The 71,053-nt window shown below is 49.5% G+C and overlaps 1 protein-coding gene and 4 gene segments (V, D, J or C); all 5 read left to right on the plus strand.

Moving 5' to 3' along the window:
- The first annotated feature begins 2,490 nt into the window (after positions 1 to 2,490).
- Positions 2,491 to 4,173, plus strand: LOC128846259 (immunoglobulin heavy variable 4-61-like). The segment is given in 3 exon segments: positions 2,491 to 2,573; positions 2,669 to 2,983; positions 4,082 to 4,173. Coding segments are annotated over 3 exon segments (465 nt in total).
- A 4,787-nt stretch (positions 4,174 to 8,960) lies between these two features.
- Positions 8,961 to 9,583, plus strand: LOC128846260 (immunoglobulin heavy variable 4-61-like). The segment is given in 2 exon segments: positions 8,961 to 9,048; positions 9,162 to 9,583. Coding segments are annotated over 2 exon segments (480 nt in total).
- Positions 9,584 to 21,461: 11,878 nt separating this feature from the next.
- On the plus strand, positions 21,462 to 21,974 carry LOC128846261 (Ig heavy chain V region MC101-like). The segment is given in 2 exon segments: positions 21,462 to 21,552; positions 21,661 to 21,974. Coding segments are annotated over 2 exon segments (360 nt in total).
- A 3,181-nt stretch (positions 21,975 to 25,155) lies between these two features.
- LOC128846263 (uncharacterized) lies at positions 25,156 to 37,205 on the plus strand. The gene is made up of 7 exons (XM_054045246.1): positions 25,156 to 25,262; positions 25,356 to 25,677; positions 25,959 to 26,022; positions 31,676 to 31,766; positions 34,722 to 35,090; positions 35,752 to 35,826; positions 37,159 to 37,205. Exons 1-7 carry the CDS (start codon positions 25,217 to 25,219, stop codon positions 37,203 to 37,205), a joined length of 1,014 nt encoding a protein of 337 aa, XP_053901221.1. The 5' UTR covers positions 25,156 to 25,216.
- Positions 37,206 to 61,737: 24,532 nt separating this feature from the next.
- Positions 61,738 to 66,804, plus strand: LOC128846264 (Ig heavy chain V region 914-like). The segment is given in 3 exon segments: positions 61,738 to 61,783; positions 61,874 to 62,195; positions 66,681 to 66,804. Coding segments are annotated over 3 exon segments (492 nt in total).
- Positions 66,805 to 71,053: the final 4,249 nt, after the last annotated feature.

A 71,053-nucleotide genomic window follows, 5' to 3' on the forward strand; every position in this document is an offset into this window, starting at 1 on the left:
CCGTTGTGCCCTCCGGGGTCGACCAAATCACGTCTCCGCCGAGGCCCCCGATGAAGTCACCGGTGAGCTCTAGGTGTCGGTCGTCGTCGTAATCCGCCGGCCACCAGGAGGGATCCGGGCAAGGCTAAATTTCAGCCTCGAGCCCACCCAGGGACTCCAAGACTGTTGCCGGCACAGGGGCCCGAGGACAGCAACAGTGGGGTTCGTTGCCCGGAGTGCTTTGCATCAATAAACATACCGGGGTGGAGAAACAATCAAAGTTTATTTGAGATCTCAAAGTGGTGCAAGGAGACAGGCAAGTCTCAAATCAAGCACACCAGCAAAAACAGTTTCTCTCTTCTTTATACATTTTACAACTAAGCCCCCCCTCTCTCCCCCTCTCTACCACCCCCCCTCTACTCCTCCTCCCCTCTCTACCAAAGGCATGTTTATACATTTAAGCAACTAAATCATTCTAGGGCTATAAATCTAGCTTGTTAGTAACTTTTTCCTAAACTGTTATTTGGTTCTGTTTACCCTTAGTTTATTACCCCTTCCCCAGCTAGAAACATGCAAACCTCATCATTATTGTTTGGTACCTGGCATGAGCAAGGTCGTAATTGCTAACTGACTGTTTACACATTCCAATTCCTGTCCTTGGTTGTTGAGGTCGATTAGAGTTAAACATGGAAGGACAGAGTTTAAACATGGAAGAACTCTGGCTCAGGCAGCGGATTGAGCCAATGGTGTTCTAAGGCTGTCGAAGGGCGATTCACCATCTCCAGAGACAACTCCGTCAACACGGCATATTTACAAATGATCGGCCTGAAGCCCGAGGACACTGCCCGGTATCACCGTGCCACAGACACAGTGAGGGGAAGCCGGGCTGAGCTCAGACAAAAGCCTCCCCCTGCAGAGACTGGGGAAGGAATTTCTGGGGGGTGGTGCTCACGCTCCACAGCAGTGAAAACAGATGCGAAGTATCTCCCCTTATGGACACCGCACAGAGCTGTAATAGGAGAGAGAAGCTCCTCTGGTTCCATCTCTCCCCGGGTAGCACAGTGACAGTGAGCAAATACCCAGGGTGGATTTCAGCGGAGCAGGAAGAAAGAACAGGTGCATCCTCCCTCGCGCTATGGATGAGCTCAGTGACCCACCAGAGGTTTCTGATCAGATACTCCGAAGTTTACGGATCCCTCCTTCTCCCACTGCCTCAGCACAGTGAGCATGAGCCAGTCCATCAAAAGAACCAAAGACATGTTACTAAGGGGGTTAAGTAAAGTCACTGTGGCCAGATACAGGAGACAGGTGGAATGGGATTTCTGACCCACCAAGGAACCAGAACCGCAGACTGTAAAGTGGATCAGGGTTCCCTTGTGGGTTGGAAAGGACCCGAGACATCACAGAAATGCTGAGTTATTCAGCCGCCACTCCTGGCCTCCACGGTGAGGTTGTACCATGGAGTCTGTCTGAAGCAGAATAATAAATCCAGGCTAAAATCGCTGTATAGAGTCAGACGAGCTTCACAATGTATGTGTCAGTTCAGATGACAGAGTAGAGATTGTGGGGCCAATTTGAAGTTATTTCACCAAGCGACTCCCGAGATAAACCCCTGCCCCGCTCCTCTGAATGACCCATCTCTAACTTCCTCTGAGAGAGAGAGAGAGAGAGAGAGAGAGAGAGCAAAACCTAACCTAGTCCATTTCCCTAGTGTATCTGTCACTGCAATCACAGCCCTTGTTCTGACGCAGCCCAGATAATACTAGATAATCTAGACAATACTTAGTCCTGCCAGGAGTGCAGGGGACTGGAGTCGATGACGTCTCCAGGTCCCTTCCAGTCCTACGATTCTCTCATTCTACAACTCACACCCAATTCCCTCCTCCGTCAATAAAGCTGTCAGTCAGTCTCTGGGGCAGAAACCTGCCTTCCTCTCCCACAGCTGCGGTTCCTTCTTCATCTGACACCCCCTGGAGAGACTCCCACCCCTTGATATTCCCTGGGCATTGTCTGTATCGATGGCGTATGCGCCCGGCACATTTTGGAGTACCCCTGTTTCAAGGGAGAGACACGCATTGATTTCAATGGGCTTTCACCCTCAGACACGATGGGGCGCGTTACTCTCCTCGCCCATCCACTAGACAGCACTCCCTGCAGAGTGTCCCTTCCTCTGGTAGTTTATCCCCAATGGGTAAACCTGTATGCAAATCCCTGACCCAACGGGTGCTCCTGGGTCCCAGACCAGTGCTCTGTCCTCTGGACTCACCTTCCTACCCAAACAGTGGCCATGTCCTGCCACGTGCGCTGAGCTGAGCGCCCCATCTGTCTGGGGTGTAAAGGGGGCACCTGTCCCTGAGGGGATATCGCCATGTACTGAGCGCTCACCCCGTCATCTCTTATACCCACCCTGGGAACCCGCATGCAAATCCCTGCCCCGGGGGTTCCTGTTAAATACAAACCCCCGGTTCCCGGAGCCTCAGTCCCTCCCCAGACACAGAACTGACTGGTCCTGCCCCTGGGGAGTTTCCCTCATTGCATGAAAACCAGAATGAAATCTCTGTTGCTTTTCCTTTCCCTGCTCTCAACCCTCACCTGTAAGTCTCTGTGGGGACGTAGGGGAATTAGGGACACACACACAAATAGAGATTCAGTGGCTAAATCATCTCTGGATTTCTTTCCCTTTTCCCAGGTGTTCTCTCCCAGGTGCAGCTGGTCCAGTCTGGCCAGGGCGTGGTGAAGCCCGGAGAGACCCTCGCACTGACCTGCGCTGTCTCCGGCTTCTCTATCACTACTCAGCATTACGACTGGCACTGGATCCGGCAGCCCCCCGGGAAAGGGCTGGAGTGGATGGGACGGGTATATCCATATAGTAGCAGTGCCACAAACTACGCCCCGTCTCTCCAAGCCCGAATCACCATCTCTGCAGACACCGCCAAGAACCAGTTCTCCCTGCAGCTGCGCTCGCTGACAGCTGCAGACACCGGCACCTATTACTGCGCCCGGAGACACAGTGACACAGAGCAAAGCAGCGAGTGGCACAAAAAGGGGAAGTATCAGAGGGGTAGCCGTGTTAGTCTGAGTCTGTAAAAAGCAACAGAGGGTCCTGTGGCACCTTTAAGACTAACAGAAGTATTGGGAGCATAAGCTTTCGTGGGTAAGAACCTCACTTCTTCAGATGCAAGGGGAAGCGGTTTCCAAACAGCCCAGGGAGGGAGCCCACAGTCACAGGGATAGGCGAGCCCATTGAGAGAAACAGATGCACACACGGTGCACTGACTATGAACAAAACACATAGAAATAGTTTTGTTTTGTTTTTAATCCATGCTGTATATACCCAGTTCTCTGGACACGCCTTACCTTCCGCAGCCACAGAAATCGTCTCAAACTCACTATTAAAACAAAGGTATTTCTTTCATTTAATGGTTATCAGAGTGGGCAGGGAAAGCTACATGGAATTAAGAGCTATAAAATAATCGCCCGGTGCGGCTGTTTGGGAGCACGTTGTTTGAAAGCAAACAGCCAACACCTCGCTCTGGCTCTGTGCCTGCACCGTGCTGAGCCAGGTAAATCTCTTCCCCCTCAGCCCCTTGATAAATCTCTGTGGGTGAAATTCATCCCAGTGCAGAGAGCCCAGCCCCATGTAAGCATGACATGTCCTTTTAATACCTTCGGCATGCGGCTCACCAGGGTAAGAACCAGGCCTGGCCGGGCCGGTTTGTTTACCTGCTGCGTCTGCAGGTTCGGCCGATCGTGGCTTCCACTGGCCGCGGTTCGCTGCTCCTAGCCAAATGGGGCTGCAGGAAGCGGCACGGGCTGAGGAATGTGCTAGCTGTGGCCTGTTTTAATATATCAGAGGCCCTGTCCTGTCATCTTTTCAGGACCCAACTTCTCTGTTTTTTCCACACTTCCCCTAACGTGTTCCCTTCTGTGCCTCTGTGCCCCAGATTCAGCCTCATAGAATGAACTCATAACAAAATACAAGTTTACAGAGATCCAAACACAAGGCATAGTTCAAATTTCACAGGAATTTCTCAGTCCCACGCAGACGCTTAGCGATGAACAATCCGGCTTTTCCGCTGCTCTGCCCCACGTGATCCATTGTTAACCTATGAGAAGTGGACGGGATGCGGGCCTGTTCTGATGTACAGCGTCTCCTGCACTTTAAGAACAGGGGCAGTTTCAGCTAAAATTTGAAGTGCGAGTGTGGTCGCTGTGAGCGCTGGGAGAGCTCTCCCTCTGCTCCTGGTAATCCAGCTCCACGAGGGGAATAGCTCCAAGGGCTGGCAGCCTGTCTACACTAGCTCTTTAAAGCGCTCAGACTTGCTGCGCTCAGGGGGGTGATTCTTCTAGATGTCCCTCCTTCACCCTGCTTTGCCAGCAAACTAAGTTGAAGAAGACAGGCAGGAAGCAGGAGACATAGAGCCGAGGTGGATCCTGAACTAGAATTTTTCACACCGCGGTTTTGCCACAGTTTGCACACACCAAGGCTGAATTGTGCTTCCTGAACACGCTGCTTCATTTCCAAAGCCACTGGGGTTCCGGAATAGCCAATGCCACGTTCTGAAGGAAGCAGGAAATGCGGCCACTGGGCTTAAATTCACAGGCAGAGTGTGGGAGTTCCCTGTACAGAAGCTATTGGATTGTGCTGTAGCCAAACTCCAAGTTTCTTGCACAGGCCCATTCATAATAAAATATCCCATGTACAGAGATCGTCTCCATTTAAGAATTGCCTGTTTTCAAATAATCCTGGTTTTCTGAGACCACAGAAATTGAACACCACAGTTGTCTGGTTTATTCATGCGTGAGACAGTCATTCTGCACCTCTGTGTTTCAATAAATCTGTTTATACTGAAATCACATTCAAGATTACAACTGGGCAGGAAGCCACCTGTCTCACAAGCCGCGTCAACATGTAGCATCACATCATTTTCCTCCCTTCAGCCCACGTCTGCAAAAGTTTGGCCACTAACTTAGAGGGGCAAAGTGTAGCAGGGGAATCATTTAATGTGAAAGGAGCCAGGCCTGGGGTATCACAAAATGTGGGGAGAGCTCATACAGGCTGAATGGTCCATCCCAGCACAGCTGCCTTTACTACATATTTACAGAGACTCAGCTGTGAAGTGATGAATCCTGGTCCCATTGAAGTCAAAGGTAGAACTCCCATTGGCTCAGTGGGACTGGGAGTTACTCCCCAATGATGGCAATATGTGTCAGACTCATAACAGAGGCACAAGAGGACAGAACTGTATTTGCATGTGCAAAAGGAGAGATTTCGGGATACGTCGTATCACCGTGTTGTGTAATTAAATCCGAATTGCTGAATCTCTGTAGGATTCATCCTCATATCTCTGGCTTTATGATAACTCCATTTCTCCAACTGCAAACACCTGCACTGACATTTCAAGCTGAGGGCTCAGGTCCAAGCTGTGTCTTATAAAGAGGAGGAGATGCAAATTCAGTGCCTCGGCGCTATCGAAACCCTGTGATCTCCGGGACCCGCCGTGTGAGAAGGGAGGAGGGGCAAGTCCGGGTGTCCGAGCAGTTCCCACCAGAAACCCTCCAGCGTCAGCAACATGAGACTGTGGCCCCCCCTCGCTTTCTTTCTACCAGCCCTTCGAGGTAATTTTATCCCCTTCCCCCCTACATGGACTGGAGACACCAGGGGATGCTGCATATTCCTACCCTGACCCAAAGCGCAGTGACGTCACTGGGAACCTTTCTGCTGCTTCCAACGGGCTCTGAGCCAGGCCAGGGGTGAATGTGATTCTCATTCTGTCTTTCCAGGTGTCCAGTCACAGGTGCAGCTAGTGGAGTCCGGAGGGGGGGTTCAAATGCCAGGGGGATCTCTCCGCCTCTCCTGCAAAGCCTCCGGATTCACCTTCAGCAGCTACTGGATGAACTGGGTCCGTCAGGCTCTTGGGAAGGGACTGGAGTGGGTCGCAGAAATACTTGAGCCTGCTAATAATTTAGCAGCATATTACAGTGATGCGGTTAAAGGGCGATTCACCATCTCCAGAGACGAGTCCAGCAGCTCAGTGTATCTGCAAATGAACAGCCTGAGAGCCGAAGGCCTTGGCTACACTGGCAATTCACAGCGCTGCACTTGCTGCGCTCAGGGGTGTGAAAACACCACCCCCCCGAGCGCAGCAAGTACAGCGCTGTAAAGCACCAGTGTAATCAGAGCCTGCAGCGCTGCACGCTCGCTCGCAGTGCTGCAAGCTATTCCCCTCAGGGGAGGAGTCACAAGGTCCGGGATCTCAATTAAGTCGGGGGGCAACTAAGGATATAACAGGGATGGTAGTGAGGTCACAGGGCTAAACGCAGGGAACCAGACAGGGACACCGAGCAGAGAACCCCGGACAGCGCCCACTGCTCCTCCAAGGCGTCAAGGGAGCCAGCGGACGCAGCCCAGAGGAACTCTGCCCGGATGCCTGAGACCAGGGAGGAGTGGTCACAGAGCACCCCCTCATCCACCATCCTCTCCCTGGTGACTAAGGCCAGAGAGAGCATTTACCCTGAACAAAACAGACTAGTTCAAGCCCTAGCAGTTGTCTGGGAATTGGAGGTCATCGACATCCTGTCATTATTTTGACACTGCAACAGAAGTAGAAACATGATACACTGTGCGGTGGACGCTGCATATACACAGCGCAAGGGACAGTCTGACTCCTCCCTTCTATCTGAGCTCCAGTGCAGGTAATTCAGATTATAAATGGAAGGGGCTTGTGTGTTTTATAAGGAACGGGATATGCAAACGGGGGTGACACTTTCCTGTTTAAATTTGTCCCTCCCTCTGCCCAGGCTGCACCCGGAGAGACAATTCAGAGCCGTGTAATTGTGCAGTTACCAACCAATCCCCACCGTGAGAAATTCCACTTTAATCACCGGGGGAAATGGCACCTTGGATTCACTTACTTTTGCAGTAGCATCTTTGAAAGATTGTTTGGTGCGCTCAGTAATTTTGTGAAACAGGTGAATATATTACATTGTCACTCTTTTTATACTGACATCTATAACGTGCCTTTATTCCCAGGTGCCCTGTCTCAGGTCCAGCTGGTGGAGTCCGGAGGGTGTGTGAAAAAGCCCGGAGACTCTCTCCGCCTCTCCTGCGAAGCCTCCGGGTCCACGTTCGCAGACTATTATATGCGCTGGATCCGTCAGGCGCCTGGGAAGGGTCTAGACTTGGTGGCTGCTCTTAGCTCTGGAAGCGGATTGAGCCAATGGTGTTCTAAGGCTGTCGAAGGGCAATTCACCATCTCCAAAGACAACTCCGTCAACACGGCATATTTACAAATGATTGGCCTGAAGCCCGAGGACACCGCCCGGTATCACCGTGCCAGAGACACAGTGAGGGGAAGCCGGGCTGAGCTCAGACAAAAGCCTCCCCCTGCAGAGACCGGGGAAGGGATTTCTGGGGGGTGGCGCTCACGCTCCACAGCAGTGAAAACAGATGCGAAGTATCTTCCCTTATGGACACCGCACAGAGCTGTAATAGGAGAGAGAAGCTCCTCTGGTTCCATCTCTCCCCGGGTAGCACAGTGACAGTGAGCAAATGCCCAGGGTGGATTTCAGCGGAGCAGGAAGAAAGAACAGGTGCATCCGCCCTCGCGCTATGGATGAGCCCAGTGACCCACCAGAGGTTTCTGATCAGATACTCCGCAGTTTACGGATCCCTCCTTCTCCCACTGCCTCAGCACAGAGAACATGAGCCAGTCCATCAAAAGAACCAAAGACATGTTACTAAGGGGGTTAAGTAAAGTCACTGTGGCCGGACACAGGAGACAGGTGGAATGGGATTTCTGACCCACCAAGGAACCAGAACCGCAGACTGTAAAGTGGATCAGGGTTCCCTTGTGGGTTGGAAAGGACCCGAGACATCACAGAAATGCTGAGTTATTCAGCCGCCACTCCTGGCTTCCACGGTGAGGTTGTACCATGGAGTCTGTCTGAAGCAGAATAATAAATCCAGGCTAAAATCGCTGTATAGATTCAGACGAGCTTCACAATGTATGTGTCAGTTCAGATGACAGAGTAGAGATTGTGGGGCCAATTTGAAGTTATTTCACCAAGCGACTCCCGAGATAAACCCCTGCCCCGCTCCTCTGAATGACCCATCTCTAACTTCCTCTGAGAGAGAGAGAGAGAGAGAGAGAGAGAGAGCAAAACCTAACCTAGTCCATTTCCCTAGTGTATCTGTCACTGCAATCACAGCCCTTGTTCTGACGCAGCCCAGATAATACTAGATAATCTAGACAATACTTAGTCCTGCCAGGAGTGCAGGGGACTGGAGTCGATGACGTCTCCAGGTCCCTTCCAGTCCTACGATTCTCTCATTCTACAACTCACACCCAATCCCTCCTCCGTCAATAAAGCTCTTTGTCAGTCTCTGGGGCAGAAACCTGCCTTCCTCTCCCACAGCTGCGGTTTCTTCTTCATCTGACACCCCCTGGAGAGACTCCCACCCCTTGATATCTCCTGGGCATTGTCTGTATCGATGGCGTATGCGCCCGGCACATTTTGGAGTACCCCTGTTTCAAGGGAGAGACACGCATTGATTTCAATGGGCTTTCACCCTCAGACACGATGGGGCGCGTGACTCTCCTCGCCCATCCACTAGACAGGACTCCCTGCAGAGTGTCCCTCCCTCTGGTAGTTTATCCCCAATGGGTAAACCTGTATGCAAATCCCTGACCCAGCATCTGCTCCTGGGTCCCAGACCAGTGCTCTGTCCTCTGGACCCACCTTCCTACCCTCACAGCAGCCATGTCCTGCCATGTGCGCTGAGCTGAGCACACGGTCTGTGGGGTGTAGAGGGGGCATCTGCCCTGAGGGGACAGCACCATGTACTGAGCATTCACCCCCGTCATCTCTTATACCCACCCTGGGAACCCGCATGCAAATCCCATCCCCAGGGGTTCCTGTTAAATACAAACCCCCGGTTCTCGGAGCCTCAGTCTCTCCCCAGACACAGAACTGCCTGGTCCTGCCCGAAGGGGAGTTTCCCTCATTGCATGAAAACCAGAATGAAATCTCTGTTGCTTTTCCTTTCCCTGTTCTCCACCCTCACCTGTAAGTCAGGGTAGAGTCTCCCTGGGCTGTGGGGAATTGGGGGAATTAGGGACACGCACACACACACACATTCAGTGGCTAAGTCATCCCTGGATTTCTTTCCCTTTTCCCAGATGTTCTCTCCCAGGTGCAGCTGGTCCAGTCAGGCCCAGGAATGGTGAAACCCGGAGAGACCCTCGCACTGACCTGCGCTGTCTCGGGTGTCTCCATCACTGACAGGAGCTACGATTGGAACTGGATTCGGCAGCCCCCTGGGAAAGGACTGGAGTGGATGGGGTATGTGTACCCATACAATAGCGGGGAGACAGGCTCTGCCCCGTCTCTCCAAGCCCGAATCACCATCTCTGCAGACACCGCCAAGAACCAGTTCTCCCTGCAGCTCCGCTCGCTGACAGCTGCAGACACGGCCACCTATTACTGCGCCAGGAGCTACACAGTGACCCAGAGCAAAGCGGGACTGGCACAAAAAGGGGAAGCGGTTTCCAAACAGCCCAGGGAGGGAGCCCACAGTCACAGGGATAGGCGAGCCCATTGAGAGAAACAGATGCACACACGGTGCACTGACTATGAACAAAACACCTAGAAATAGATTTGTTTTGTTTTTAATCCATGCTGTATTTACCCAGTTTCTCTGGACACGCCTTACCTTCCGCAGCCACAGAAATCATCTCAAACTCACTATTAAAACAAAGGTATTTCTTTCATTTAATGGCTATCGGAACGGGCAGGGAAAGATTCATGGAATTAAGAGCTACAAAATAATCGCCCGGTACGGCTGTTTGGGAGCACGTTGTTTGAAAGCAAACAGCCAACACCTCGCTCTGGCTCTGTGCCTGCACCGTGCTGAGCCAGGTAAATCTCTTCCCCCTCAGCCCCTTGATAAATCTCTGTGGGTGAAATTCATCCCCGGGCCGAGAGCCCAGCACCAAGGCCTGACCCCTAGTGAGCCCCACCTAACCACGAAGCGCCCTTTCAATAGTTCACAGGCCTAGTCCTGTCATCTGTGCAGGGCCCAACTTCTCTGTTTTTACCGCATTTCCCCTAAGATGCTGCCTTCTCTGCCTCTGTGCCCCAGATTCAGCCTCATGGAACCAACTCGTAACAAAATACAAGTTTACAGAGATCCAAACACAAGGCATAGTTCAAATTTCACAAGAATTTCTCTGTCCCACGCAGACGTTTAGCGATGAACAATCCAGCTTCTCCGCTGCTCTGTACCTTGTGGTCCATTGTTAACCTCTGCGGAGTGGATGGGGTGTGGCCTGTTCTGATGTACAGCGTCTCCTGCACTTTCAGAACAGGGGCAGTTTCATCTCAAATGTCTAGAGTCTACTACAGCTGATGTATAGAACAGGGGCAGAAGCCGAGTTTGTCCGGTGACCAGTCACAACATAAATAACCTGCTGATGAAGACTCCAGGTTATTTATGTTGTGACTCTGGTCACCTGACAAACTGGGATGCTGATGAAGACTCCAACTCCACCAGAGACGTCCTTTGGGGCCATCTGCCTGTCCCAAGTCAGGATAAAGGAGGAGGGTTGGGCATGGGGCTAGCAACTCCACCCCATAAAAAATCAACTTGCTACAGAAACGCCAACAATAGAGATAACAGAGACTTTTAGCCTGGAAAAAGAAGGGTCTTCAACTCGAAGACGCATGACGCTGGGTGGTGAAAGTCGTAAGGAAGCCACTAAGCCGATTACCCTTCTTGCAACCAGGAGGATTACCATCGGTACATGGAACGTGAGGACCATGTACGAGTCAAGAAAGACGGCGCAGGTCGCAGCAGAGATGAGGAGCAACAACCTGACCCTACTAGGCATTCGCGAGACAAGATGGACGCAAGCAGGACAGAGACGACTGTTGACAGGAGAGCTGTTGCTGTATTCTGGACATGAAGAGAGCGACGCACCCCACACACAGGGAGTAGGCTTCATGTTGTCCAAGCAGGCACAGAGAGCACTGATTGGTTGGGAGGCACATGGTTCCAGCATCATCACAGCATCCTTCAGAACTAAAATGAAGAGGATTAAGATGAATGTTATACAGTGATATGCTCCAACCAATAACAGTGAAGAGGGGGACAAAGACTATTTTTACAACAGACTTCAGAAAATATTAGAGATTCCCCCAGACAAAGACATCACCATCCTTATGGGAGACTTTAATGCCAAAATTGGACCTGACAACACAGGTTATGAGCCAGTCATGGGGACCCACGCACTGGGAGAGATGAGCGAGAATGGAGAGAGATTTGTGGATCTGTGTGCACTTAACAACCTTCCTTACAAGCGGATCCACAAGAGTACCTGGGTATCGCCAGCAGGCACGATAGAAAACCAGATCGATCATGTCTGTATTAGCAAGAAGTCCAGAAGATCTTTGCAGGACGTTAGAGTTAGAAGAGGAGCAGACGTAGCATCCGACCATCACTTACTGGTGGCTAGATTGAAGCTGAAGCTGAAGAAGAACTGGATAGACGCGTCAGATAGAAGAGCGAAGTACAATGTCAGCCTTTTGAAGGATCATAAGACCAAGGAAGATTTTGGACTGCAGCTGAAGAATAAGTTTTCAGTACTACAGGATCGGTCTGAGGAAGAAGAAGACAGTGTACCCAACAGATGGCAGAAAGTGAGAGAGACACTTAGGTCAGCATGCCAGGAAGTGCTTGGAATCAAGAAATACCAGCAGAAAGAGTGGATCACAGCAGAGACCTTGACTAAGATAGAAGATAGAAAGAAGAAGGCGGCAGTAGTTAATAAGAGCAGGACTAGAGCAGCAAAGGCTAAAGCGCAAGAGGAGTATGCTGAAGCCCATAAAGTAGTGAAGAGGAATATTAGGAAGGATAAGAGAGATTATGTGGATGGACTGGCAGCAGAAGCGGAGCAGGCAGCATACAACGGTAACATGAAACAGCTGTATGACATCACCAAGCGACTGTCTGGAAAGTTCAGCAAGCCAGAACGTCCCGTCAAAGACAAGCAGGGAAAGTCTATAACAGAAATAGAACAACAGATGAATAGATGGGCGGAGTGTTTTGGAACTCCTGAATAGACCAGCACCACTAAATCCACCAGACATCAACCCAGCCAAAGAAGACCTTCCAATCAATGGACAGACCAACCAGAGATGAGATCAGAAAAGCCATCACTATGATGAAGAACAGGAAGGCGGCTGGACCTGACGATAGTCCAGCAGAGGCGCTGAATGTAGATCTGGACGCTTCAGTAGAAATGCTGTACCCCCTCTTTGAGAAGATATGGGAAGAAGAAGTGATTCCAGCAGACTGGAAAGAGGGATACCTTATTAAAATCCCCAAGAAAGGAGACCTCAGCAATTGTGCCAACTACAGAGGAATCACACTTCTGTTGGTGCCAGGGAAGGTCTTCAACCGAGTCCTCTTAGAGAGAATGAAGGATGCCGTCGATCCACAGCTACGAGATGAGCAGGCACGTTTCCAGCAAAACAGATCATGCACGGACCAGATAGCAACGCTCCGCATCATAGTCGAGCAGTCTATGGAATGGAACTCCTCGTTGTACATCAACTTTGTTGACTATGAGAAAGCATTCGATAGCGTGGATCGAGAGACTCTCTGGAAGCTCCTTCGGCACTATGGCATTCCAACAAAGGTGTTCAACCTGATTAAGAACTTATATGATGGCATACAATGTCGAGTGATCCATGGAGGGCAAACAGCTTCCAGGTGCGAACCGGAGTCAGACAAGGATGCTTGTTGTCACCATTTCTCTTTCTCCTTGTCATTGATTGAATTATGAAGACATCCACTTATGAGAGCTGGAACGGAATCCAGTGGACGTTGTGGACCCAGCTTGATGACCTGGACTTTGCCAATGACCTTGCACTCCTTTCACATAGCAAACAGCAGATACAAGAGAAGACCAACGTAGTGGCAGCCACGTCATCACAAATGCAGCTACTCACCTCCCCTGCTCTAAACCCCTCATTCCCCGGATCCTGAAGCTCTGGCACTGAGAAGCTGCAGCCTTGTGGGTTCAAGCAGTCAAGTCATTATTTACCCTTTCCCCAAATACAAAAACCAGGGGTCACCAGATGAAATTAAGAGGGGTCCAAAAGTCTAATGAAGATCCCAGCGCCCTGTGCCTGTCACTGCATAGACACACAGGACGGGACAGTCTGACTCCCGCATCCGGAGCCCTGGGGCGAGTCAGTCAGATCCCTTGCAGCAGGTAAACAAACCGGCCCGGCCCGCCAGGGCACTTACCCTGGCGAGCCGCGTGCCAAAGGTTGCCGATCCCTGTTATAGTCTTTTTTTCTCCATTGAAGTCTATGGATTTTGCCGTGTCCGTCTGTGACCAGTTACTCCTTAATCAGTGTTATCTTCTGATGCTAACATTCCATGGTCACATGACATAAATGTGGTCTAAACCCAAATAAATCTGTTTTGCCCTGTATAAAGCTTATACAGGGTAAACTCATAAATTGTTCGCGCTGTATAACACTGATAGAGAGATGTGCATGGCTGTTTGCTCCCCCAGGTATTAATACATACTCTGAGTTAATTACTAAATAAAAAGTGATTTTATTAAATACAGACAGTAGTATTTAACTGGTTCCAAGTAGTAACAGACAGAACAAAGTAAGTCACCAAGCAAAATAAAATAAAACGTGCAAATCTATGTCTAATCAAACTGAATACAGATAATCTCACCCTTGGAAATGCTTCAGTAAGTTTTTCTCAGACTGGACACCTTCCAGGCCTGGGCACAATTCTTTCCCCTGGTACAGCTCTTGTTCCAGCTTTTTACAGTTTATACAAATATAAAACTTCTCTGAAGTGCCCTGCCCTCTCCTTTCCCACCGGTCACAATATGTCTGCCCCTCAAGGAATGGTAGAATAATTGTTGATATAGTTAAGTAGCCTTTTTATCATTTCATTTACAGCCCCAAAGCACACCCTTTACGAAAAACACAACCAAAACAATGAAGAGGAAGCTTACAGGGAATGTGGGTAGGAGAGGCGAGAATCTGTAGCAGGCTAAAAAATACAAAAACACCCCTCCCCCCAAGAACAGCATGATAAAAGAAGGCAACGACCTGTTGGATTTCCAACTGAGAAGCCTCAGATGCGACCGCACCGCTCTGTGTTACTCTGCCAGCTAGGGACACCTGGGTGGTCCAGCCTATTATAATTATACAGAAATGGATTTCTGGTACATGTGAAAATTAACCTTTCCCCCATCTTCCCGTTGGGCCGGTACATTATCACTTGGTAATCAGTTAAAAGACAATAGTTATATTTACAGGAGTGTTTTTAAAGGGAATTGGAGGAATTAGGCCTTTAATTTCCATTGATGCTGGAACACAGAGCTTACCGGGCGGCTGACTCCCTTAGGTTCCTTTGAAAATCGCAGCATCAGTGAAGGGTCCGAAGGGCACTTGTACAGCACATGTAAAACGCACAGCGCAGCCGAGACTGTCTGGGGTGAAAACTGCAGACGAGCTATACACTCTGGCTCTGATTTGTAAAGGATCCTAAGAGAGTTAGGTGCCAAAATCCTTGTGACGGTCGGGGGAGTTGGGAACCCAACTCCATTATCCTCCACTGGAATTGCAAGTCTACAGCGCTACCTCCAATCCCATCTAAAAAGAGAGGATCAATTGTCACACTTATCTGATTCCAATAATCACAGGTACTTTAATTTTCGTCTCTCCTGACAGGTCGGGAGCCAAATATTCTTGTCTCTCGGGGTGATGCAAAGCCACTCAGGCCGGAGAGGACATTTCCCTTGACCACAAAAGATTTTGATTCAACTCCTAGCCATTAAAGTCTCGGAATGGGAGGTCATTGACCTCCCGTCATTATTTCTCCACTGCAACGGCGGTAGAACATCACATCACTGCTTGGAAACATACAGCAACGGAGACGTCTGACTCCTTCTATCTGAGCTCCAGTGCAGGTAATTCAGATCATCAATGGAAGGGGTTTGTCTCTCTTATAAGGAGCGGGATATGCAAATGAAGGCGACACTTTCCTGTTTAAATTTGTCTCACTCTGCCGAGGCTGCACCCGCAGAGATAATCCAGAGCTCTGCAATTGTGCAGTTACCAACCAATTATCCCCCCCAAGAACTTCCCCTTCAATCACCGGGGAAAATGGGACCTTGGATTCACCTACTTTTCACTATAACATCTTGGAAAGGTAGATTTGTACTCTCAGTAATTTTCAGAGTCAGCAAAAGAACAATGGCAAGGATTAAGCACCAAGAATAGCTTTCTTGGGGTCCAACTTAAAGGTGACAATTGAATGTTGTATTATCACTCTTTTTATACTAACATCTATAAAGTGTCTTTATTCTCAGGTGTCCGGTCTCAAGTGCAGCTGGTGGAGTCCGGAGGGGATGTGAAAAAACCCGGAGACTCTCTCCGCCTCTCCTGCAAAGCCTCCGGGTTCAGATTAGAAGACTATGGTATGGACTGGGTCTGTCAGGCTCCTGGAAGAGTCTGGAGTGGGTGGCGAGGTTTAACTCCCCAAGCGGATCGAGCCAATGGCACTCTCAGGCTGTCCAAGGGCAAGTCACCATCTCCAGAGACAATTACATCAACACGGTATCTTTGCAAATGTTCGGCCTGAAACCCGAGGACACCACTCTGTATTACTGTGCCAGAGACACAGCGTGGGGAAGCTAATCTGAGCTGAAACAAAAACCTCTTCTTGAAGAGACTGGGGAAGTGATTTCCTGAGGGTGGCGTTCACATTCCACAGCAATGAAAACAGATGCAAAGTACCTCCCCTTATGGACACCTCACAGAGCTGTAATAGGAGAGAGAAGTTCTGCTGACTCCATCTCTGCCCCGGGAGCGCAGGGAGCAGATGTCCAGAGTGTATGTCACCGAGCAGGAGGAAAGAACAGGTGCACCCGACCTCGTTCTGTAGGTGCCTCCAGTGGCCCTCCAGATCTTTCTGATCAGACACTCCGCTCGGATCCCTCCTTCTCCCCTTGAAGTCAATGGAGAAGGTGAGCCCTTGGTGAACATCAGTGGAGAAGCTGAGCCCTAAGAGAGGATCATTGACTGGAAGTGTCAAGGCTGATTCCCCACTCTGGCACTTCGAGTGCAGAAGGTGGGAGCCCCCAAGCATTCTAAAAATTAATACTGGCCACTCCAGGCTTGTATTAAAGTCCCAGGGTTACAGATTTACATGGCCTTGGGTTAGTAGTGCTCTCACCACCCAACTGCAGAACCCCTTTGAGAGCCCAGGAAGGCGCACTTGAGAATTCCTCCACACCCGAAACAGCTGAGAAAGGAAAAGACAAAAAAACAAGAAATCAGCTGTTGCCACCAGCCAACTAAAAAAAAAAGTGCAAGCTGGTCTCCATATTGGAAGAGAAGGTTCGAGGGATGGAGAAACGAGTATAGACTCTGCGTTGCATAAGGGAAAATGAAGATTTCCTGGACAGACGTCAGGAGATGCTTCTACGGCCACAATGTTCTGAAGATTCAGAGCAGGGACAGAAGGATTGTGAGGAGGTTTGGCAGCATGTGACCTCCAGAAGGAGAAAGAGGAGCGTCCATGCACCAGCAATGGAGATACAGGTGAGCAATCGTTTCCATGTTCTCTCTACAGGTACTAATGCGGAGAGTGGACTAGATGACCCATCTGAGGGAAGGGAGCAGAAGGAGACTCCACCGATTGGAAGGCAAAAGATGCACTGTCCTAGGGATGGGGGTTCCACGACCACCACTCCCAAGAGGAGCAGGAGGGTGGTGGTGGTCGGGGACTCCCTCCTCAGGGGGACTGAGTCATCTATCTGCCGCCCCGACCGGGAAAACCGAGAGGTCTGCTGCTTGCCAGGAGCTAGGATACATGATGTGACGGAGAGACTGCCGAGACTCATCAAGCCCTCGGATCGCTACCCCTTCCTGCTTCTCCACGTGGGCACCAATGATACTGCCAAGAATGACCTTGAGCGGATCACTGCAGACTACGTGGCTCTGGGAAGAAGGATAAAGGAGTTTGAGGCGCAAGTGGTGTTCTCGTCCATCCTCCCTGTGCAAGGAAAAGGCCTGGGTAGAGACTGTCGAATCATGGAAGTCAACGAATGGCTACGCAGGTGGTGTCGGAGAGAAGGCTTTGGATTCTTCGACCATGGGATGGTGTTCCAAGAAGGAGGAGTGCTAGGCAGAGACGGGCTCCACCTAATGAAGAGAGGGAAGAGCATCTTCGCCAGCAGGCTGGCTAACCTAGTGAGGAGGGCTTTAAACTAGGTTCACTGGGGGAAGGAGACCAAAGCCCTGAGGTAAGTGGGGAAATGGGATCCTGGGAGGAAGCACAAGCAGGAGAGCACAAGAGGGGAGGACTCCTGGCTCATGCTGAGAAAGGGGGACGATCGATGAGTTATCTTAAGTGCCTATACACAAATGCAAGAAACCTGGGAAACAAGCAGAGAGAACTGGAAGTCCGGGCACAGTCAGGGAACTATGATGTGATTGGAATAACAGAGACTTGGTGGAATAACTCACATGACTGGAGTACTGTCATGGATGGATATAAACTGTTCAGGAAGGACAGGCAGGGCAGAAAAGGTGGGGGAGATGCGTTGAATGTAAGAGAGGAGTATGACTGCTCAGAGCTCCGGTATGAAACTGCAGAAAAACCTGAGAGTCTCTGGATAAAGTTGAGAAGTGTGAGCAACAAGGGTGATGTCGTGGTTGGTGTCTGCTATAGACCACCAGACCAGGGGGATGAGGTGGACGAGGCTTTCTTCTGGCAACTAGCAGAAGTTGCTAGATCGCAGGCCCTGGTTCTCATGGGAGACTTTAATCACCCTGATATCTGCTGGGAGAGCAATACAGCGGGGCACAGACAATCCAGGAAGTTTTTGGAAAGTGTAGGGGACAATTTCCTGGTGCAAGTGCTGGAGGAACCAACTAGGGGCAGAGCTTTTCTTGACCTGCTGCTCACAAACAGGGAAGAATTAGTAGGGGAAGCAAAAGTGGATGGGAACCTGGGAGGCAGTGACCATGAGATGGTCGAGTTCAGGATCCTGACACAAGGAAGAAAGGAGAGCAGCAGAATACGGACCCTGGACTTCAGAAAAGCAGACTTTGACTCCCTCAGGGAACAGATGGGCAGGATCCCCTGGGAGAATAACATGAAGGGCAAAGGGGTCCAGGAGAGCTGGCTGTATTTTAAAGAATCCTTATTGCGGTTGCAGGAACAAACCATCCCGATGTGTAGAAAGAATAGTAAATATGGCAGGCGACCAGCTTGGCTAAACAGTGAAATCCTTGCTGATCTTAAACGCAAAAAAGAAGCTTACAAGAAGTGGAAGATTGGACAAATGACCAGGGAGGAGTATAAAAATATTGCTCAGGCATGCAGGAGTGAAATCAGGAAGGCCAAATCACACTTGGAGTTGCAGTTAGCAAGAGATGTTAAGAGTAACAAGAAGGGTTTCTTCAGGTATGTTAGCAACAAGAAGAAAATCAAGGAAAGTGTGGGCCCCTTACTGAATGAGGGAGGCAACTTAGTGACCGAGGATGTGGAAAAAGCTAATGTACTCAATGATTTTTTTGCCTCTGTCTTCACGCACAAGGTCAGCTCCCAGATTGCTGCACTGGGCAGTACAGCATGGGGAGAAGGTGACCAACCCTCTGTGGAGAAAGAAGTGGTTCGGGACTATTTAGAAAAACTGGACGTGCCCAAGTCCATGGGGCCGGATGCGCTGCATCCGAGGGTGCTAAAGGAGTTGGCGGGTGAGATTGCAGAGCCATTAGCCATTATTTTTGAAAACTCATGGCGATCGGGGGAGGTCCCAGATGACTTGAAAAAGGCTAATGTAGTGCCCATCATTAAAAAAGGGAAGAAGGAGGATCCGGGGAACTACAGGCCAGTCAGCCTCACCTCAGTCCCTGGAAAAATCATGGAGCAGGTCCTCAAGGAATCAATTATGAAACATTTAGAGGAGAGGAAAGTGATCAGGAACAGTCAGCATGGATTCACGAAGGGGAGGTCGTGCCTGACTAACCTAATTGCCTTGTATGATGAGATAACTGGCTCTGTGGATGAGGGGAAAGCTGTGGATGTGTTATTCCTTGACTTTAGCAAAGCTTTTGATACGGTCTCCCACAGTATTCTTGCCACCAAGTTAAAGAAGTATGGGCTGGATGAATGGACTGTAAGGTGGATAGAAAGCTGGCTAGATCGTCGGGCTCAACGGGTAGTGATCAATGGCTCCATGTCTAGTTGGCAGCCGGTTTCAAGCGGAGTGCCCCAAGGGTCGGTCCTGGGGCCGGTTTTGTTTAATATCTTTATTAATGATCTGGAGGATGGTGTGGACTGCACTCTCAGCAAGTTTGCAGATGACACTAAACTAGGAAGCGTGGTAGATACACTAGAGGGTAGGGATCGGATACAAAGGGACCTAGACAAATTATAGGATTGGGCCGAAAAAAACCTGATGAGGTTCAACAAGGACAAGTGCAGAGTCCTGCACTTAGGATGGAAGAATCCCATGCACTGCTACAGACTAGGGACCGAATGGCTCGTAGCAGTTCTGCAGAAAAGGACCTAGGGGTCACAGTGGATGAGAAGCTGGATATGAGTCAACAGTGTGCTCTTGTTGCCAAGAAGGCTAACGGCATTTTGGGCTGTATAAGTAAGGGCATTGCCAGCAGATCGAGGAACGTGATCGTTCCCCTTTATTCGACATTGGTGAGGCCTCATCTGGAATACTGTGTCCAGTTTTGGGCCCCACACTACAAGAAGGATGTGGAAAAATTGGAAAGAGTCCAACGGAGGGCAACAAAAATGATTAGGGGTCTGGAGCACATGACTTATGAGGAGAGGCTGAGGGAACTGGGATTGTTTAGTCTGCAGAAGAGAAGAATGAGGGGGGATTTGATAGCAGCCTTCAACTACCTGAAGGGGGGTTCCAAAGAGGATGGAGCTCGGCTGTTCTCAGTGGTGGCAGATGACAGAACAAGGAGCAATGGTCTCAAGTTGCAGTGGGGGAGGTCCAGGTTGGATATTAGGAAACACTATTTCACTAGGAGGGTGGTGAAGCACTGGAATGCGTTACCTAGGGAGGTGGTGGAGTCTCCTTCCTTGGAGGTTTTTAAGGCCCGGCTTGACAAAGCCCTGGCTGGGATGATTTAGTTGGGAATTGGTCCTGCTTTGAGCAGGGGGTTGGACTAGATGACCTCTTGAGGTCCCTTCCAACCCTGATATTCTATGATTCTATGAAACCTCTTAAGACACAGAAATCCAATCATGTTCTTTAAAAAGGTAATTAAAAAAAGAAAGAAAGAAAGAAAGAAAAATACATCTGGGAACTCAGGCTATTTCTAGATTTTAAAAGAACGACGACAAGGATTAAGCACCAAGAATAGCCCTCTTGGGGTCCAGCTTAAAGGTTACACAAGGAAACTAAAGCACCTGGGGTTAGCACAGAGGAATTCACAAGCCAAAATAAACAGATCCCTGATTGCGTCAATCTAACATTTCCTGTCTAACTTTTCTACTTCCATATCTGGGGTTCCAAATGAGTAGTTTCTAGGTATGATACTGATAATTTGTATACCTGGTCCCAAGCTTCTTACAGCATAATTGCTGCTCTGTCCCTCTGCAGGGAGAGAGCAAAAGACCCCTACACCTACCAGTTTTCCCCAATGTGAAAGGGTACTGCTTCCCTATTGGTTCCCCTGGTCAGGTGGCAACTTATTTTAAGCTTCCCTCTTAACCCTTTACAGGTAAAGCGATTAGGGTACAGCTGCTAAGGAGAATTCTATAGCTAACTGAATGGTTGGGGAGTTACACGAGGATGCTACCCCCACCCCCCATTTATCACAGGAAGGGAGGGGTCTGTGATAAAGGACTTTCTTTGTAAAGGGGCCAGCACAAAGGCCTTTGCACCTACAGAACCCCACCTAAGCCTTCTGTGGCTACCTGACTTTTATTCTTTGTCTGTGGCAAAGCAACTTGACTCCAATATCTTTTTGATCATTATAACCTGAAGCATAAGTTTTATGAAGCATCTTTATAAACTCTTTCCATACTCATTCTCCAAATCATCCTGCAAAGGAACTGTTCAGTGATATAAATAATTGCTGGTATGTAACATTGGCCACAGCACTGAAGGGAAGAAAGACAGAGATTAGATAGATAGATAGATAGATCGATCACTCAACTGCTTTCATTTAGTGGTTATATATTTTCAAATTAAAAGGTACAAAGAAATGCAGTTAGTGGACTCAGTGACCCACCTGCTATTAGATTTAACAACATGATTTAGTGTCACTCCTCCTGGATCCCATCTTATATGGTCTTCCCACCACCACCACCACCACCACCAATGCAAATGAGCTCCTCGGGGCCCTGTTCATAGTCCAGTCCTGGCCGCTCACCCCGCTCAGAGCCAGCGCCGGGCTTCAGCTTCCCATCCCGCCTGGGGAACGAGCCACCAGCCGCAGACATGACCCCCAGCCTGGCCATCGCCTTCCTCCTGCTGCTCCCAGCGGGTACGGGCGGGATCTGCGCTGGTGCTGGGCGCCCGGTACCGCGTGTTACCTAATAACTGCACCTCTCCGAATCACTGCAATATTTCCCCTTTATCTCCCCCTCTGCAGGTGTCTATTCCCAGATCAGTCTGGTGGAGTCCGGTGGGGGAATCAAGAAGCCCGGGGAGACCCTCAAACTGACCTGCACCGTGTTCGGATTCTCTCTCACTAGCTACGGGGTGCACTGGGCCCGCCAGCCAGCGGGGAAAGGGCTGGAATGGATGGGAGTTATCTGGGCTGGTGGAAGCAATAACTATAATGATGCTCTCAAAAATCGCCTCACCATCACCAGAGACACCTCCAAAAGCCACGTGTACCTGCAACTGACCGGCCTGCAACCCGCAGACACCTCCCTGTATTACTGTGCCAGAGACACACAGTGAGGGGAAACCTTTCAGAGCCCGCACTAAAACTAACCGTGCAGAGAACCAGCCTTCCTGTGTGAGCCGCCGAGAGCAGCAGCTGCCAGCACCGCGGTCTCTCTGCTTCATTAGCCTTTTGCTTCATGCAGATTCCTCAGCAAGTTACAAGCACTTGTGAGTTAAATTAAACTCCATATCACCCGAAATCACCCAGTGAATCCGAAACCCCGAGACTGGAACCCAGGCGTCCTGACTCACAGGGCCCTGCTCTACCAATTTGTCTATTGTGCTAACAAGTGGAAGGAAAGACCCCAGAAATATTGATACCTACACTCACGCTATAGCAACTAGATTATTCTTCCCTCCCATGGCTGGGATAATAAACAAGGCATCTTTATACCGGTGCCCGCTGCAGACACTAGAGCCCGACTGTCATATGAGAGCCAGGAACAGAGCCCAGACCTTCTGTTTCATGGAGAACAAAGTCTAAATCATTGGTTCAAGGGCACGTGGACAGAAAGAAAAAAGCCAACACCTCACTCTGTAGTCTGGCCCTGTGCCTGCAAGGGGTTGAGGGGGCTAAATCTTTCCCCCCTCAGGCCACTGATAAATCCGTGCCAGGGCCGGCTCAGGTTTTTTGCCGTCCCAAGCAAAAAACAAAACAAAACAAAAAAAAACTCTGAGAGCGCAACTGCTGAAGCAAAAAAAAACAAAAAACCTCCTGGCATGCCGCCCCTGGAATTCCGGGTCCCTCAGTCCCTCTCTTCCTTTGCGCTGCCACCGAAGTGCCGCTGAAGAGGAAGAGAGGGAGTGCTGGGAACAGAGCCCGGGGCTGGACCAGACAAACTTCTGCAGGGTCTAGTTCTCTTTAAGATCTTGCCATCCCTACTAATGGGACTGACCCCACTGGCTCCGGTGGAACAATTTGTGGGGTAAGGATTACTCAGGGGTGGAAGGGTTTGCAGGGCCACTCTCAAAATCCCAATGGAGCTGAAATCAAGAACCTCTCCGAGCGCAGACCTCACTGTTTCCAATCAGGTTTGCCTCTCTGGGCTCGAATCCATGTAGGGTTTAAACAGAAATCGGTACCGTTTCCAAGCTAACCAGTTTGCATCACACTCAGGAGCCCTCAGTCCTGAATTTCGGGGGTGTGCAAGGGGCCAGCACATCTGGGAAGAGGAGAGCACATAGGGGCTAGCACAGACGTGTCAGCCAATGCAGGGTCCCTTCACTGGGATACCTTGTAACCGCAATGGTTTATAACAGAGATCGGCAACCATTGGCACGCGGCTCGCCAGGGTAAGCCCCCTGGCTGGCCGGGCTGGTTTGGTTACCTGCTGCATCTGCAGGTTCGGCCAATCGCGGTTCCCACTCACCACAGTTCGCTGCTCCTGGCCAATGGGGGCGGCGGGAAGCGGCGCAGGCCAAGGGCTGTGCTGGACGCCGCCCCCATTGGCCTTAGCAGCAGCATCGGCCAAACCTGCAGACCCGGCAGGTAAACAAACTGGCCTGGCCAACCAGGGTGCTTACCCTGGGGAGCTGCATGCCAAAGGTTGCCAATCCCTGTAAAGTTTATAATGTAAGAACGCAGTAAGGCACCTGAGGGGAGAGATCAAACAGCTGGTTTATGGCTCTCCAGAGTGAAGTTCAGCATGACAGCTAGATCCCACGTGCATCGACCCTGTCCTCTAAGCGAACATGGACTGGACCTTGGCAAGGCTAACACAGAGTTCAGGATTTTTCACACTCGTGTTTCTGGTTGGAGAGAGAGATTCCAGACCGGGCGCTCCTAGGGAAACCTAGGGGGACCTGTCTGTACAGATAGGCAGCGTACACAGAGGGTCAGGCTGATGCAGCCAGCCCCATTTCCGCCCCACCATCACCGCTGGAGCCCAATCCCCCAATCGCTCTGTATGGCTGTAACAGGCTGCCCTAGCCAAAGGTGCCTGATCTGACAGAGCAGTGTCAAAAGAAGACATGACTCTAAAGAAACAGTGACTGGCCAGAGGGACAGGGCATAAGGACACTTTTCCAGGAGAGGCAATCTCCTCTCTCTGTGTCTCTGTATTTCTGCAGCACCCCGATGCTTCCACTGAGGCGGCTTTGGGAGAAACAAAGACTCCCATGAACGTAACTGTCAGACTCAAACACACTCCTAACAAAGGCGACACCAGACGCCATCCCGGGCTCATTCCGCGCTACTCTGGACACCACGAGACGAGTCAAGGACAGGCTAATTCCCCCCGCGTGTTCTTTGCTTGTCTGAGAACCAAGCGTTTTCCCGAGCTGCTGCCCGTGGCGCTGGCTTGCAACCAGGGACCCACACGTGCTCCCTCCTGAACACAGCCCCTCTGCCCAGCCGCGGCCCGGAGAGATGGGCAAGTGCTGCCCTTGTCACAGGAAAGACGCGAGGCACTGGGTTGCCTGACAATTGGCTTCTCTCCCTCTCCTGTGCGGGCACATCCACAAGAATACAAGATCTGCCAGGGGCACGTGCTTTGCAGGGCTGCATGGAAAGGCGCAGGGCTGGAGCCTACGCCCCTGGGGCACTCAATGGGAGTTTTCCCCACTGATTCCAGACCTCTGTGACGTAGTTTGCTTCAGCTGTCAGTGGCTGAAACTGGGGCTGATCGCAGGACTGGGGCCTCCCCTCTGTGACTGCGGCTGGAGCCAGAGCTGGAACCGGGACCTTCACTCCCCTGTCCTGCAACTGGACCTGACTTTGCAACCAGAATCTGCGCCCCTGGCCCTGGGGCTTCTACTGGGGGCTGGAGCCGGGGCCATGAGTCCTTGTCCTGTGGCTTGTGGTGCGGGCTGCAGCAGGGGTCGTACAACCCCTCTCGCAGCCTCCTAGGGCCCCCTCTCATGCCTCTGGTCGGGGCTGTGCACCTGTGTCTGTCATCGTCGTCGTCTTCCCCTCCTCCCCCCGTCCAATGTGTCCTGATATTTCACTCTTGCGATCTGATCACCCTATACGAAAGTGTCAGGAGGACCCAGCGCCCTGTGCCCGGCGCTGCACAGACAGACAGGACGGGACAGTCTGATTCCTGCACCCGGAGCCCTGGGGTGAGTCAGTCAGATCACTGGCAGCAGGAGTGTGTGTCTCTTATAAGAAGGGAAATATGCAAATGAGGGAGACAGTTTCCTGTTTAAATCTGTGCCTCTCTCTGCCCAGGCTGCACCCGGAGACACAATCCACAGCCCCTGGGTCTGTGCAGTGACCAGCCAGTCCCCTGAGAACTTTCCCTCCAGCACCAGGGAAAATGGGATTTTTGCTCCTTGTAATTTTCGCTGTAGCAGCTTTGGAAGGTATTTTCCTCCTCTGAATAACTTGCACAGTTAGAAGGATATTGTGTTACCGCTGTTTTTATACCGATATTTACAACCTGTCTTTATTCCCAGGTGCCTGGTCCCAGTCACTGGCGGAGTCCGGAGGGGATGTGAAAAAGCCCGGAGACTCTCTCCGCCTCTCCTGCAAAGCCTCCGGGTTCACCTTCAGCAGCTACTATATGGACTGGGTCCGCCAGGCTCCTGGCAAGGGACTAGAATGGGTCGCTCAAATATACCCCGGTGGGAGTACTACATACTACCTTGATTCAGTGAAAGGCCGATTCACCATCTCCAGGGATGATTCCAAGAGTGAGCTGTATCTGCAAATGACCGGCCTGAAGCCCGAGGACACCGCCCGCTATTACTGTGCGAGAGACACAGTGAAACGAAACCGGTTTGTGATGATACAAAAACCCAGGCTGCGGAATCGCCCTTCTCCCAGCAGCCGCGCGGGGGCAGCAGTGACACACACACCGCTTCAGGCTCAGACAGGAGACCCAGCAACTGGGTGAATGTAACACAAACCTCCCCTCAGTTTTAACCCTTCCATTCCCGGGCAACGTGACTCTCCTTCCTGCCCAGAGCCCTGCAGGGCCTGCGGTGCAATGATCCCTCGCTTCATCAGTGAACCCCAATCCGGAGTGAATCCTGTTCTGAGTCGCTCTCCCCTCGCAGACCTGGCACGTTGGCTCTCCCGGGCCCGTCTCTGTGTCAGACTCACAGGACAGCGTCTGTCAGGGTAAAGGGGACAAGCGCATTGGGGTTTGCATCAGACCCAATGGATGGAGCGAATTCCTCATGGGGCCAAATCCTCCGCTAGTGTAAATTCAGCACAACTGCTTCCACTAGACTCAAGTTACTCCTGATTTACACCAGGGAGGCTCTGGCCCTTTCAGCAAACTGGGACGTTTATCGCATTAATGCAGCGGAAGGTGATTAGTTCATTATAACCAATGTGGGGCCCCTCACCATGGCATCTCTGCCCTTCACAAGCGTTATTGCCTTTATCCCCACAACGCCGCCGGGAGCCCAGGAACTATCACAGCCCCTGGTTCAGAGAGGGGAGACTGAGGCACAGAGAGATGGAGGCTGGGATATGGAAATGGGCCATTCAGAGTCCGGGCGGGGCTGTGGGGCAGAGATCACCCAGCGCCTGAATAAACCCCACTCCGCTGAGCAGGGCCGGCTCTAGCATTTTTGCGGCCCCAAGCAAAAAAAAAATTTGGGGCTGCCCCCTACCCTTTTTTTGGCTTTTACACATTTGCACTTGGTAATTTTTTGTTATTGTTTTGTTTTGTTTTGTTTTGTTTTGTTTTTCTGTGTGCGGTACTCAGGGCCGGTGCAAGGAAGTTTTGCACCCTAGGCGAAACTTCTACCTTGCACCACCCCTGACACCCAGCTAACTCCACCCCCGGCCCCCGCACGGCAGCCAATCACACCCCCACGCCCCTCCACCAGAGGAGACCCCCCCCGCGGCAGCTAACCCCACCCGCCATCCCCCCCTACCCGGGGAGCCCCCCCTGCAACTAACCCCACCAGGGGAGCTCCCCTCCATGGCAGCTAACCCCGCCCGCCACGGCAGCTATCCCCACCCGAGGAGCCCGCCCCGGCTCACCTCTGCTCTGTCTCCTCCCCTGAGCACGCCGGCTCCGCTGTAATTCTCCTCCGCTCCCAGGCTTGCGGGGCCAATTGGAGGAGAATTAAAGTGGAGGCTGTGTGCTCAGCAGAGGAGGCAGAGTGGAGGTGAACTGGGGCAGGGAGCGGTTCCCCCCGTTACTGTGGGCGGCCCTCCCCAGCCCCCACGCCCCAGCTCACCTTCACTCCACCTCCTCGCCTGAGTGGGCTTTTAGGTGCCCTCAACCACTAGGCACCCTAGGCGGCCGCCTAGTTCGCCGAGTGGTTGCACCGGCCCTGCTCCCAATGCATCTGCAAACGCTGCAAATGTGGCCACGCCCGTGCGCTGGCAGCTGTCAGTGTGGACAGACTGCAGCGCTTTCCCACTAGCCCCTGCTCCGCTGGAGAGACACCCAGTGATGTCAGCAGGCTTCGGATCACACCCTGTGACATGAAGGACACTGGACAGAGGTCTCCCTGGTATTTTTCCCCCCACTGGGTGAAACCCGCATGCTACTGCCTGTCCCAGCAGACTCTCCTGAGTCCCTCTCCTCTGGACTCTCCAACCCAGCCTCTCACAGCCACCACCTCCCATTCTAGGTGCGCTGAGCTGCGCACACCGTCTCTCTGGGGTGTTAAGGAGACACCTGTTGATACCAAACAGCTCTGTGTTTTGGGGGAACCAGGGCGCAGTCTCTGGGCTGTCTGACTCTTGAGGGACACCGTCCGTCTCTGCTTGAACCAAGAGGGATCAGAGAAAAGGCTTGCAGAGAGCAGTGAAGGGTATTGGGAGACACACCTAGACCCCGTCTGACAAGGGTGACAAGATTAAGACATCTCCATTGTTGTTTCTCTACAAAAAACCCCTACCTATGTTCAAATAAGTGTTCTGATCCAAGCTTAGATCTAAGTTCTGCATCAGTTCCACGGGGACTCCATCTCCTGACTGATCGTGCTGGGGGCTGTGCCTGTCTCCTGCCCTCAGGACCCTGAGCTACCACCATCATCTGGGAACTCCGACCAGTTCAAGCTTCAGGGAGCGGTGAGATCCTCTTCTTTCTCTCTCTCTGTTTTCCCTGCTACCTTAGGTATTAACCTTTGATAATGTCTGTTCTGTTGGTTTAGCTCCTTGTGTAGTTATCACTTTATTCAATAAATAACTTTTATGGTTAAGTTGGTTGCTTCTCTCTCTCTTGCTGAACTTCACTCTTTTGTGTTTTTAGTTTCCCTCATTCACTCTACAGCAACGCTTCTTTTACCTAACCTAAAGATCCCTGCAGCGCCCAAAATACTGTGGGGTTTGCTCATCAGGTAGGTTACTGCCAGTACAATTGTGTTGTGAGATTGGGGATAGGGATGTCCTGAATCTGGGAAACATAAGGGTGGCAGCTTGAAAGTGCTGCTTGACCCAGTCCATGGAGCCCAGGGACATATAAAGGGTTAGCTTGAAAGTGCTGATTGACCCGGTCCACTCAGACTTGCTCTGTTAGTGTGTGTGTGGGGGGGGGACTGGAAGAACCCAGTCCTGGGGAACCTAGGTCCTGCAGGATAGCTCCATTGGGAGGGGACTTGCAGAAGGGAGAAGTAGAGCTCCATATGAAAACACACATGACACAAGCAGTACATTGATAGAATTAAAGAACCACCCCCCCTCAAAGAGTAACCCGAATAAATGAACATACCCCAAAGTAATGGGCAAATCTGGTAACAAATTGGTGGAGATACGTGGGCAGCACATGACCCTAATCACATGGTAATTGTTGAGTAGTTGCTGTGGAGTGGGGAAACTGAGGCACAGACTTGCGTAAGCTTTCTTTTTTTTTTCCTTTTCCAGACCATGCTCCTTTAATAAGGAATCTCTCTCATAGACTATTAGGTAACCTTCTGTTAAGGAATTGTGCTGAGAATACCTGTATAACTGTGCAATAAGGAAGTAGAGATGGCTGAAAAAGACCTTTCTGCTGCTCACTTGAGATAGGAGAATGCCAACAGCTTAGAGAGATGGGTAATGAAGAAGGGGAAATGCCCCTGGGAAAGGGGATGTTTTAAGGGTGAGAATCCCTTGACTGAAGCTAGTCTGAGCTTGGAACAATATTGCACAACCTTTAAGCCACGTGGTAGTGCAAAGGATGCAGCTGCTGCATGGGCATTATTTGATGCATGTCTGGACATGTTTGAAATGGTAAAGAGAGGGCAGGAATTAGAGCTTGAGAAAAAACAGTTACAACAACGTTTGAACAAATGTGAGACAGACGGGTGTGAGTTGATAGCAGAAAAGCTCAGAATGGTGACTGTACTCAGAGATATACAAGAGGAGAGAGACAAGGCCAGCAGGAATGCAGAACAGTAGAGGAAAGAGTTAACACACACAAAAGTTCTGTTAGAAGAAGCAAGAGCAGCAACTCGCTTCTTGGCAGAAGAGAACAGGGCAGCGAAGGCAGCAGCCGACCATCAGGAGTGTGAGGCAAAAATTAGTAACTTGCGTGCCCAACTTAGTGCCCATAAGGGGGTGGTAGCAGCTGTAAGGTTGAGAGAAGATTGTGATTTAGAGCCCCCTGGGAAAACAAAGATACCCCCTGATGCTGTCCCCAAAAAAACATTTAACCCTGATTGGCCACACAAGTATAATGATGCCCCTATTTCCACAAGGGAGGTTAAGCGCATAGTTGCAGGAGCTGATCTTCTCACAACAGAGCTGGCCACGGATGTAGTAAGGTGGTCTCCTAGTCAAGCCAAGGCTATTGCTGAGAGACTGGGGTCACTGAACCGTGACACAGCCGTTGCATGGCTGGCCCGTGTTTGGCAAATGTACCCCTCTGCTGATGGCATGGACTTAACCCAACTGGCTCAGTTATGCGCCTCTCCTTGTGCTGCAGATGCTCTAGACATAGGCATAGGTTCTTGGGAGCGGACTGCCCCTGGACCCCGGGAATGGACGATAAGTGCTCTTAAAATATGACTGCCTGCATCTTCCCTTAAGAAACTGTCTAGAATGGAAGAGCAGAAACCAGGAGAGGCCCCAGAAGCTTACCTAATTGGAAAGAAAATGCTGGCAGCTCTCTCCGATTCATTTCCCCAGACGGAAGAGAATGGAATTGTCCCTTTCCAGTATCAGGGACACAAATTAGTACAGCGCACTTATGAACATCTAACCTGGAGTGAACTAGTGGCAAAAATCAAACAGGCAGGAGATTTGCTGAGAGAAACTCGTGTCTTAAAAAGACAAGTCAGCAAAAAGACTACCTCAGAGCTGTGCAGGCTATCACATTTACAAATAATGGTCCTCACTCTGCCAGGCACCCTCCCAATCCTAATTCCCCCACCTCCCACGACCCTGGGCAGCGCCGACCCAAGGAGACCCTTAGGAACATGATTTGGAAGGAGCTGGTAAATTTAGGGGAGGATATGGGAAAATATGATCGCCAGCCTCTCAGCATCCTGATTCATGCTTTGTCTCAGGTCATGCGGAGAACAGAGTTAATGCAGGGAACTCCCTCACAACCCACTGCCCTGGTACGGAGTCCATCCCGCACGTCCACTCCCTGTCAAAGCCAGATCCCTGCCCCCTCTTCTGAGTGGAGGCTCTGGGAGTCTGACGATTAGTAGGGGTGCCCGTTCCCCACGGGCCTCCCCAGCTGATCACAAGACATCAGGGCGACGTATGGAGGAGACCCACTGTGAGGGCTACAGTGGGGAACCCAGGGATGTTAGCCCAATTGCTAGCAAATATGGATATGTCAGTTGTCTCAGAAGTCATTCTGGACTCAACTGAAACCCAGAAAGATGTGTCTGTAGAGCAACCCCTAGCTGAAAAGAGAAAGGCCAAAATTTCTGGGGAAAATGAATTGTTGCCTAAAAGTGCTCCTGAAGGAGTAAAACCTCATGGTAGCTTTTGCAAGCAGTTTGCTGCAACTGAAGGGTGTGGAAGTGGTTTGATTGAGTTAGCTCAGAATGAATCATTGCCTGCAGCACAGCGATTCTCAAACTTTTGTCCTGGTGCCCCCTTTCACACAGCAAGCCTCTGAGTGCAACCCCCCCCTTATAAATTAAAAACCCTTTTCTATATATTTAACACCATTACAAATGCTGGAGGCAAAGCGTGGTTTGGGGTGGAGGCTGACAGCTCACGACCCCTGACGTAATAACCTCATGACCCCCTGAGGGGGTCCCAACCCCCAGTTTGAGAACCCCTGCTGTAGCAAGCAACAGTGTAGGTGCTGAAAAATTTGGTTCAGTTTCTAGCTGCCAAAGTTTCTCAACTGTGTATAAATCCACTGACTTTGTTTTAGAAAGATCCAGGGTGGAAGCCATCCCTACTAAAACCAACACTGCCTCTGTCACCGCTAAACAGCTCTTTACATGCACCTGGGATGGCCGCTGCTCTATTGTGAATCGGGCCAGCCCCAGTGTGTGTCAGGTAGAAATCCTGAATGGGAAAAATGGAAAATCCTGGCGGAAATGGTTTCATTCTTCACAGCTCAAAGAATGGAAGGATAAACCACCTGACCCTCAAGACTGTCTTCTCCATCCTGTAAGCCACCCTTCTTGGCCAGCAAGAAGGAACAGCGTTGAGCTGTTGGAGAATACGCATCAAGTGGGCTGGTCAGTGCCTACCCCGATGTTGAGACAGGAAAAGACCATAAAAGTCCTTGACTTATTATGGCCACCCTCACATAGGTCACTGTTTCATGTTCACCCTGTAATATTGGTCCCAGATTCTCCCAGTATATACGGGGGGGAGTGTGGGAAGTTTTTCTCTCTTCTCTGCCCCCTCACAGGTCCCGTACATGAGCCATGACATCCCACCGGTGCACCAGCACCCTGCTGTTCATAAGTGTCTGGAGTCTGATGATGTCCTGGCTCTCTGCTGTACCTGTGATCCCTCTGAACCTCTGGCAGGTGTTTGTCAGCTGGAGCCCAGGACACAAATTTGCTGTGCCACATGCATGGATTCTATGGGATTGGGAGCAACTCCCTGGCCCTGCAGTGTCGCTCTATGCTGTTGGCAACTCCTCAGGTTCCCCCTGGGAAAGCACTGCCAACTGCAGGCAGAGTGCCACTAGAGAGTATGTACACCATCAAACACACCCAGGGACAGCCTCCCGGGTGGCGGAAGGTGCAGGGTGGCCCTGGTTTCCTCCGCTGATTGGGGAACAACCATGCCCCTATGTGTCATCATTGTCATTGGAACTCAGACACCTCCGTTACCCGGAGAGGAACTGCAGCTGTCTCTGATCATGCCAGCAGGCAAGAATATCACACGATTCCTCGTAAACTGGGATCTGCTGAGCAGGACTTTAGCTGGACATGACTTGATTCAGCAAGGTCCCAGTAGTTCCATTAAAGTGCACACATTGTGACAAGCTCATGCCAGCACTTTGGTTTAAATTCTATGGGCATATTGCCATTTTGGAGGGATTTCATAAGCCCGGTTTGTACAGACTGGAATTGGGCCAACAAAAAAAAAAAAACATTTTAAATTTCAACCCTCTGATCACAAACCTTGCTCCCCTCCGATGTTTAAGAGCCCCAATTTCAGGACCCCATGTGTTGAAATTGGATCAACGAGAACATTTGGTTCTTCAACGTCAGACTTCTCTGAAGGAGGTTCAAATCCACTTAGAGGGCATGAATATCTCTCACTAGCACCTGCATGTGCTCCCTTGATTGGAACTAGCCTAAGAATATAACATAAGAACATAAGAACGGCCGTACTGGGTCAGATCAAAGGTCCATCTAGCCCAGTATCCTGTCTGCCAACAATGGCCAATGCCAGGTGTCCCAGCGGGAGTGAACCTAACAGGCAATGATCAAGTGATCTCTCTCCTGCCATCCATCTCCATCCTCTGACAAACAGAGGCTAGGGACACCATTCCTTACACATCCTGGCTAATAGCCATTCATGGACTTAACCTCCATGAATTTATCTAGTTCTCTTTTAAACCCTGTTATTTATAGTCCTAGCCTTCATAACCTCCTCCCCTGTCATCTCTTATACCAACCCTGGGGAACTCACATGCAAATCCCTGCCCTGGGGGGTTCCTGTTTAAATACCAACCCCTGGTTCTAGCAGCCTCAGTCTCTCCCCAGACACAGAACTGCCCGGTCCTGCCCGCTGGGGAGTTTCTCCATTAACAACCACCAGGACTTCGTCACTGCCCTTCTCTCTTTTCCTGTTTGCCGCCCCAAACCAGGGCTCATTCACTTGAGCAATACCCACACACAGCTCTTCCCTGGTCTGGAGAGTGTCTGTTCCCTTTCCAGCTGGGAATATTGATTAACTTTCCAGCCATTGCTTCTTTCTCTCTCCCTCTCTATCGATCTCTCTTAGGGGCACCCACTACCATGTTAGCCGAGCGCCTTACAATCTGTACTGAGCCTCACCGCACTTCTAGGAGGCTGGTAAATCCGTATCGGGAACTGAGGCAGGGACACACTGTGATCATGTATTTTTCTATCTTTGATAATTTTATGGCTCCCATCACCGCAGGATCTGAGCCGCACACTCTTATCAATGTATTTCTCCTCACCACATCCCTGTGAGCCGGGGGTGCTGTTATTCCCATTTGACAGAGGGGGAACTGAGGAGCAACCAGACTAAGTGACTTGCTCAGGGACACTCAGGGAGTCTGTGGCAGAGAATGAAACGGAAGCGGACATTGTAACATGGACAGGATTTCCATTGGGGGTTGGAGAGGACTGGACACATCACAGAAATAAAACATTACGCGGCCACTGCTAGCGGTGCCACAGTGAAAGTTGCAACAGGGATTTGGCTTGAAGCCGAATAATGAATCCGGGTTGACGTCCCCACATAGTCAGATCAGCTTCAGAGCTGGTGTGTCAGTGCAGGGCCTGGAGCAGAGATCATGGTGCCAATTCGAAGTTATTTCACTGAGAGATCCCTGGCATACACCCTGCCCCTCCCCCCCCGAAAATGACCCATCCCCAGCGCTGGAATAGAAGATCTCGGAGCCTATTTAAAGTCGCACAAACCCTTCTGCCAACGTGTTGTTATGGAAGCGAAGAGCACTGGCCAAAACCCGCCACAAACTGCGCCCCTTGTCCTTGGAAACATAAGGGTGAGATTTGCGAAGATGTCGAGGGGATCTGGACCGCAGGTTCCCCTTAATAACGTAATCGAGCCAGCTAACTGCCTGCCCAGCCACGTCCCTGTGCATCCTGTCAATAACCAATCAACAGGTATCAATCATCAATAACTGTTTAGTTTGGGAAGCATCGGGGGAAGTGTTTGGGGCTTTGAAACAGGGAAAGGTACCGAATAAGAATAATTGAAGTTCCTGGGCCCGAATTTCGACTTCTTCAGAGCGGCCTTTGTCTACACGAGTGAATGAATTGACACCAGAAACTGATGAGAGATACCGCAGTGAGGTGTGAGAGTTTAATTCACTATGGATTTTTGTATTTTCCTCCCCTGCCGCACTCGGCAAAGCGTGTGTGTGTGTGTGTGTGTGTAACACACTCCATCTGTCCAGTGTGGGCACAGAAAGGCAGAGGGCCCCCACCCTGTCCTTTTTATTAGCTCTGTCTCTCCCCTCGTTTGGGCACTCCCATGTTATGCAAATCCCCTCTCCGGGCTCTGTGTTGAAGTAGCAGTCCCGGGGCGCCCAGACCCGCAGTCCCCAGGCGCTGAGCTGCCCCTTGCGAGCTCTGTGCTGTCCCCGCCTAGCTCACAATGAACTCTCTGCTCCTCCCCCTCCTCCTGGCTCTGGCCCCAGGTGAGTGGCTGCGGGAGGCTGCGGGAGGCGGCGCTGGTTTGAGGGGAAGGTGGGTTTGAATCTGACCAATCCCTGCTTTTCCCAGGTGTCCTGTCCCAGCTCCAGCGCCAGCTCCAGGAGTCCGGCCCGGGGATGGTGAAGCCCGGAGAGACCCTCACACTCACCTGCACTGTCACCGGGGGCACCATCACTAGCAGCTACTACTGGAATTGGATACGCCAGGCCCCAGGCCAAGGGCTGGAGTGGATGGGATACTGGAGTGGGAGTACAGGCTACGCCCCGTCTCTCCAAGGCCGAATCACCATCTCCGTGGATTCTTCCAACACCAAATACTATCTGCGGCTGAGCTCGCTGACAGCTGCAGACACCGGCACCTATTACTGCGCCAGAGACACAGTGACACAGGGCAGAGCAGGGACTGTACAAAAAGGGGAAGTGGATTCTAAGCAAAGCAGTGAGGCCAGTTCAGCCGGGAGTGCTGAGTGCAGAGCCATCCCCTGCACACAGACTGTGTGTGTGTTTGTGTCTGTATGTATGTATCTGTGTGTATCTGTGCGTGTGTCTTTGTGTCAGAGTGGGTGTGTATGTCTGTCTGTCTGTGTGTGTTTTCCTTTTGGGATCATATTGGCTGACGTTCTCCCAGCAGAACATTTCGTCACCCGCACTGCAGCTCCTGTTCCAGTGGGTAAATCGGCACGAAAGAGTCGAGACTTCTGTGTTGTCATCAAATCTCTCTGAGATTTACCTAGAGAGCAGGAGCTTTAACACCGCTCGCTGCTTCTCCCCTGTGCATAGAGTCCCCCTGCCAGCCCCTTTCATCTCCCATCCCCGCTGGGTGAGACCCGCATGCAAATCCCTGCCCTGGGGGTTCCTGTTAAATACAAACCCCTGGTTCTAGGAGCCTCAATCTCCCCCCAGACACAGAACTGCCTGGTCCGGCCCGCTGGGGAGTGTCTCCATTAACAATCACCATGACACTGTCACTACCCAGTGCCCTTCTCCCTTCTCCTGTTCACCGGCCCATTGGGTGAGTATTTCATGGGACGCTGAGAAACACCGAGGTCGGGAATGCACCGCTTCCAGGCCAGATTCAGCTCTGTTCCCCCTTTCCCCAGGTGGCCTCTCCCCGGTGCAGCATGTCTTGACCGGCCCAGGAGCGGTGAAGCCCGGAGAGACCCTCAGTATCACCTGTAAGGTCTCCAGTCCTGTCAGCACCGGGGGAATTGCTTCCAGCAGAGGGCAGGAATGACACATGCAACTGTTCTGTTTGAAAACGGACCCCAAGACAAAGTGCTTCATCCCTCTACTGTATCTCCCCACCCTTTGCTTCTACAGTCACAGCCCTTGTTCTGACAGAGCCCACAAACTGCACCTTCTCTCCATGCCCAGTTCCACCCGCTTTCATTGAAACCCATTGTCACTCTCCGGTGCCTGAAACCTGCCTTTCTCCCACTGCAGTTTGAGCTGCTTCCCCCTCAGACATTTGCAGGAGAGATTCATTCCTCTGGACAACACGTTTACATTGTTTAGATTTATTTGATATGCCCAGCATAGGCCCATAGATACCAGACAAATCGCTGGGGAATATCAGAGAACAAAAGACTCTGTTTATTGCTTCCCCCCCCACACACCCACAAACAGGAAAAGTGCAGCTGGACTCCTCCCATCAGCTTGAGCTCTGGGGGAATGGAATAAAAACCCATAACAAGGAGAAACTGGATCTTCATGCAGCTTGGACTCTGAGAAGCAAGGATTACTAAGCATAAGCAAAAGATCCCTTGAGTTGAGCACAGTTAGCCCTAAAAGACACACAGAACTTGCTTCTTATAGAAGCTTCTACCACCTTTTAGAAGCTAAGACTGTAACTGGTTTTTGTGAGTATGTTTACCTGCTTTAACCTTGTAAATAACTCTCTTCCTTCTTTTTTCTTAGCCAATAAATCTTTAGTTAACTCATTATAGGAGTGGCTACAAGTCTTGTCTTTGGTGTTGGATCTAAAGAGTAATTGACCTGGGGTAAGTGACTGGTCCTCGGGGAAGGGCAATAACCTGACTATTTTTGTGATTTTTGGTGTAATGGACCACCTGTCACAAAGGCAAGCTTTGGTAGATTGGCCCCACTGAGTGAAACCCACTTAGCGATTCCTACCCAAGGGGTCTCCCTGGGGTGTAAAGGGGACACGTGTCCCGAAGGGGACAGCACCATGTACTGAGCGCTCACCCCCGTCATCTCTTATACCTGGCCTGGGAACCCGCATGCAAATCCCTGCCCCAGGGGGTTCCCGTTAAATACAAACCCCTGGTTCTAGGAGCATCAGTCTCTCCCCAGACACGGATCTGTCCAATCCTGCCCGCTGGAGGATTGCCCTCATAGGAAAACAAGAATGAAATCTCTGCTGCTTTTCCTTTCCCTGTTCCCTGCCCCTGCCTCTGAGTGTCTCTGGGAAAGGAGGGAGATTAGGGACCGATCCGTAGATTTGTTCCATGATTAATTCAATCGTCTCTTTGTTTCCCTTTCCCCAGGTGTCGTCTCTCAGGTGCAGCTGATCCAGATCGTCCGGGAGCGGTGAAAGCTGGAGAGACCCTCAGTATCACCTGTAAAGTCTCTGGTGTCTCAGTCAGCAACTACTGTTGGAGCTGGGTCTGGCAGCCCCCTGGGAAAAGGCTGGAGTGGATGGGGTTTATCCGCAGCACAGCACGGGGAGGAACCACAGAGTATAACTCGGCTCTCACACCTCGTGTCACCAGCACCAGAGACACCTCGAAGGACGAAGTTTATCTCCAGCTCGGCTCGCTGACAGCTGCAGACACCGGCACCTATTACTGCGCCAGAGACACAGTGACACAGAGCAAAGCCGGGACTGGCACAGAAATGGGAAGCGGATTTCTAAATAGTCAGCCGAGTGCAACACTCGGTTTGTGCCCCAGGGGAGGAGACAGGCAGGGCATTGCCGACAGCGGGATCTCAGGAGCCACCCCTGTTTCTCCCCTACATCCCACCCCCTCCCACCCTGTCCCACCAAGGAATTTCAAACACTTCTCTTCCTTGTGCTGCACACTGAAATGTGCACCCAGGGACTCACCAGGACTGAGGTGATGGTTTTGGATACCTCATATTTTGGGCACTTAACTGAGACCTTTTCGGGCCTGATCTCTAAAGAATGCTCAGATCCTGTATCTCTCATTGGCCTCAGCTGAAGCAGTGGGTGGGTGTCACCTGTGGGAACCAAGTTCTCTGTATCTCACGCTGGTCTCCAGATACCGAGAGCCCCAAATTCAGAAACCACTTCAGGACTTGTACATTTCACCCTCACTTCGCACACACTGCTCTACCTGAAATCAATGGGAGCTGCAGGTGCCAAATACCTCTGAAAATCAGCCCCGAATTGAAATGTATCATGAGAGGAGAGATGGCTTTAGGGAAAAAGAGCTCAACTCGGTGTTCAGAAGATTTGGGTTCAATTCTTGTCTCCCCACAGACTTGTTAAGTGACCTTGAACAAGTCATTTGACCTTTCTCAACCTGGGTTCCCTCCTCTACAAAAATAGTCACTTGTCTTGCTAAATTGCAAGCTCCTTGGAACAGACACTGTGTGTCTGTGTAGCGCTCAGCGCCATGATCTTGGCTGGCGCTTGTAATGTCTTCTGTAAAATTAACAATAAGATCTCATGCCTGAGTCATTGGGCACAGGATGTGAGTAGACAAATTACCAGAGGAATGGGATTTGATCTGGAAAAGAGAACCGGCAGTCTCTGTCTGTAGCACAATAAAAGAATATTTCTTTAATATCCTGTTTCAACATTACCTTGCACCAGTTATGTTAAAAACTATACAGAGGTTGAATGAGGATAAATGTTGGAGAATTGTGGTGAAGGAGGAGTTTTTATGCATATATGGGGACATGTCCAGTCATTAGAGCATATTGGGTGGCAATCCATAACCAAATATCACCAATATTTTGATATTCATTATAAAATGATCCTTTAGTAATCCTCCTGGGGTTTCCTCAGTTCCCCTTCTATACAAATAGGGACTTCCGTCCTTGGATCAAAGGCTCTTTGGAGCAGGAACGTTCTCTGACTGTGAGTCTGTACAGCGCCCAGCACCAGGGGGCATGATCTTGGCTGAGGCCTGTAATGTCTTTAGTAAAATTAATAATAGTAAAATTTCATTGCTGGGATGGCATCAGAGGCTCATACATTTGATAGCAGCTATGTCAGCGCGGGAGGTCAATGTTTACCATGGAAAATAAGGAACAGGGCACCACCCCAACCCCTGTCACCAGGGGTTTTCCACTCACCCACCGCACTGCAGCAGGGCTGGGCTAGGGAGCTAGTGCTGCTCTGGGAGGGAACAAGGGGTGGGAACACGCAGGGAAATCGGTGCTCTTCGCTGAGAGGAATCAGGCGCTCATGGCTAGAAGTTGAGCTTGAGCCGTTAGAGTGAAGATCAGGAATTTCCCCTTCTCACCGGGCTTCTCATTCCCACTCCCGGGCAGCGCTGAACGAGCCTTTTCATAAGCAGCAGCAGCTGCAGCTTTGGGTCTCACCAGCAGGGTGCGCTGCGCCCAAGCAGAACAGAATTCGACTGACCCCAATCCAAGGCGATGAAAGCCCGGAGGGGCAGAGAGTTAATTCTAGAGCAGCCTGTGTGGAAACACACTTCCCTTGGGGCCTGTCCTGTGGTTTGCAGGTTTTCAAGGTGTCAGCAGGAGGGAAAGGGCTTGTAAATCTGTGTACAGGAGTGGGGGAAAAGACAGTCATCTTTGCAAAATGAAGCTCCCTGTGGTCTTTGGATATCAAAGAACCAACAACTTTAAAATCACAAACATGAACTCAAAATTTATTGCGATGGGCGCCAATATAGGGGCATAGAAAGAAAGAAAGAAAGAAAGAAAGAAAGAAAGAAAGACGGACGGAAGGAAGGAAGGAAGGAAGGAAGGAAGGAAGGAAGAACAAAAGGAAGGAAGAAGGAAGGAAGGAAGGAAGGAAGAGGCAAAGTGGACACTAATTAGAAACTGACTGAACAGCAGTAGCTAGAGATCGCACTTTGTATGAACTTCTATTCCCGTGCGGTGGCGGGTGTGTGATGTTTATGCAAATCTGAGCTCCAGGTTCCCCCACAAAATGGCAAACCCTGGCTTCTCACACACACTTGGCTGCCAGGGAACTGGATTTCCTTTGCTTGAGTCTCCTACTCGAAGATGAAATCTTTGTTATCTGCTCTGTGTTTGCTGTCCGTCTCGCCTTGTGAGTGTCTAGGGGAGGCGGTGAGGAAATGATCGCCGAGCCCTTGGAAAGGGTAGTTACGATTTAACTCTAATTCCCTTAGGTGTCCTGTCCGCTACCCAGCTGGTCCAGTCCGGCCCAGAAGTGGTGAAGCCCGGAGACACCCTCACACTGACCTGCGCTGTCTCTGGGACCTCCATTAGCAGCGATACTGCCTGGCATTGGATCCGACAGCCTCCCGGAACAGGGCTGGAGTGGATGGGATGGGTGTATCCATATGGCGGGAGCACAGGCTATGCGTCATCTCTCCAAGGCCGAGCCACCATCTCTGCAGACACTGCCAAGAACCAGTTCTCCCTGCAGCTCCGCTCGCTGACAGCTGCAGACACCGCCACCTATTACTGCGCCAGGCAGGCACACAGTGACACAGAGCAAAGCATTCGTACAAAAAGGGGAAGTAATTTCCACACACTCATTCAGGGCCCTTGGACAGCAATTTCTCCTGTAGTGGCTGAGGCACTGGGGATATTTACAGGAGGGAAAAGCAATAAATTGTGTTTACCCCCACCTTGTTCCCTGTAAAGAGAGACATGGAGAAGGACTCATTCCACCCCATAGCAGGAAAAAGTGACGAACACAAACACAGCACACACACACATGGGGTTTTGTCTCTGACCATCTTGGCTGATAGCCACTGATGTCCTTATCCACATAACACAAGAACTCTGGGTCACCCAATGAAATTTAATAGGCAGCAGGTTTGAAACAAACAAAAGAAAGTATTTCTTCACACAACAGCACAGTCAACCTGTGGAACTCTTTGCCAGAGGGTGTTGGGAAGGCCAAGACTACAAAAGGGTTCACAAAAGAACTAGGTAAGTTCATGGAGTATAGGTCCATCAATGGCTATTAGCCAGGATGGGCAGGGATGGTGTCCCTGGCCTCTGTTTGTCAGAAGCTGGGAATGGGCGACAGGGGATGGGTCACTTGATGATTACTTGTTCTGTTCATTCCCTCTGGGGCACCTGGCACTGGCCACTGTTGGAAGACAGGATACTGAGGTAGATGGACCATTGGTCTGACCCAAGGTCGCCATTTTTCAGCGGAGCTGGGCATTGCTGGGAAGGGGGCTGGGAAGGGAATTAATTCCCAGCCCTCGCTCTGCGCCCTGGTGAATTTTCACCAGTCAGAGAATGTCTCAGCCCAGTTGGACCCTGTGACCCGACCCGAGTCACTGACCCCCCCCAGTTGCCGGCCGTTCCACAGCCCCACTGCTCACGAGGCAGGGGCTGCGAAACAAATTTTCCACCATCACCTAACTTGACTAGGAACAGGCCCTTCCTTAATACATGCTGGGGGAAGAGTTGTTTCTAAAGGTATTCATGACTTCCTTATCCAAAAGTGAAACGAGGAGCCCAGCGCTCTGTGCGACAGCCAGACTGTGCTGTGAACATGAGCAGCAATAATTCACATAGCCAAGGGAAGGAGTTTGAGTCTCTTATAAAGGTATGTCTACTGCTCCGGGTGCAGGAGTCAGACTGTCCCGTCCTGTGTCTGTGCAGTGCCGGGCACAGGGCGCTGGGGTCCTCCTGACACTTTCGGACCCCTGGGAGGAATGAACAGCTCCCTGCAGTGACTGTATTTCCTCACCCAGGAACGAGGGCCTGGCTATTGTAGAGTGATGTGGTGAGGGGAGGGGAGACTCAGCTCTAGAGCCCCGTTCCACACACACAAGGGCCATGTGACGTTGGTCAGTGGGGTCCGTGTCTGGCAATGCTTCAGGCAGCACTGAAGGGAGATTGTTATTCGCGATGGATATTCATGTTCGTGTTCACACGTCTATTCCCATTCCCATTGATACTCCACTTCCCATTTATACGGGGATTCTGTAAAATAAAACTGAGCACAAATCAGTGCTTTTCTGTTGGCTGTTGGGGTTGGTTCCTGTCTTTTCTTAAATTTGGCCATTTTAAGAGCCAAACACGATGTGAACCCTCTGTTGGTTTTGGTGATGGGCTTTGTCACTGTGGTCTAGTCTCTCACACAGTGATACCGGCCGGTGTTTTCTGGTCTCCTGCTGCTCCTTTGTAAATACAGAGGGTTGCTGGGATTGTCTTGGGAGACAACAAATCGCATTTCCGCTGAATCGGTGTAACGGTGCTCACTTGCCAGCACACACATATACAGGGAGACTCACAGGTAAACACAGCCATCTGCGGATAATGGTCCTTATTAATGGGAGTTATCAAGATTCCAAACCATCATTAATGGCCCACACTTTACATCATTACAATAGGCCCTCAGAGTTATATTTTATATTTCTAGTTTTAGATGCAAGAGTGGTACATTTATACAAATCAGATGATCACACTCACTAGATTATAAGCTTTGTAATGATACCTTACAAGAGACCTTTTGCATGAAGCATATCCCAGTTACTTACATTCACTTATTACCGTATTTTCTCTAAAACTATCCCAGTTACATTATATTGACTTATTATCAAGTTTTTATAAAACCATATAGACTGCACAACGTCACATCCAGACCACTCAGAAAGGAGTTAATTGGACTGATTCCACTGGTGTGATTTTGGCTTAATCTTCTCCCACTTACCGCACTCCGAATCGCCAGTAACTCCATTGGAGTCAATCTGAATGAGTCGCATTTTATGCAGCGCAGTTTGACCTGGGAGTAACTCCACGGGTGTCAGAGGATCAGAGTTTTATTTCACCCCGGTGTCAATCAAGAGCAGCGCCATTGGACTCATTAAGGCTAATTCTCCTGTCACTCATCCTCGTGTAAATCAGGAGTGTCTTGTGGAATCAATGAAGCTGATTCTCCTCTCAGCCACGAGGAGTGAGAAGAGAATCGGGACCAATGGATCTACTCATGGAGTAAAGTGCTATTTGATCTGAGTGATGGCAAACAGAGTCTCACCCCATGTTAGCACTGTCACAATTTGAAATGTCAAATCAACATGAACATTTAAGTCTAGAATTTTTACACGCCTGGAGTAGAAATGTCATTGTGCTGAAGTCAATGGCACTACACCCATTTACTCCAAGTGAGGATCTGCTCCCTTAACTTTCCCCTTCAATTCCCCTATCAGAACAATTTCCCTTTTATCCTTGATGACAAGGGAGGAAAGGCGTCCCCATGCTGTGCCAGACACTTCAGAGCTGTGCAGTGCCATCCAGTTCTAGTTTGGAGGGTTTCATTCAAACTCCCCTTTCCCGAAATTGTTTTCAGCACAGAAACAGTGCAGTGCCTGCAAAATCTCTCCCCCTCTGACACTTGGTTAGGCAGTAGGCAGGAAATGGGGGGGAGACAGACAGGCCTTCAGCTGTGTCTTTCTATGAAATGGAAAGTCCGTGTGGTTTTCAGAGCTGACCACAGCTGCAGATGAAAACGAGAACCACCAGCTGAAAGCCACCCGGCGCTCTGCTGCCATCATGTGCACATTAATGGATGTTTCCGTTTCTGTCTCATTCCCCTGCATCCGCTCAGTAATCACTAGTGGCCATTGTAGAGAACAGCCTCGTGCTGCCCGTTCCTACCCCTTGGCTGAAAGCGTGTGTGGCATTACACAATAGCGTCCCCCTGTCTCATGCCATGTAGCCGCCGTTGTACAGAATGGCCGTACATTGTTCATCCTTGGCTATTGGAAAGGGAGGAAGGCAAACGATTCTGCATTTTCAGAAGTTTTGCGTCTCCTTTCTGTCTTTCCCCACCTACTCTCGAGGCACCATTGACTAGTGCAGTGGGACTCAGGAGATCTGTGTTCAGGCTGAAGTTAGCTACCCAACTCCCTTTGAACGTCATTGGGAGCCATGCGCCTAATTCCCTTAGGCCCCTTGAATAGCTCAACTTCCATTACCAGCGCGGCCACATGCTCACTGTGTGATGGGAACAGAGGAATTGCGCCAACGGCTCAGTCCTGTCCGTCTAGCTCAGTTCTCCAACAGGAGCCGATACCGAACGCTTGACAAGAAGGTGTGAGATCGGTTCCTACTAGAGTCACTGGGATACACTAGCCGTAGGGGGATTTTCTTCCCAGCCACAGCCAGTTAAAGCAAAACTGAACGGGTTGTCCAAGGTCTCTGCTGTTTTGAGCAAGCGTGTCAACCTTTAACTTCGTTCCTCATCAAATAACAATGGCTCCCTACCATTCATGGCTGTCGTGGGGATAAATACATTATTGTTTTTGAGGGGCTCAGATCCTTCCGAGGTGGGAGCCATGGGAGATCCTGAACCAAAGGTTATTTTTGATGTTGGTCCAGCTTTGGCTAGAAATACAAATGTTTCACAGTTTCACTTTAAGTGATGAGGACTTCTGAACACCGAGTATGCACTTATTCTGTGACTAGTAACAATGGAGTCAATGGGGCAGAGCCCCCCTCCCGCATCTCAGCGTAAAGCAGAAGTGATTTCACTGTACTCAAAGAGCCTGATTTTCTTAATCAGTCTGGTGTAAAGCAGAAGTAAGTTAATTGCACTCAGTAAGACGGGATCTCATCTCATTCACCCTGGTGTTGGTCAGGACTAAGTTCACTAGTGTCATGGAGCTGATTCTCCATTCAGGCACTCCTGTGTAAATTAGGAGAGACTCCAGTCTACAGCCACTGTTACCGAGAGGAGAATCCGGAGCCATGGAGCTACTCACGGAGTAAAATACTACTTGACATGAGTAATGGGAACAGAATCTCACCCCGTGCTAGCATTGCCCTGTTTTGAAATATAGAAAAGTCAATGTAAAGATTTAGGGCTAGATCATGAGGTCGTGTGTCTGTGTGCAGTGCTAATGAAGTCAGCACGGCTACGCTGAATTACACCACCTGAGAATCTGTCTCTTTCCAGTTTCCTCTTTCTAGCAAAGGAATTGGGCTAGATTTTAAAAAGTCTTTAGGAACATGAAGATGCAAAGTAGGCACCTACTGGGATTTTCAAAATAGCGTAAGAAGGTTTGGCACCTAACTCCCTTTGAAAATAATGGGAGTTAGGCACCTAACCTACTTTTTGGGTATCTAAAATACCTTTAAAAATAGGACCAGTTTTCCTGAAAGTCAGGCATAAGGGGGGTAAAACCCCCTCAGCCTCTGCAAGACACTTCAAAGCTATTAATTGCAGGATAGTTTTATTCTGGTAGGATCTTTCATGCATACTCCCATCCCTTAAAATTGTACACCATAGAGCAATAGGACAAGAGCTCTTAAAATCTTTCCCTGTCTGGTGCTGTTAGTTAACAAGGCAGGAGGCAGTGGGGAAACCACAGACTTTCATCTGGAATTTAAAATGAAAGAGAAACTCCATGTGGTTTTCACAGCTGACCACAGCTGCAGCTGGAAGGAAGAGCTGCTAGATCTCTGTCCTTCAAAAACTCTGCTACTGTCACTTGCTCAGTAGTGGGTTGTCAAGGCTGCTTCCCCACTCTGAACTTTAGGGTACAGATGTGGGGGCCTGCATGAAAACTTCTAAGCTTAACTACCAGCTTAGATCTGGTCCGCTGCCACCACTCCCAATGTCCTAATTCCCTTCCCTGGGAAGCCTTGAGAAACTCTTCACCAATTCCCTGGTGAATACAGATCCAAACCCCTTGGATCTTAAAGCAGGGAGAAATGAACCATCCCCCCTCCTTCCTTCCACCAGCTCTGGTGAATACAGTTCCAACCCCCTTGGATCTTAAAACAAGGGAAAAAATCAATCAGGTTCTTAAAAAGAAGAGTTTTAATTAAAGAAAAAAGGTAAAAATCATCTCTGTAAAATCAGTATGGAAAATAACTTTACAGGGTAATCAAACTTAAAGAGCTCAGAGGACCCCCCTCTAGCCTCAAGTTCAAAGTACAGCAAACAGAGATAAACACCCTAGTAAAAGGTACATTTACAAGTTGAGAAAACAAAGGAAAACTAACACGCCTTGCCTGGCTTTTTACTTACAAGTTTGAAATATGAGAGACTTGTTTAGAAAGATGTGGAGAACCTGGATTGATGTCTGGTCCCTCTCAGTCTCAAGAGCAAACAACTTCCCAAACAAAGAGCACAAACAAAAGCCTTTCCCCCCACCCCCAAGATTTGAAAGTATCTTGTCCCCTTATTGGTCCTTTGGGTCAGATGCCAGCCAGGTTACCTGAGCTTCTTAACCCTTTACAGGGAAAAGGATTTTGGAGTCTCTGGCCAGGAGGGATTTTATAGTACTGTACACAGGAGAGCTGTTACCCTTCCCTTTATAGTTATGACACGCCCCCCAAATCACAGATAGTGTTGGACAGATGGTTCCACACTGTCTGTGATTTCTTCCTGGAGCTCTAGGAGAAAACAGAGTTAATAAGACACATGTACCTTTAGACATACTACTGATTATATAAAAAATAACAATATGTTCCACATTCCAAGAACAATTTTTAACCAGTTGATTCTGGGAAATTTTCCCGGGAGAGTGCATCAGCCACTTTGTTAGAAGCCCCTGAAATGTGTTGTATTTCAAAATCAAAATCTTGGAGAGCTAAACTCCACCGAAGAAGTTTTTTGTTATTCCCCTTGGCGGTATGAAGCCACTGTAGCGCAGCATGGTCTGTTTGTGTACGCACTGGAAAAGCTACGCCGTCCCCAAACATATGGGCGTAGCTTTTCCAGTGCGTACACAATGGCGTAGCATTCCTTTTCGCTGATTGACCAGTGGCTTTCCCTTTCAGACAGTTTCTTGCTGAGAAACACGACAGGATGGAATTCTTGATTCGGTCCTTCCTGCATTAAAACTGCTCCCACGCCTCGCTCGGACGCATCTGTGGTTACTAGGAACGGTTTGTCAAAGTCTGGGGCCCTTAGCACAGGGTCAGACATGAGTGTTGCCTTAAGCTGGTTAAAGGCCTTTTGATACTCAACAGTCCACTGAACTGCATTTGGCTGGTTCTTTCTGGTTAGGTCTGTCAGCGGGGCGGCGATTTGGCTGTAGTGTGGTACAAATTGCCTATAATATCCAGCCAAGCCTAAGAAGGATTGGACCTGTTTCTTAGACTTTGGAACCGGCCACTTTTGGATAGCATCCACTTTGGCCTGTAGGGGATTTATAGTTCCTTGACCCACCTGGTGCCCCAGGTAAGTCACTCTGTTTTGGCCTATTTGACACTTTTTAGCCTTAACAGTTAGTCCTGCCTGTCGGATGCGCTCGAAGACTTTTTCCAGGTGCTCCAGGTGTTCTGTCCATGAATCAGAAAAAATGGCCACATCATCGAGGTAGGCAACTGCAGATTCTCCCAATCCCCCTAGGAGACCATCTACAAGTCTTTGGAAGGTGGCGGGTGCATTTCGCAACCCGAAAGGGAGTACATTGAATTCATACACCCCTGCCTGGGTGACAAAGGCTGACCTTTCCTTAGCGGGTTCATCTAGTGGTACTTGCCAGTACCCTTTGATTAAGCCTAAAGTAGAGATGAATTGGGCATGTCCCAATTTCTCCAATAACTCATCTGTGCGTGGCATTGGATAGTTGTCAGGACGAGTTACAGCATTTAGCTTACGGTAGTCCACGCAAAAGCATATTTCCCCATCTGATTTGGGAACTAGAACCACTGGAGATGCCCATGCACTATTAGAGGGGCAGATTATACCCATCTGTAGCATGTCCTGGATCTCCCTTTGTATAGCAGTTTGGGCATGAGGTGACTCCCGGTAGGGTGGGGCTCTAATTGGGTGAGCATTACCTGTGTCAATGGAGTGGTATGCCCATTCGGTCCATCCTGGAGTGGCTGAGAAAATTGGTGCAAAGTTTGTGCACAGCTCCTTGATCTGCTGTCGCTGCAGACGTCCAAGGGTCGCGGAGAGGTTCACCTCTTCCACGCCACCATCCCTTTTTCCTTCGTAGTAGACACCTTCAGGCCACTCCGCGTCATCTGTTTCCTGGGCAGTAAACTGGCAAACACTTAATTCTCTGGAATAAAAGGGCTTAAGAGAATTAACATGGTATACCTTAGGCTTTATGTTGGAGGTGGGGGAGGCTATGAGATATTTAACAACTCCTAGGCGTTCCTGGACCGGGAATGGTCCTTCCCACGATGCTTCCATTTTAAGGGCCAGGAGCGCCTTTAAGACCATGACTTGGTCTCCTACTTTGAAGGACCGTTCTCTGGAATGTTTATCATACCAGGCCTTTTGCTCTTCCTGAGCATCCTTTAGGTTTTCTTTAGCAAGAGCTAAAGAGTGTCAGAGGGTGCTTTGTAGGTTGCTTACAAAGTCTAGAATGTTAGTTCCTGGAGAAGGTGTAAACCCCTCCCATTGCTGCTTCACCAACTGTAATGGCCCCTTAACCTCGCGGCCATACACAAGTTCAAATGGTGAAAACCCTAAACTGGGATGTGGTACAGCCCTGTAGGCAAAAAGCAACTGCTGCAACACTAGGTCCCAATCGTTGGAGTGTTCATTTACGAATTTACGTATCATGGCCCCTAAAGTTCTATTAAACCTCTCCACCAGGCCATTGGTTTCATGGTGGTAAGGGGTGGCAACCAAGTGATTCACCCCATGAGCTTCCCACTGGTTTTTCATGGTCCCTGCCAGGAAGTTAGTTCCCGAATCTGTAGGGATGTCGGAGGGCCAACCTACCCTGGCAAAAATGTCTGTTAATGCCTGGCACACACTTTTAGCCCTGGTGTTGCTTAAGGGTACTGCTTCCGGCCATCGGGTAGCAAAATCCATGAAAGTCAGTACGTACTGCTTTCCTCTGGGTGTCTTCTTTGGGAAAGGACCCAGAATATCCACAGCTACTCACTGAAATGGGACTTTAATTATGGGTAGTGGCTGGAGAGGGGCTTTAACCTGGTCTTGGGGCTTTCCCACTCGTTGGCACACCTCACAAGACCGGACATAATTAGCAACGTCCTTGCCCATTCCCTCCCAGTGGAAGGACTTCCCCAACCAGTCTTTGGTTCTGTTCACCCTAGCATGGCCACTGGGATGATCATGGGCTAAGCTCAAGAGCTTTACCCGATACTTAGTGGGAACTACCAACTGTCTTTGAGAATGCCAGTCTTCCTGGTGTCCACCAGAAAGAGTCTCCTTGTATAAAAGTCCTTGTTCTACAACAAACAGGGATCGGTTAGAAGAGCTGAAAGGCGGTGGGTTGCTCCATGCCGCCCAAGCTTTCTGAAGGCTGTCATCTGCTTCCTGCTCGGCCTGGAACTGTTCCCTTGATGCTGGAGACATCAATTCCTCCTTGGACTGTGGACTGGGGCTTGGTCCCTCTGGAAGCGATGCAGGTGCTGGGGCTGTTTCCATTGACTGTGAACCGCTGTCCGCTGGTGCACTATGTGGTATCTCAGGCTCTGGCTGAGCCTCTTGGGTAGGGTTATCTGCTGCTTCCGCCAGGTCAGGCTCGCTGGTGCCCCCGGCGTTGGAGTTGTAGACGGGTTTGCAAGCGCTGGACTCAGTGCTGGCAATGGTTCTGGTGCTGGTTGCGTTGCCAGTTCCGGTTCTGGGACTGGCTTCGGCTGGGTCTCTGGGATTGGATCCACTACGGCTGTTTCAGTCATTGGCAGGGGATCCGGTTCCACCACCGTTGTTTGGGTCTCTGGTAACACAAACGGGGCCCTGGTGGACAGCCCAGGAACAGGGATGGGGCTGAAAGCTGGCTTAGCCTGGCTGCGGGTGACTATTCCCACCCTCTTGGCTAGCTTCACATGGATGGCCAAGTCTTCCCCCAGCAGCATGGGGATGGGATAATTGTCATACACTGCAAAAATCCACATTCCTGACCAGCCCTTGTACTGGACATGCAACTTGGCTGTAGGCAAGGTTACAGACTGTGACACGAAGGGTTGAATTGTCACTGGAGCCTCCGGGTTGATGAGTTTGGGGTCCACTAGGGATTGGTGGATAGTTGACACTTGTGCCCCAGTGTCCCTCCAAGCGATAACCTTCTTTCCGCCCACTCTTAAGGTTTCCCTTCGCTCCGAAGGTATGAGAGAGGCATCTGGGTCTGGGGATCTTTGGTGTGATTGGGGTGTAATGAACTGTAATTGGTTGGGGTTCTTGGGGCAGTGAGCCTTTATATGTCCCAGTTCATTACATTTAAAACATCGCCCTGCTAAGGTATCACCGGGGCGATGTTGGTTGGTGGAGACTGGTGTGGTGGGGTGAGAAGGCGTCTGGGGTTTCCCTTGGGATGTGGGTGGGGCCTTGGGTTGTCCCCGGTGGTAAGGTTTTGTTTTGGCTTGCCCCTTCTGATATTCGCTCCAACTGCTACTAGTTTTTTTCTTTTCTGCCACCTCCACCCATTGGGCTCCAATCTCCCCCGCCTCAGTTACAGTTTTGGGCTTCCTATCTAGGATGTACCTTTCTATTTCCTCAGGAACACCCTCTAAAAACTGCTCCATTTTTACTAGGGAAACCAGATCTTCCAGAGATTGAACATTTGCTCCTGATACCCAGGCATCACAATTTTTGTCAATGTGGTAGGCATGACGGGTAAATGACACATCTGGTTTCCACCTTAGGGCTCTGAACCGCCGACGGGCATGCTCGGGTGTTAGCCCCATTCTGAGTCTGGCCTTGTTTTTAAAAAGTTCATAACTGTTCATGTGTTCCTTAGGCATTTCAGCCGCCACCTCTGCTAAGGGTCCACTGAGCTGCGGCCTCAGCTCTACCATGTACTGGTCTGCGGTGATGCTGTATCCAAGGCAGGCCCTTTCAAAATTTTCTAAGAAGGCCTCAGTATCATCGCCTGCCTTGTAGGTGGGGAATTTTCTGGGATGGAAAGGGGTACCTGGAGAGGGGTTGTTAGGATTGGCTGTTGTATCCGGCCTAGCCCTTGCTACTTCCAGTTCATTCTTCCTTTCTTTTTCTCTCTCCTCCATCTCTTTTTCTTTCAGCTCCATCTCTTTTTATTTCAGCTCCATAGCTCTCTTGTGGGCCTCCTCTTTGGCTTTCTCTTCTCTTTCTCTCAGCTCTATCTCTTTTTCTTTCAGCTCCATAGCTCTCTTGTGGGCCTCCTCTTTGGCTTTTTCTTCTTTGGTAGTCATTTTCCTGTTTTCTTGTGCTGGGTCACACCCCTCTGCAGTTGACTGAAACTGGGATGCACTCAGCTCTGGCTGCTGCTGAGTTAACAGAGACTTTCTAACTAGCTACTCCCGAGGAGGTAGAAAGAAAGAAAAAAACAATTCAGCTTGTAAATTCCTTTTACCAACTGTTTGCTCATTGATTGAACCCTTCTCTTAACAAAGGCTCTGCTAAAAAAAACTTAACACCTCTGCCTTCAGGCAAGGAGAGATAAGATATGCATCTACCTTCAGCTCTGCTTTCCAAGCAGCTAGAAGGGAAAAAAAATCTTACTGACTTTTGGGTTTAAAATGATTCCCACCGTTCTGCCACCATGTCAAGGCTGCTTCCCCACTCTGAACTTTAGGGTACAAATGTAGGGGCCTGCATGAAAACTTCTAAGCTTAACTACCAGCTTAGATCTGGTCCGCTGCCACCATTCCCAAGTGGATTCCCTTCCCTGGGAAGCCTTGAGAAACTCTTCACCAATTCCCTGGTGAATACAGATCCAAACCTCTTGGATCTTAAAACAAGGAGAAATTAACCATCCCCCCTCCTTCCTCCCACCAACTCCTGGTGGATCAAGATCCAACCCCCTTGGATCTAAAAACAAGGAAAAAATCAATCAGGTTCTTAAAAAGAAGGCTTTTAATTAAAGAAAAAGGTAAAAATCACCTCTGTAAAATCAGTATGGAAATTAACCTTACAGGGTAATCAAACTTAAAGAGCTCAGAGGACTCCCCTCTAGCCTCAGGTTCAAAGTACAGCAAACAAAGATAAACACTCTAGTAAAAGGTACATTTACAAGTTGAGAAAACAAAGGAAAACTAACACGCCTTGCCTGGCTTTTTACTTACAAGTTTGAAATAGGAGAGACTTGTTTAGAAAGATGTGGAGAATCTGGATTGATGTCTGGTCCCTCTCAGTCCCGAGAACGAACAACTTCCCAAACAAAGAGCACAAACAAAAGCCTTTCCCCCCACCCCCAAGATTTGAAAGTATCTTGTCCCCTTATTGGCCCTTACATTTACAAGTTGAGGAAACAAAGGAAAACTAACACACCTTGCCTGGTCTAGATTCTCAGCTGGGATAAATAAGCATAGTGCCATTGGCTTTGATGAAACTACAGTGGTTTAGGCCAGCTGGGAATCTGGCCCCATTGACTCCAATGGAGCTATGAACAATTTACTCCATTTGGGGTTTTGGCCCCACTGACTTCAGTAGAGCTACACCGATTGGAATGAGCTGGCAATCTGGCTCTACGGTAAATAATCTTGAAAAGTGCAACTCCAGATAAATACGGTAAAACTGAATGAAATGGGTTTGTGTCAGAAATGTAAGTGGTCATTACAGGTTTATAGTGGGAGATTCAGAATGCAGGAGGTGACGGCTTTTTCCTCCTAAATCAAGCAAATGAGCACAAATAAACCTTCAAGAAAACAAAACAAGCATGAGGTTGAATCAGTTAAACAAAAGAGAAAGTGGAAACAATAGAGACACAATTGCAGAGAAAACAATACACAGCAGCGTATCACAAATTATTAGTTCATTCAGAAGTCATTTGAGGAGAGTTTTATCAAACATCCTCACCATCTATCTAGGTTCTCATAGCTTCCCCATCACCAACATAGCTTAATAACGTCATTTCGACTTGCCAGAGGCCCTAAGGCCGAGCAAGGATTTGAGCCCAGATTTTTCAAAATGCCTGTGTGGTCCTGTGACCTTAAGTGATGAAGAAGCACAGTTCCTACTGAAAAATCAACGCTCAGCCGTGGGCTCGCGCCCAAATCAGTGATTTTAAACCTTTCCCATTTCAATGCCAGTCTCTGGGTGGATTCTCTTTATTTCCAGTTAACAGTGTTCTCTTTTGATCTGACTTAGGTTGGCGAGGGTGTGAATGAAACCAATGTGGTTCCCTTGCTGCAAGTCTGTGTGTAGGCCAGCCGTGAACCTAGTGCTTTATAACCACAAGTCCTTCCAGTCCCGCTTTATACACCTCTAGCAGATCATGCAAATTCAGGGCTGAAGCCTTATGTTTAAAGCCAAGGTGCCTAGAGACACTTTCCAAACTACAGCCCTCTCTGCAGCTTCTGGGTCTATTTCTCTTCTTTCGTCCCCTTTGCCCTGCTGTCCTTGTGGAGATTTCTTCTCTTGCTAGCAGCTCTCTCAGGTGTCTTCCTGCTCCCTTAAATTACATCTGTTTACCTATCATTTCTGCTTATACACTGGGTACATCACTTGCTTGTTTTGTATTTGCAGGTGTCCAGTGAGATGTGGAGCTGGTGGAGTCTAGTGGTGGAGTCAAAAAACCAGGAGAATCCCTAAAACTCTCCTGCAAAGCCTCTGGACTCACTCTCAGGAGCTACTCAATGAACTGGGTGTGTCAAACTCCCGGGAAAGGGCTGCAGTGGGTAGCCTGAATTAGGCATGATACAGGAACAATCTACTATACAGACTCGGTCAAAGGGCGATTCACCATCTCCAGGGACAATCCCAACAACCTGCTGTATCTGCAAATGACCAGCCTGAATTCTGAAGACACCGCCCTGTATTACTGTGCGAGAGATACACAGTGAGAAGAAATCCACTCACAGCCATGCAAAAACCCCTGGGGGCAGCACAGACAAAATTTGTCACTAGCCCAACGTGGAATGAAATTTTCTCAGCTGGCTAAAGGACTTAGATGCACAGTGGGGTATCCAGCTTCCTTGGGTGGATTTGGCATTCTTGATGTGTACCAAGTGGGCCAGCTGCAATACAAGTTGGAATTGTGGGTGATGTTTGTAATGGGTTATGTAATGTGTCTGTGAAGTCGGAGCACTGGCATTCACACATCTGTACATAGGCCACTAATTGAACAAAGCTCTCCTGAATTAGAAATGGCCCTTACCTCCTGTACAACACCTCCCCTATTTTACAACTACAAACGTCTTTCATTGCTACACTGAGCAAAACGGAATCCTCAACTTCTGGAGAATGGTGGTGAAAGGAACATTTCAGAGAGAGAAATAGAGAGGGAGAGAGAGTTTGCATTTTTAGGGGTAGATAGATAGATAGATTTCCCTGGTTGAACAAAAATCCCCAGGGATACTTTTGAAACCGAATAATCTCTCAAAGAAAAATGGATGACTTTTTTTGCTAGGTAAGAAGAGAAAATCCAGGGAAGTTTAATCAGCTAAAGGAAGAAAAATATGGGGAAATATTTTTCACTGTTTAGCAAAAGCTGTGTGTGGTGGCAGCAAAACACCAGGTGTTAGCATAGGAGTTAATGTTTCATAAAGACTGAACCTGGTAACAATCAGGAGGATTTTATCCTCCTCAGATACTTAAGGCTGGGGTTCTCAAAGGGAGGATTTGGGTGCCCAAATCCCCTATAAATGATTGGGAATGGAGTAGCCAACTCTTTTATGAGGTTTTGGAAATCACAGCTCACATATGCATTTCACTGGTCAAGAGTGCTGGTATGCATAGATTCATCGATTTTCTGTTATTGCAACTTTATTCCTGTCTGTTGGGTGTCACACTCTGGAAATGTAATATTAAGCATCTTAAAATTTCAGTTTCTTGATTAACTCGAAGCTCAGACTTAAATCCTATTGGTGTCAACTTGCTCTATTGCTCTCCTTTGTCAGGGCCCATATTCCATGACACCGATCTAGTGTCTCTCCATCAGTCTGTCTCTCTGGGTTCTGATGAGATTTATGAGCAAAAACCAGTGCAGCTGAGTTTTATTCTAATGATTTAGCACTGCCCACATGCAAATGAAGCAGGAAATCTTCCTCATAAAGGACAGCCATTAATCCTCATGGAGAAACTGCGCCCAGAGAAAGTGTTCATTTCTTTTTGCGGCCCAGAAGGTTGTTGAGGAGAATGAAAATATGTCTAGGTTTCCTTTTCTCTTTGGCTACTCTCCCAGGTAAGTGAAGTAAACATACAGGTCTCTGGTGCAGACAATTGGCCTAGGATGAGAAGGGGGGTTTATGGTTAAGACGTAGGACCACAGTTCAGGAATTCTGGGTTCTAGATTCTGTCTCCATGTGTAGCAGGAGCTGTACTCTGCCAGACCACTTAGTTTATCATCCTCTTGGATTTCAGGAATTGTTTTGTATTATTCCAGGACTGATTCCCACCTCATTTACACTAGTGGAGTTGAGGAACAATTCCAAGGAAGCCAGCAGCATCCTATCAGTGAAAGGGAGAGAGAATCAGACTCTTTGTATCAATTAAAATGCTGGGGGGGGGGGAAATCGATTAGCTCTAATGATAGGGTTGCAATCCTGGCCCTCTCTAACTCTATGGGAGTTTTCACGCTAGGTGTTCAGTTCACCTGCCTACCTTCTTTCCCAAGGTGCCTTTTCCCAGCTTAACCTGGTCCAGTCAGGTTCAGCCATGGTGAAGCCCTCAGAGCCCCTCAAGTTGACCTGTGCGGTGTCCGGTAATTCCATTTCCAGCAGTAACTGGTGGAGCTGGTTCCGACGGACCCATGGGCAGGGGCTAGAATGGATGGGGCTCATCACTAGCAATGGAAACACGATCTACGCCCCGAGTTTGCAGACCCGCATAGCGATCACCAGAGACGCAGCCAGGAACGAGTACTACTTGCAGGTTCACTCTGCTGCACCAGAAGATACTGGCACGTATTACTGTGCGAGGGATATATATCTGTTTGGCACAATGATTGAGACCATTTCAAATACTGGAAAGGAAACTACTGTGAGAAAGCCGGCAATTTGTCCCCCTCTGTCTCTGCTCCCACCCACGAGACCACACTCTGCTTCCACCAGAGCTGGGAATAGAACCCAGGAGTCCTGGCTCCAATCTCCCACCCAGATCTAGCCCACTAGACTCCACTCCCTTCCCAGAATTGGGAAAGCAGCTCACAAGTCACCCCGTATATTATTTCATTAACCTTTCTAAGAACACACACACACACACACACACACACACACACACACAGATATTATACTATATAAGGGTTTTGGCTTCAATGGATCTATGCTGATCTAAGCCAACTTGGGCTCTGACCCACTGATTTTAATGGAGTGACCTCAATTTACAGCATCTGGACATCAATTGTTATATTTAGCCTGTGAAATCTCTTTATGGTTTATTGGTTTGGTTTGGTTTCACTGCCAATTCGGTCCAGGTAAGTTTTATTTATTGCAAAGGAAACCGTCAATAAAACATACATTTATACAAATTGTTTCTTCTTTCCTGCCCTATATCCAGTGATCAAATAAAGCACCTATGAATTACCTCTGTGTAAGACTTTCCTTATTGAAATCTTGCATTTGTTATACTGGGGGATCTCTGATAACCTCATCTAGCAGGTGAGAAATGTTCTTCTGATTGAAAATGTCTTTCTGTCCAGAGTAAATTTGTCTATTAAAAATAATCATCAGGTTCGGAATAAAGGTTAAGTTACCAATAAAAATAAACTTGTCCTCAGAGTTACACCTCCATGAAGTTTTCCTTCATCACTCAATTTACATTTCCGTGAGAGGCACGTAACTGAAATAACAACGGCTGATGCTAATAATGACTGAGGTGCATTGGGTATTTGTGAATGAAAGGAAGTGATAAAGGTCTCCTTCCTTCCTTCCTTCCTTCCTTCCTTCCTTCCTTTCCCAACATTATTTTTACAAAGAGGACGTTGTGTCCTTTTGGGAAAATGGGCATTTCCCCCATCTACATATATAAGTTCTCTCAAAGATGCAAAACTCCCCAGTATTATTTGTTATTTAAAAAACCAGAGAGGCTTGTTCCTTCAATTCACCTTCTAACCAATCCTATGGCTGTGCCCTCACCTGTCTGCAGCTTCATTTTCCTGAGTGAACTTTCATGTTAATTAATGATTTATTAATAACTATGTATATATCATTATAAATCTGGACAGAAACTACAGTGATGGAGGAACAGATAGATTGAGGTGTATGGAGAGAGATAGATTAGATAGAGAGATGTGGGGGGAGAGAGCGCTGCAGTGGCGGAAGAATAGATAGATAGCCAGACAGCATACATAGAGAGGGATGGATGGATTGATGGATGTTGCAGAGAGAAGGCTAGCTAGCCAGCCAGCATGCAGAGAGAAGGAAGAATGGGTAGATGGACAGATGGAGGCATAGTTCTTGATGATGCATGGACAGAGAGATCATTTTGAAAGTAGATTTTTCAAAGATTACTCTTTGTCAGTTGTCCTCTCCCAGGTTGTCCTGACCCAGTCAGGTCCGGAAGTGAGGAAGCCAGGAGAGACTACTATTCTGAAATGTGCTGTGATGGGGGCTGATCACAGCACATCTGTCATGATTTGGATGAGACAGGCTCCGGGGAAGGGACTGGAGTGGCTGGTTTACTACTATTCCCAGTCTCGCATCTTCTACTCGCCTGCCATCCAGGGGCGATTCACCGCTTCCATGGACAGCTCCAGCCTCTATCTGCAGATGCACAGTCTGAAAGAGGAAGACACCGCTGTGTATTACTGAGTGAGACTAGGCGTGTCCACAGTGCTCCAGCCCCTTACAAACACCCTGCGGCACAGAAACAGCTCCCTAAGCAAGGAAACTGTATTATCCTCCTTTAGTCCCCCCATCCCGTCACCTGTGCCATCAGCACTCCTAGAACACAATGGTTTGGCAGGCAGTGTGCTGTGAGCTCTGCTAATCACAGTCTCTCTGATGGTCTCCTTGTTCCCTTGTGCTGCCCAATCTGTTTGTTGGCCCCACCTGATGCCTCTGGTCATAAACGCAGACTGGACACTTTTATGGGCAGGGACTGTCTTTTTTTGCAATAGAATCCTAGAGTGCCTGGAACAGCGAGGCCCCAGTTAAGTGTGATGTTCATAAAAATCACCTAAGTGACTCAGGAGCACAAGTGAAATTGAAAGTCAATGGGTACTTGCGTTCCTAAGTCGCTCAGGCAAATTTTGGAGGAGTAGGAGGAGTAGTTATCCAAAACTTCTATGGAGAGTTACAAATACTTTCCCCGTTCTTCTTATAGTATTCTTCATAATTGGGGAATATTAATTAAAATAGCAGTGATTATGTTCATGGCGGCACCCACGATCCACCATTCACTTTCCAGACCTTCACCAAGGGACAAGACACAATGTAGGGACAGACCAAGAGGCACCCGGACGTATGGCGATTAAGGGAAGGCACCGCCCTGTGTTACTGTGCGAGAGACACAGAAAACAAACACCTCCTGCCTTAGCACAAAAACCTCTGATGCAAATCTCCATCCTGCCCATTGCCATGACAGAGCTGTTCAGACAGAGAGGAGCACAGATTATACAGTCTCCAATCGCTTGTCTGGGCTTCAGTCCTCTGCAAATGCACATTGCTCATGAAAACCACACTATGCTGATAGGGCAGGGATCACCTTATGTATTGACCAACAAGACAGAAATAACGAGGAGTCTTTGTGGCATGTTAGAGATTAACACATTTATTTGGGCATAATTTTTCATGGGCTAAAACCTACTTCATCGGATGCATGGAGTGAAAAATAGAGTAGGCAGCTATAAATATACAGCACATGAAAAGATGGGAGTTGCCTTACCAAGTCGGGGGTCAGTGCTAACAAGGCCAGTTCAAACAGGGTGGATGTGGCCCATTCCCAACAGTTGACAAGAAGGGGTGAATATCAACAGAGGGATAGGCCATGTCCATTGGCCAAACCAGACAGTATCTACACAAAAGAATAAATGACACAAATCAGTCATCAAGAATTGTAACATTCAAAAATCAGTAGGAGAGCACTTCAATCTCCCTGGACACTCAATAACAGATTTAAAAGTGGCAATTCTTCAATAAAAAACCTTCAAAAATAGACTCCAACGTGAAACAGCAAAACTGCAATTAATTTGCAAACTTGACACCATCAAATTAGGCCTTAATAAAGACTGGGAGCAGCTGGGGCACTACAAAAAGTAATTTTCCCTCTGTTGATACTTTTGTCAACTGTTGGGAATGGACCACATCCACCCTTGTTAGCACCACAAAAAGTAATTTTCCCTCTGTTGCTGTAATATATATACCTGCCTACTGTATTTTTCACTCCATGCATCTGATGAAGTGGGTTTTAGCCCATGAAAGCGTATGCCCAAATAAATGTGTTAGTCTCTAAGGTGCCAGAAAGACTCCTCGTTGTTTTGCTGATACAGGCTGACATGGCTACCCATCTGAAACCTGTCACCAAGGCAGAAATAGCCTTACTTATCTTTCCCTCCTTCAGGCTGCTTTTCAAACCCTAACCAATTAACTAAGGAGAAGGAATGCCAGACATATACGTCAAGGGTCATGCTGTAGCCTGCCCTTGAATTTTACCCACCGTAACTTTATCATGATTTTGCACACCACTAAACAAGGCTGAATGGTGCTTCTGGGGCACATTGTCTTGTCTGGTTACACAATAAGCTACGGAGCAATTAAAGGTGTCATTGTAACACATACGCTCAGACGGGCAGAGTTAAAGGGTTGTCTGTGCACCCTGAATATTTCAGGGCCGCGTCTATAGACCTGGTGATCTAGACTGACTAGGGGCATTCAGGGTTGGATGCTGAACTATTAAAAAGTCATTGTAGCTTGGGGTTTTCAAAGGCGCCAAGGCAATTTGTGCCTCCAGATCCCAGGGCATTGCAATGCAAACTGGGCCCCTTACTTCTTTTGTCTGCTGGAAAAATCTCAGCCTCAGGGACTTGCCCCAAACCAATCATAGAGCACCTGATTCACTGCCCAGTGCCTTAACCACAAGCCAGGCCTCCTTGGGGAGATCCATCCTACCCTAGGCCATAAGGGGGTAGATTGATGGGACCCAGGCAGATTCCATCCTTCATTGCTGAACGTCTGTTCAGGGCAGGGATGCAATGGCCTCTGGCGGGGAGTGTGTGTTACAAAGAGCTGGGCAGCGGCTTTGGCATAGGGGGCTAAATTACAACAAGACAGAGCAAAGAAACGTCCCGTTCTGTAGGTGATGTCTTGAGGCTGGGGGAGAATAATTCTTCCCATTCTATTTCCTCAGTGTCCCGTTTCCCCGCTGAGGGTTCTGGTCTCTGCTCTTCCCTATCAGGTCACACCCTGACCCTGGCAGCTCCACGCCCCCAGCCAGCCCCTCACCCGGCCTGCGCCCCTCGCTGAATTCACCCCTTTTATTTTCCACCTGCCCGGCTCTCCCCGGAATATGTAAAGCTGCCAGATCCACCTTCCTATTTAACCACTGACTCCGGCATCTTTAGGGTTACCATATTTAACAAATAAAAAAAGAGGACCCTCCATGGGGCCCTGGCCCCGCCCATTTCCCACCCCCAGCCCTGCCCCAACTCCGCCTCCTCCTCCCTCCCACTCCCAGCCACGCGAAAAGGGTGCCCGAGCGCTACCGGCTTCACGGTTTGCCGGGCAGCCCCCAGACCCTGCGCCCCCGGCCGGCACTTCCCCAGCGCAGCTGGAGCCTGGGAGGGGAAGCGCCCAACCGGCGGCGCAGGGTCCGGAGGCATGGGGGCTGCCCAAAGCCCGTAGCGCTCGGCTCTTAAACAGAGCCGAAGAGTCAGGGGAGGAGCAGAGCAGCCGTGGGAGGGGAAGTGCCCGGCCGGCATTTTCCCGGACATGTTCGGCTTTTTGGCAATTCCCCCCGGACGGGGGTTTGATTGCCGAAAAGCCGGACATGTCCGGGAAAAACCAGACGTATGGTAACCCTAGGCATCTCAGCCACAGGCCCCGCACCTGGCCCTGGGACTTACAGGGCTGCGCTCCCGTCCCATCACCATGCTGGGTCCGCTGAGAATCTGCGTTTTCCTGCGTGGCCTCTCAGGTGGGTTTGTTTGTTTGTTTGTCTGTTCACCAGTCGATTTTAGGTAGCTCTGCAGTTCATGGGCTGGGGGCGGGAGGGTTCTAAAGTCCCTAAATTCTCCAGGAACACTTAGGAAATCAATAGTACTTCTGCTCATAAATAATCTAAGTGCTTTAGAAAATCCCCTATAAAATTCATCCTTATTGGAAAGACATTGAGATCAGGAGAGTAACACTAGGATGTATTAGACCAATATCTACAGATCTGTCTATCTGCTTCTCTCTCTTGTATCTGTCTAACTTAATTGCAGTTTTAAAATACACCGCCCGGTATCATGGTGTGAGAGACTAGACCACAGTGACAAAGCCCATCACCAAAACTAACAGCGGGTTCACATCGTGTTTGGCTCTTAAAATGGCTGAGTTTAAGAAAAGACAGGAACCAACCCCAACAGCCAACACAAAGGCAGTGCTCAGTTTTATTTTACAGAATCCCCGTATGAATGGGAAGTGGAGTCTGAATGGGAATGGGAATAGAAGTATGAACATGAATATGAATATCAATCGTGAATAACAATCTCCCCTCAGTGCTGCCTGCAGCCTCACCGGACACGGACCCCACTGACTGGACGTTGCATGACCCTTCTGTGCATGGAACGGGACTCCAGAGCTGAGTCCCCCCAGTTCCCAATATCACCTCACAATAGCCAGGCCCTCAGTTCCTGGGTGAGGAAATACAGTCACCGCAGGGAACTGTTCATTCCTCCCAGGGGTCCGGAAGTGTTAGGAGAATCCAAGCACCCTGTGTCCAGCGCTGCACAGACACACAGGACGGGACAGTCTGACTCCCGCACCCGGAGCCCTAGGGCGAGTCAGTCAGATCACTGGCAGCAGGAGTGTGTGTCTCTTATAAGAAGGGAAATATGCAAATTAGGAAGGCAGTTTCCTTTTTAAATCTGTGCCTCTCTCTGCCAGGCTGCACCCGGAGACACAATCCACAGCCCCTGGGTCTGTGCAGTGACCAGCCAGTCCCCTGAGAACTTTCCCCTCCAGCACCCGGGAAAATGGGATTTTTGCTCCTTGTAATTTTTGCTGTAGCGGTTTTGGAAGGTATTTTCCTCCTCTGAATAACTGGAGGTTAGAAGAATATTGTGTTATCGCTGTTTTTATACTGATATTACAAGTTGTCTTTATTCCCAGGTGCCCAGTCGCAGGTGCTGGTGGAGTCCGGAGGGGATGTGAAAAAGCCCGGAGACTCTCTCCGCCTCTCCTGCAAAGCCTCCGGGTTCACCTTCAGCAGCTACTGGATGGACTGGGTCCGACAGGCTCCCGGGAAGGGACTTGAATGGGTCGCTGCTATAAGCTCCGGTGGGGACAGTGCATATTACCCTGATTCAGTGAAAGGCCGATTCACCATCTCCAGGGATAATTCCAAGAGTGAGCTGTATCTGCAAATGACCAGCCTGAAGCCCGAGGACACCGCCCGGTATCACTGTGCGAGAGACACAGTGAGGGGAAGCAGGTCTGAGCTCAGACAAAAACCTCTCCCTGCAGTAATCAGAGAAGCAGTTTGGTGTTGGGGGCGCCCAAGGCCTGTAAGTGAAAATGAGATCAGTGATGGGAAAGGGGTGAGCAACAACAAACCCTTTTATTGTTATTATCATTCCTCCTGTTTGATTTTACACAAGGGGAAGGAATTTATACAAGTTCCCGCAAAGGACAGAACATTCTTAGTTGGGTCCCTTCCTCTTTCTTTCTCTCCAGAGGACAAATTCTGAGCCCCCACACAACCTCCCGGGGAGTCACAGATCCATAGACATTAAGGCCGGAGCGGAGCAGGATGAGAAACTAGTCTGAGCTCCTGCATAATACAGGCCATAGATCCTCACCCTGGTCATTCCGGTTCCGTCTAGGACCCTCTTGAATTCACCGTGCTGGGATTTGCTCAGTGTCACCCTGTCAGTGTCACATTCCCGCAGAAGGGCCGGGATCTCTCAGCTGTTGGCACTAGAACCCACCAAGTTTCTTTGTGTGTTTCCTTTGCTTTCTGCTTCTTTGTCTGGTCAGTTGAATTATTTTCCACCTATGGTGGCTTTTCTGGCACAAGGAGCATTTTCCTAGGAGAAAAAATACCCTGGGTTAAATGAATAAATAACTAACCCCTCCAAAATATTCATTTTCTGGTTTTAATAATACAAAAACAGGGGTCAGTGAGAGAAAGAGAGGGGGGCTGCAGAGTCCGCTTTTCCCATCCACTACTGGGGGGGAAGCAATGAGCAAACCCCACAGCACAGCCTTCGTTTGACTCTCTCCTTCTGTTGTTGTCTTTTAATACAAGAATTGTGTTGGTTTGAAAACAATCTCTATTCTATCAAGTGAAAGGAAGAAGAGCCCTGCAAAGCAACAGACAGTTATGTTAAGACCCCTTCTTACATCACGTGCACCAATCACCTCCGAGCATTACAAGCACTGCAATCCCGAGCATAGCAACAAATATTAGTGGCTTTCAGCTTCAAATTGCTGCCTCAAGGCATCCCTGATCCGTATGGCCCCGCGCTGGGCCCCTCTAACAGCCCTGGTCTCTGGGGGTTCGAACTCAGCCTCTGGGCACTGACCCTCAGCGGTCCAGCCCTGAGTGAAGCTTTCCCCCTTCCCTTCACAGATATTATGGCGCGTACAGCACGCGGCTATAAGCACAGGGATATTGTCATTGGCCAGGTCCAGCTTCCCATACAGGCATCGCCAGTGGGCTTTTAAATGGCCAAATGCACCCTCCACAGTCATTCTGCACATGCTCAGCCTGTTGTAGAACCGCACCGCTCCTTGCTGCTGTCAAGTTGCCTCGCATATAGCTTCATAAGCCACAGCATCAAGGGGTAGGCAGGGTCTCCCAGGATCACAATGGGCATTTCAACTTCCCCTACAGTGATCTTCTGGTCTGGGCAGAAAGTCCCTGCTTGCAGCTTCCTGAACAGGCCAGTGTTCTGAAAGATTCGTGCATCAAGCACCTTTCCGGATCAGTCTGCGTTAATGTCTGTGAGATGTCCACGGTGATCCACATGTGCCTGGAGAACCATCGAGAAATATCCCTTTTGATTAATGTACTTGGTGGCTAGGTGGTCTGGTGCCAGAATTAGAAAATGTGTGCCATCTATTGCCCCTCCGCAGTTAGGGAAACCCATTTGTGCAAAGCCAGCCACAATGTCACGCACGTTGCCCAGAGTCACGGTCTTCTGGAGCAGAATGTGATTAATGGCCCTGCACACTTCCATCAACACGACTCCAATGAATGACTTTCCCACTCCAAACTGGTTAGCGACTGATTGGTAGCAGTCTGGAGTAGCCAGCTTCCACAGTGCTATCTCCACGCACATCTCCAGTGACAGGGCAGCTCTCATTCTTGTGTCTTTGTGCTGCAGGGCTGGGGCGAGCTCATCACACAGTCCCATGAATGTGGTTTTCCTCATATAAAAGTTCTGCAGCCACTGCTCGTCATCCTAGACGTGCATGATGATGTGATCCCACCACTCAGTGCTTGTTTCCTGAGCCCAAAAGTGGCGTTCCACTGTGGTCAGCATGTCCATGAATGCCACAAGCAATCTAGTGTCATAGCTACTACGCGTAGCAAGATCAATGTCACACTCCTCTTGCCTTTGTAGTTTAAGGAATAACTGCACTGCCACTCATGATGTGAACGTGTTAGTGAGAGTGAGCAGCACACTGGTCAGTTCGGGATCCATTCCTGCGGCCCAGAAGAGGCAGGACGTGCAGTATACAAACCGTTGACAGGTGGTGCTAATTGCGGACAGAAGCGCAGGGATTGCTGGGATGTGAAGCAATGTATCACGGGGCATTGGGACTGGACCCAGGATGCTCCATGACCCCCTCACACCTTCCCACAAGTCTTAGCGGCAGAAGAGAAAGAGACGCTCTGTGGGATAGCTGCCCAGAGTGCACCGCTCCGAACACCGCTGCAAGTGTGAACACGCTATTGCACAGGCAGATGTCAGTGTGAACACACAACAGCAGTTTTCCTTCGGTGCTCTCTGAGTGGTGCTGTAACTGCCGGTGCTGTAACTTTGCCAGCGTAGATGTGCTCTTAGTGCATAACACAAATGGCTGATCAAAATCATGTTGGACTAAAACAGGATGTTTCTCTGTAAGGTTCATTATGGAAGTAACAAGCTGATTGAATTTCTTTACAAACCCAAGGTAAAACTTCGTTAGACAATAGTGGATTGGATCTGCTCTTGCAGCATAATTCCTGTATGTCTCATGTGATCTTGCCTTAAGCTAATGAAAATAGCTCATTTATTTATACAAGTTCTGGCAAATGTTTGGAACCCAATTAATATCAAGTCAATGTAGATATTAATGTTCCCCATAGTGTAGGAATCTTGGCATTTAGCCATAGAAGAACGATGGTAATGTGCCTCAGTTTCCCTTTTCATACAGCACATTAGGTCTGCGATGTATTTTCTCCTGTGTACAGTTTCAAGACTAGTCCCAGGCACTAACTGTGAAATATCAGTATCACAAGGTCTTTTAACATAAACTGTGCTCCTGTGTATCACTCCCAACATGTTCAAGGGTTTTTCCAGAAGATTAGGCACATTGTACATTTTTACAGTGTTTGGTGTCAGCAACACATTAGTCACAAGAGTGAACATTAGCATTAATATTAACATTAAATCCATTACAAGTGGACATTTCCAATCATTTTTGTCATGCCACGCCTTTGGCTCCATACCATTGGGGTTTTGGCATTTTGGGGTTAACAGGTGGCTTTTATTTGCAAGGTTTAGTCTTTCCCTTCCTCCCTGTTCTGGGGGGGTCAAAATCTGAGCTCTTTTGTGTAACACAATCCATTGGCTGGCTGGGTGTGTCTTCTTTGCTAATGGCTATGGGCAAGTCATTCCCTCCCCCTGTCTGTCAGGCAATTTGCATCAACACAGACACTAGTTTGTTCACTAGTTTTCAGATTCTTAACTAATACCAATTCCAAGGCTGGACTCTGTCTTAAAGAGATACCATCCATTTTTTCACTAGCATGTTAGGCCCAAGGTTATTTTTTCTTTCCATCACCAACCTCTGTTTCCACATGGAATCGGATGTTAAGTCCATTAAGAGACTATAAGACAGATCCAAAGTATTTAGAGATGAGAGTTTGCCTGCCATCCCCTCTATTCTCACGAGATTAACTGCACAGCTGTCCTGATCTGCAGACTCAGCTACGCAGTCTTCTCTCTGAACCTGAGACACAGACTGTTCACTCAAAGAGTCAACATGGTGACGTTCCTGTTCCAACAACATTGTTTCCCCAACAGGCTGGCCAAGCTCAGCCACTGGGTTATAGGGCTGTTCAAACTCCTTAACCATTTTTATTCCATCTGAGGCCTTTTAGGCTCTCCACACTGGATTTTTCTAAAGCAAGGTCGTGGATCCTACACATCTGAAAACTACAATACCCACCTGGGGAACTGAGGAAACAGATTGCAGAGCGAGACGGGTACCCAGAAATCACCAACTACCGGAGAGGCCCAAAAGGAAAATACCAGAACACCACTGTCCATAACGTACAGCCCCCCCAGCTAAAACCTCTCCAGCACATCATCACTGATCTGCAACCTCTCCAGGCAGAACCCCAAGGTCAGGAACATGCCACTCTGGCTCCATTTCCTTCTGATTGCAACTGTTTCCCCAGTATATTGTTTTCCTGAAGACACTGGGGAGCCTCCAGGTTTTATATCAATCTCACTGGGAGCCTGGTCTGCAGGGATCTCATTGTGTCTTTATTCCCAGGTGTCTGGTCCTAGGTCCAGCAGGTGGAGTCCGGAGGGGATGTGAAAAAACCCGGAGACTCTCTCCACCTCTTCTGCAAAGCCTCCAGGTTCACCCTCAGGAGCTACTGGATGAGCTGGGTCAGACAGGCTCCCGGAAAGTGACTGGAGTGCATAGTGGAAATACACCCAACTTCAACTACTATCAACTACGCACAACCCTGCAGGGGCTGCTTCACCATCTCCAGGGACAACCCCAACAACCTGCTGTTTCTGCAAATGACCGGCCTGAAACCCGAGGACACCACCCGGTATCACTGTGCGGGACACAGTGAAGGGAAGCCGGACTGAGCTCAGACAAAAACCTTCCCTGTCACTTTCAGAAACAGGTTGCTGCTGGTGGGGAACCGGGGATCAAGCACCAAAATCTGCAGAGGAGAAAATAGAGAAAACAGGGGAAGCTGCCAATCCCTGCCTGTCACCTCCAGTTTCCTGTTCCAGGGAATTTACCTAATTTAGACGTTCACACTCATACAAGAAGGCATGTTTGGGGGGGAGCTTTCCTACCCCGTGCCTCCTGCCATTTACACAGAGGGGGTCCCCTTCTCCATCCACCCTAGCCCACCCCACCACACCCAGCATCTCCACATTCCCGGTGTGCTGGGACTGATGCGACACAAATTATATCCAACAAACAAATCTTTGGGAGAGGGAACATCTGTTTGTCCTGAGATGGCCCAGGGCTTCGACTAGTGAGTTCCGAAATGGGGCTCCCAGGCCCAGCCATAACAATAAGAATAAATTATTATTAATTATACACTGCTCTACAGCCAAAATGCTTCTGAAATAAATGTAGTCAAACTTTACTAATTCTGGGTCACTGAGAACAAAAATGATGCTTAAAATTGTTGATTGGCTCTAGTTTTCAAGATATGCTATTGGGTCAGTATAGACGACCCTTGACTTGGGAATGGAGGATAAGTGAGTTATAAAGGGAAGGGATCTCAATTTAAACCAGAAATGACTAAAATACATCTTTGACTGGATCTATGAATAAATCTATGACTGGGTTTGGACAGTACTTGCTTTTTAGGCAAAACAATGAATGATGCAATCTGAAGCTGGTATTGCATCATACATGATATGAATTGCATCATGTTATTCCTAGAAGTCATGGATGATGCAATCATAACGAAGCTTACATCACTCTGCTGAACAAATTGCCCTATATCAGCTCTAGAAATCATACAGTGTCGTGCTCTCTTATTTGTCAGTGTTTGATTTTGCAAAGGGACACATTTCTGTTTAGCCAAAGTGAGCAGAGATGCCTTGTACTTGTGTGAACAGTGCAGATAACTTCTGCTATGTTTGTGGTGAAGTGACTTTTGCATCACAAAAGCGCAGTATAACCACTATGGTTAAGAAAGCCTATCACTTTTATTTTGGCTGCAAAATTGGAGATCAGGACAAGAGGTGGGCCCCACACATATGCTGCAACACTTGTGCAACAAATCTTCGCCAGTGGTTGAACAGGAAAAGGAAATCTATGCCTTTTGCAGTGCCAATGATTTGGAGAGAGCCAACAGATCATAGCAGCAATTGTTACTTCTGCATGGTGCCTCCAGTTGGGAAAGGTGTGTCAAAGAAGAAAAAGTGGACTGTGCATTATCCAAACATTCCATCAGCTATACAACCAGTACCCCACGGAGAAGGACTGCCGCTTCCTGTTGCACCAGAATCATTCTCACTTGAGTCAGACAAGGAAGAGGAAGAGGATGAAACTTCTGGTCCTGAACCATCAATGTCACAGGACCCACATTTTCTCCCATCCTCCTCCTCTGAACCACACCTCATAACACAAGGTGAACTGAATGACCTTGTCAGGGATTTGGAACTACCCAAGAATAAGGCAGAGCTGTTGGGCTCCAGACTACAGCAGTGGAATCTCCTGGCAGGTAATGTTAGGGTTTCCATGTTCCGTGACCATCAAAAGGATCTTGTCCCATTCTTCTTCATGGAAGGTGATCTTGTAGCCTGCAACAACATCGATGGTGTGACGGCAGCCCTCAACATCGTTCACGATCCAGATGAGTGGAGACTGTTCATTGATTCATCGAAGATGAGTCCTAAAGCTGTTTTACTGCATAATGGCAATGTTTTGCCATCAATTCCAGTTGGTCATTGTAGTGAGGCGGCCTGGGCCCCGACGGCCCCTGAGGGAGAGGAGCCTGAATTGGCACCCAAGTGGGCGGAGCCACCGCCACCTGTTCCCGCCCCCCGGAAGTCAAGGGGCGGGACAGGAAGTATAAGAGCCAGGCCCCAGCCCTCAGTTAGAGCCCAGCAGCCGGAGAGGCCAGACGTGCCGGTGCGAGCTCCGGCGAGACCAAGGCTTCCCAGAGCCAGGTACCCGGACACGGACGGACCGAGCTGCCCCAGAGCCAGATACCCGGACACCGACCGACCGGACCTCCCCAGAGCCAGGTACCCCGACGCGGATTGGCCAAGCCTTCCCCAAGCAAGGTACCCCGAGGTAGACTGGCCACCCTTGCCCCGAGCACGGTACCCCGAGGAGGGGCCCGAGCGCCCCCCTGACCGGAGACCGGAGGAGCAACCCGACCCGGACGACCCTCTGCGAAGTGAGGAACCCATGGTGTGGGACCCCGTTGCCGAGCCCAGCGGGGAGCAGGTACAAATGGAGGAGGAAATGGAAATCAGCCCGGGGGTAGCTGACCCCAGTCTAGCTACAACAGAGAGCGAACCCATGTTGGTGTGTTGCGGTCAGGACCCCACCAACACAGCGGCAGACTGACTGCCGCTCTTAGGGCCCCGGGCTGGGACACAGTGGAGTGGGTGGGCCTGTGTCCCCCCTGCCACCCCACTTAACGGGTGGCAGTCTCCCCCTCCAGCCAGCGCTCTGGCACCGCCACTGAGCTATTGCTTGCTGCCCTGAACGAGTGCTTGTTGCCCCACCCTGACTGAGGGTCTGGGGCGTCCCGAGTTTGTCCGTGCTCAGCTCCTGATACCCAGACCTGAACCCGAACCCCTGAACTATTGTTTGTTGCCCCGCCCTGACTGAGGGCCTGGGCCTACTAACTTTGTCTGGGCTCAGCCTGAAGGAAGGTCCTGAGCCCCTGAACTATTGTTTGTTGCCCCGCCCTGACTGAGGGCCTGGGGCTACTAACCCTGCCTGGGCTCAGCCTGAAGGAAGGTTCTGAGCCCCCTGGACTATTGTGTGCTGCCCCGCCCTGATTGAGGGCCGGGCCTGAACCCCTGACTTTACTGCTCAGCCTGAAGGAAGGTCCTGAGCCCCCTGGACTATTGTGTGCTGCCCCGCCCTGATTGAGGGCCGGGCCTGAACTCCTGACTTTACTGCTCAGCCTGAAGGAAGGTTCTGAGCGCCCTGGACTATTGGGGGTTGCCCTCCCCTGAATAAGGGCCTGGGACGTCCTGAGTTTGTCAGGGCTCAGCTCCGGATCCACGGAGCTGAGCGCCCGAACTATTGTTTATTGCCCCGCCCTGAGCTAGCGCGGGGGCTTGACTGACTTTGTAATCCCCAGCTCCGGCAGTGAGGACCGGAGCCCGGGCCTGAGTTACTGCCGGACCCTGACGGAGAGCAGGAGCTCATTGCAGAGGCCGTGTACCTTTGACCTAGTCCCTGCCAGAGGGGCGGAACCCTGAGACCGATCCAGGCCGTGTAGTGAGGCGGCCTGGCCCCCGACGGCCCCTGAGAGGGCCCGACCCCCACACCGGACGTTTACAGTCATGCAGTCCATATGAAGGAAACCTATGACAACATGAAACAACTTTTGAGGTGCATAAACTATGACCAACATCAGTGGCAGCTTTGTGGCAATTTGAAGGTTGTTGCTCTCTTGCTTGGTCTGCAGACTGGATACACAAAGTACTGCTGTTTTCTCTGCGAATGGGATCATCGTGCAAGAGATTCCCACTACATCAAGAAAGATTGGCCACTCCAACAGTCATTGGAGCCTGGGAGGAAAAGTGTTCAGCATCCACCACTTGTTGAATCAAGGAAGATTTTGTTACCACCCTTACACATCAAGCTGGGTCTGATGAAGAACTTTGTCAAGGCCATTGACAAAACACAAGCAGCTTTCAAGTACCTCCGTGGAAAATTTCCAAGGTTAAGTGAAGCTAAGATAAAGGAAGGTGTCTATGTTGGTCCTCAGATTCGTGAACTTCTTCGAGATGATGCATTTGATCATGCACTGCGTGGCAAGGAAAAGACGCCATGGAAAGCCTTCCAGTTAGTGGCAATCAATTTTCTCGGAAACAACAAGGCAGACAACTACAGGTTGTTGGTGGAAAACCTCCTCAAGGCATACAAAAGCCTTGGTTGCAACATGTCACTAAAGATACAGTTTTTGCACTCTCATCTAGATTTTTTTCCACCGAACTACGGAGCAGTGAGCGACGAGCACGGCGAGCGATTTCACCAGGACATTGCAACAATGGAGAAACGCTATCAGGGCAAATGGAGCCCATCAATGCTTGCAGACTAGTGCTGGACAGTGACAAGAGATGCTCCATTTAATGAATACAAGAGACAAGCCAAGAAGCGCCGAGTAGACACTGAATA

Source organism: Malaclemys terrapin, chromosome 12, assembly GCF_027887155.1.
Source record: "Malaclemys terrapin pileata isolate rMalTer1 chromosome 12, rMalTer1.hap1, whole genome shotgun sequence".
In the NCBI taxonomy this organism is placed as follows: Eukaryota; Metazoa; Chordata; order Testudines; family Emydidae; genus Malaclemys; species Malaclemys terrapin.

What these genes read in the sequence shown, in the direction of transcription:
- LOC128846263 (XM_054045246.1), top strand. Translation starts at nt 25,217, where the DNA reads ATGGGATTTTTGCTCCTTGTAATTTTCGCTGTAGCAGCTTTGGAAG. An exon ending in CGCTGTAGCAGCTTTGGAAG is followed by an intron (nt 25,263 to 25,355) that starts GTATTTTCCTCC and finishes CTTTATTCCCAG; the next exon opens with GTGCCTGGTCCCAGTCACTG. An exon ending in AGAGACCCTCAGTATCACCT is followed by an intron (nt 35,827 to 37,158) that starts GTAAGGTCTCCA and finishes CCCTTTCCCCAG; the next exon opens with GTGTCGTCTCTCAGGTGCAG.